We start from the raw sequence: 72,089 nt of genomic DNA, 5'->3' as shown, positions 1-72,089 counted from the left end.
GAAAGCAGTGGGGCGACGGTCTTCTGCCATATAAGAGGAGCCGCCACTGGGGGTGCAACAGCCACAGGTGCTAAGCCTGGGCCCGACTCGAGCCCCGAGCCTCCTCCTCTGTGCGTCCCACCTTCTCCTCACCTAGACATTGACACTGTTGGGCAATCTGCTGCACTCCGTCAAAATCTGCGACTCAGCCAGCATGAGCCTCAGCCAGGTGGGATTTCACAAGACTGGGTACAGAAGTCGCCACCAAGTACACTGAGGAACCTCCTGATGCACGTGATACAACAGGACCCGCTTATGTGTGAATTTGCAGAGCTTCCACTACACAAGTTTGGTGCAGCTCAGGGGCCTAACCCTCCACAGTGTCCAGCCAGCACAACATCTTCCGGCCTGTGATGCAGAGAGGCATGGTCCACCAATGGTAATCCCCTCCATGAACCCCGGTGTAGTGGTTGCGCGTGGTATGCAATGCAGACCTTACTACGTTGATGCGCAGGAGCGCCCCTACCATTCATAGCTCCAAGGGGCACCAAGCGGTCTTCTCACACAGGTCAGCAATGTGTCTCCATGCGACCTGGCAGACTTCACCTCCAGGTAAGGGCGATCACTGATGCCTCAATATCTACCATCATGGCCCAGCAACTTCACAGCACCTCAGCATCCCATTTCGGGTCCCTGGCTCAGGCATAGCAAGACCTCAAGGCCCCGGGGACTGTCTGCACTTTCAAGGTTTTGGCTTCTATGGTGTTGCAAGGTGGGGGCTATGAAAAATGATGCATCACAGGTTTTCCCCGGTGATGCGCCTCTTTTCATATATGTAGCCCTGATTCTGCATTTCCTCTTCCCCTGGAACTCTGGCTGGTCATCCTGGCTGTTGGGGGGCTTGGGGAGGTTGTTGATCTGTGCTGCACTTGTTACTGGCTGCTCCATTCTGCATTCCATTGGTTTTCTTTTATTTTTTTTATTGGTGGCAGACTTATTGGCTATTTTTGCCTCTAATGGCTAAAAAGTTGATGTTCTGCTGACTAACATGAGTTTTTTGCTCGCAAATTGGCCTTTCGTCAGTTTTTGCACGCTAACGCCAGAATTTGTATTGCCTTCACACTAGTGTTAGCAGCAGTTTTCATGCGGCTACCTGAAACTATCACCATGTAGCGACGTATTGTAAATACATCGCTAACAGGGCAATAGTTTTCAGCAATGGCCAACATTCAGAAAACTGCTGCTAACTAACACTAATGCAAGTTAGCAGCAGTTCTTGTAAATATACCCCTTAATACCAAACAAAGATGATGGGGCACAAACCTGGGCAACACACACGGAGACCGGAACTCCAACACAGGGACACTGATATTGTCCCGAGTGCCACAGAACATAAGTGGGACACCTGAATATTTACATGAAGGCACAGTGACACACAGACACCCACAAACAAACACACTCTCAGGATAGTATATACATCGGGGTATGAATTTGTGGGTGTTCACTCTTAGCTATGGATAGCGGAACAAACAAGTTAACACAAGTGGAATGGAAACCTAAACATGAACCATGGGGAACTCCCATTGCCACCGGCACATTCACAGTGGTATGCAGAAACAAAGACATTACACCAGCATTAACATTTCGGCACTGAGAAAGAGATGCTGGGACAATAGACACGTAACACCTGCATTGTCAAACTTGACATGGGACATTTATAAAGAAAGTTTGAGAATTTAGACACTGACATTGGCACTGGGACATGGTCACTGGGAAATGGACATTTCAATGCAGGTATTTTGAAAGTGATATTGTAGAAACTGGCATTGAGCTAACAGACACTGAAATATATGAACTTGGAATAAAGATACTTGGGTCAGGGAAATAAGTTAACCCATGCATAGGAACTCTTTCCAACAAAGCACAGCACTTCTCTGACAGGCCCAGGGTTAAAGGCATAATCAAAAGATAAGCATTGCCCTTTTCAATGTCACCTAACACAAGAAAAAATTCAAATAGTAGCAAACAGAGAAAGTCACCATGCCCCCCAAGCAGCCAGCAGCAGCTACTGACCATGCAGATGACACCATTTGCAAAGGGGTGCATCCCAGCATAATCTTGTGCAAGGCGTAGGTGGGAGCACTCATTTATTTCAAGCAGCACTATTTCTTCACCATGCTTCAGCAGGCAACAGGCCTAGCCATGGTTTCCCCTTGCAGGAGCACCAACTGCATTAGGGAGTGGGTGCAAGTGTGTGCTCCACTCCAGCAAGGAGCAGTGCACCCAGCAGCAGATGATGCAGTGATGGGCAGAACCTGCTCGACCTGCTAGGAGTCGATATTGTGGGTCTCGGTGAGTACTTATTTTTTGTGTTTGTGTTCTACAATGCTAAAAAACATTTCGGACTAGCATGCTGCTAACACTCAGAGGTAAGTTATGTTTAGTTTATTTTAAGGATATTATGTGATTCAGTTTGAGCTAGGCAGGTGCTCGGCACTACCGAATCATATTTGTTGGAGCTCGCTTTGACTGATATTTTTTAAGTAGCCATTGCAGACTGCTCTGTCCTCATGCCACTTAAGTGAATTAGTGATATCAGTGAGTTAGCATTTTCTGTGACTTTTCTGTATGAAACTCGTACAGTCCCAAGCAATCTCACAGTGATTTTTAGTGTATATCTATGCATTGAAAAGAAGGAAGACTGAGTTGGTCCATCAAGGGGTTTGAGAAATGAGAGTAAAATCAAAGATCATTAATTGCAATGCTTTATATATATAGACAACTCAACGATAGTATCAATACTAGTAATATAAGTGATCTGATTTAGAAAAGTACATTGTTACTGTTTTGCTTGTCATAATAATTTTGTGGAAACGAACTGTTCTTTATTTCTTACAGCAGCACCCAAGGGCAAGAAGAGGGGCAGCATGGAGGTGGGTCCGGGAGTAGCCGGTGAGAAGGCACCGACCACCAGGTCAGCTGCCGAAGTCTCTGCTAACCCCAGTCCTATTATTAATTATTATTATTTTCCTAACTTTTACATTTGTCCACTATTTTATACTACTTATAATTTTGCCTTATTTATGCTTTTTATACTGTCTCTTTTTTAATCAACCCCCTATCCAATTTTTGTTATTGCATCATTATCCTTTTTTCCGTACTACATGTTTTGTTTTGTAGCTGACTCTCTCCTTGCTGTACTAGTCTGTAGTTTTCTTCTTCTTTGTTAGTGATCTTTCCCACTCCCCTGTGTATCTTGTGGTAGTGTAAGTCTAAAGCAAACACAAGGAGATGATGGACGGAGGGGTGAAACTTTTCAGAAACACACCCCCAGTCACAGATCTGAGTTGAATCCATCATTGTTCTCTAGCTCACGTCGCCACCCCAGTTCAGACACAGCTATATGCAAATCAGTCTTGACCCTGTGCATCAAGCAAACAGTCCAGCCCGAACTGCCAAGTCATGTCTTCCGTGGACTGGAAACAAGATACCTGGGACCGGTTTAGGGGTAAAACGCCTCATTAGCCAGGCTAGCTTGAATCCAGTGGCAAAGTGAGCAAAGGACCCATGTATGGACATAGCCTGCCAACTTAGGGTGAAAAAATCAAACAGAAGGAGATGATGGACAGAGCACTGAAACTTTTCAGAAACTCACTCCCAGTCACAGATCTCAGTGAATCCATCACTGTTCTTTAGCTCACTTCACCACCCCAGTTCAAACACAGGTATATGCAAATCAGTCATGATATGTGCCTCATGCGAACTGTCCAGCCCGAACTGCCAAGCCATGTCTTCCCTGGACCGGATCAACCATTCTGGGACCAGTTTTGAGGTAAAACTCCTCATCAGCCAGGCTAGCTTGAATCCAGTGGCAAAGTGAGCAAGGAGCCCACGTCTGGGCATAGCCTGCTAACTTAGGGCAAACAAAGCAAACACATGGAGATGATGGACAGAGCGCTGAAACCTTTCAGAAACACACCCCCAGTCACAGATCTGGGTGAATCCATCATTGTTCTTTAGCTCACCTCACCACCCCAGTTCAGCCACAGCTATATGCAAATCAATCTTGACCCTGTGCCTCATGGGAACAGTCCCCCCTGAACTGCCAAGCCATGTCTTCCCTGGACCAGAAACAAGCATCCTGGGACTTTGGGTAACACCACTCATCAGCCAGGCTAGCTTGAATCCAGTGGCAAAGTGAGCAATGGACCCATGTCTGGGCATACCCTGCCAACCTAGGGCAAACAAAGCAAACACAAGGAGATGATGGACAGAGGGCTGAAATGTTTCAGAAACTCACCCCAGTCACAGATCTGGGTTGAATCCATCATCATTCTTTAGCTCACTTCACCACCCCAGTTCAGACACAGCTATATGCAAATCAGTCTTGACCCTGTGCCTCATGGGAAGAGTCCAGCCCAAACTGCCAAACCATGTCTTCCCTGGACCGGAAACAAGCATCCTGGGATGGGTTTCGGGGTAACACCACTCATCAGCAAGGCTAGCTTGAATTCAGTGGCAAAGTGAGCAAGGGATCCTCGTCTGGGCATACACTGCCAAATTAGGCCAAACAAAGCAAGCAAAAGGAGATGATGGACGGAGCGCTGAAAAGTTTCAGAAACTCACCCCCAGTCACAGATCTGGGTTGAATCCATCATCGTTCTTTAGCTTACTTCGCCACCCCAGTTCAGACACAGCGATATGCAAATCACTCTTGAGCCCGTGCAGATTCTTGGCACTCTACTATCTTCTGTGAAGATTGCAAACTCAGGAAAGCAGGTATTATAAATAATATTCACCACACAAGTTTTTTTAGAAGGTTTTCATGTTTCTTGCCCATGCTCCAACAGTTAACAAGAGAGTGGCCATGGGCATGGACCACCCCCCAAGCCCCTAATGTTGAGCTGTGCAAGCCATTTATACAGTATACCAGTTGTTTCCATGACAGTGCAGCATGGCTGGAAAGTATGAGGTCACAATGCATTTCAGGTGTAAAGATAAAACAATTGTGTGTGTAGATGCTGCAAATTTTGTGAAGAACTCAATTAAAGAGAAGTGGTATATTTATTCTCCTTTTTGGTGATTTCATGTATAACATCATCATAGGGTCTTATTCCACCTGACTGTCCCTTTCTCCAGCTGGACAAACCCTCTAACTGGAGGTAAGCCGTCTTTGCTAGGACAGAAGTGAATTGTGAGTGAATTAAAATTATTCCCAGTCCCAAAAGGGATGTTTAATAAAGGTAAAAGTGGGATAAGGCTAAAAAAAAGCTATGTTATAGGATGCGTTAATAGCCCAACACATCTAGTGGTTTCTATCAACAAGTTTCAGCCAATATTTGCCCAGAGTCAGTGGCTTTCATCAGGACATGGTGAAGAAGGTAACTCTTAAAATCAGAGCAGCCTAGGTAAGTAATTCACTTACATATATGTAGTCCAAATAATAATACGAACAGGCTCAGTCAAGTATCCTTTTTATGTAGGAGGCATGACCTCACAGGATAGAGAGGACTGCCAGGTCCAAACACATTTTCATGCTGATCGAGTAGAGCAGTCCTCCACGTCTCTCTCTTCCCCAAGTGTTGTTTTTTATCTTAAGGTTTACTATCTTTGCTTATTTACATTTATGTTTGGTGGTTAAATGAACGACTATCCTTAGCTCTGCCTCCCTTATTGACTGATGTGCCCCATTGCATTTGCCAATCAACACCATATGTCTTTGCTTGACCCTTATTCCACCCCTTCATTGTGCTTCAATGACTCAGAGTCATCATCATAGGCTATGGCTCAGCCTCTCTTTTACGAAACATTTTTTGCTGGCTTGACTACCTGGCTTTTCTAACATTGTCAACCAACAAAATGCCCAGAGTGATATTTGAATGAAGATACTGCTAACCAAACTCTAGTTCTGTATTGCGATTGTTTCTATGTATTAAAAAATCAAAGGGAGGAATATCTGCCATCTAACACATTTGTTAGGTGTTTTTCTAGATGGACAGACCACCAGTACTGGCTCAAATCCCGCTACAGGAGAAGAGTCTGTTGGAAGAGGAGAAGCGGGGGCAGGGACGGGCAGTGGTAAGTCACAAATCACAATGTTTGCTTATTGACAATTACTATTATACTCACTAGCTACCAGGGCGTTGTTGTGACTCATGATCATGAACCACCCCGCTTTAGGTGGTTGAGTTCTTGGCCTCTTCTATCTGCAACTCTGAAAAAGATCACATTATGAAGACTAAAAATGATGGCTTCATGGAGACGGGAAACAACAGAAGGTTAAAAGAAAGGATGGTTGACAATAGTATATGAGTGAAAGGATGTGTACGTGGGCGAAATGAAGCCTGGGTGGGTAGCGGGTAAATGGATGGATGGGTGAAAGCATGGTCGAAAGAAAGGGTGGATACTGAATGGGTGGATATGGTGGATTGGAAATTCTGGTGAAATATTGGATGAGGGAAAGTAAGGTTTTAATCATGGTGAGTGTGGGTGATTATTGAAGAATGAAAGTATGAATGAATAGTCTCTGAGATAAATATACAAGGGAGCTGTCTGTTCTAGAGAGGGGTTTGCTGCTCACCTACTTTGCTTATTTGGTTTCATAATTATAAAAGCTATGGTTCAAAGTGGAGGGTATTTTAATTTTCAACCTACTCCCTTGACTCACGGTATTTATTAAGCAAGGCAGATATGTATCCCACTCATCATCATTCATCACCACCGCCAGTCCCTGTCCATTGCATTTTGACACCCATGACCTAAGTGCAGTATAGTTCAATTCAGGACGGCAGTGTTGGCTGGGCAATGTGCGTCTGCTTCAGTTATGGTGGCATTTACAAAGTTTTCAATGCATTGCAAATCAATCACACAAGACGTGTTTCCCTTGGCCCACCGAGTCACCTCTTAGAACTTCACTCTTTGATTCTTTTTAAAGTTCTCTATCCCAGCCTACCAAAGAAATTGAAACATCCATTCTTGGCATGTGCCACATTTTATGGCCATGTGAAGTGATTCCAAAATATATTTCATGGTTTACCATAACAGATTTATTTCAGGCCTGTTCAGATTTTTCCCTTTCGACCTTCATCAACTACAGTGACTGAATAAGCTGAAGTTTAGTCACACGATGATGTGACACCTCACTATTCTGTGTCAAAACCTCTACCTGTGTCAAAAGATCTACCTCCTCGACCTAATTCCTCGACCTTGCCATAGAGTATATCAAGCTTCCTTTCCTTACTGCCCTTACTGCCCAGAGAATTAATTTCTTGAAAATAATTTCTGATGGAGGGCAAGACCAGTGAGGGGACTAAGTTAAGTATTTGACTTCAAGTTTGTAGTAAGTGATACTCTGTGATGAACGCATCAAATACAATCTATACATCCTGTTCCTTTCCTTATAGTGCAGTGCATTGTTTTTCCCACTGTCAAATTACGGCATATAGGATATCCGTTCTTTATATGTGAAATGTGTGGCATAGTACCTTTTTTGTTAATGATCTGCCTGTTTGGAGTCAGGGTAGAATGTGAAAGGCATTTGGAGAAGAGCAGGGTCATTGGAATTCATGTAAGATAATTGTCCACTACAGCTGCCCGAGCTTCAGACCGAAGTGAGTAGCAAAGTACCCTATGCACTGGCTAGAACACTTCCAATAATTTAGCAAAGCAACTAGTACTCCATAGCGTATAATGCCTTACTCATTAATGATAGGTAATTTATTTTTCCACACAAAGTATGTACTATTATGCCATGCACTATTTAATTTTAAACAAGTGTTTACTCAGAGCATTTCTGATATAGCTACATCCAATGTTACTATCAAAATTTAAAGTCTATGTAACAAGTGTGTTGTATTGTAATAGTACATTTTTAATCTTTTATGGTTCTTTGAACCAAAATAAAGATGAAAATGAATGACATAGCCACTTTGGCTGGTCTACCACCACTGCCGATTACGCAAGAGATATCGGCAAAGCTGCGGTGGCAGAGCCTGTAGACCATCCAGTCATAGCAGCGGGTGGCCCTGAAGGAGGAAGAGGTGAAAGTAGCTGCCTCTGACCCAGGCCTCAGTTCAGCAATGCAGCCAAAGCCTCCAGCCCCCCAGTCATTATACTGCCGTCGCTGTCGCCAGCAATAGCCCCCAAGTGCCACTACTGCCAGTGGCAACCCCTACCGCTCATTCCAGTGCATCATCCTGCAGTGGACTGACTGTTTGGAGAGCCCGTTAGAGAGCTGTTTGGGGAGTATTGAGCAGAGTCTGGACCAGCTGAAGAACAAAATTGATAATATGCTCTTCTAGCCCTTTGTTTTATTTTGGTGGGAGGGATTGTTGTTGTGGGTGGAGAAAGTGGGAATTGAGTTGGGACTGGTTGTTTTAGACTGTTCAATACAATGGAAATCAAATGTTTATCTTACTTTGTGCCTGAATTTGTTTTTTTGTGTTTTGATTTTACTTTGCACTTCTGTCTTTTTGCACAACCTGTTTGTTTAATGTATCTCTCAAATTATATGCCAGTTAGGAGGGTATGCTGCCATTCCCTATATTGCCTACAAAAGCATAGATAAACAATTACTTATCATCTGCAGTGCAAGTTAGTTACATACTAGGTAAAGTATCTAGGTGATCTCCAACTGCAGGATTAATAAAAAAAATCACAGACAACTATCTTGAAAGAAAAATCAAGAGTTAGTAGAACATACATATACATTTATATTATATCTCCATAAAGACTGAGAACTGACTACTACCACCATAACACATAAACAAATACCACATATTATAACACAAACTATCAATAGTAAATTATTTTGAGGAATGGTGAGCATGGAATTTGAAAGCTAAAGTTATGAAATCTGTTAGTCAGGGAAAATGTGTTTAAAGTCTGTACTCTGAAGTCAACATAGTTAAGCATTTTCTTTACGCATAACAAAGACCTGAAAGATGAGGTTGACGTTAAAGAATGCCACTCTTACTTATGTGTGGTTGGGTAAGTGCGGCTGGTATGGCCTTTTGCTCAGGTAATGATAGATCCTGCAGTGAGTTGATGTTGTTTTTAATCACATCCGCCCCAACAAGTGTGTAATCTATTTGGTGTATATTAAGACACAACTCCCTAAAAAAAACACAGCGAAACAGAATTGCAGTATTTTTATAGGTTTGTGTCAGTTAACTAATGTGACTGGTCTGGTCTCTGAAGAACCAGAAAAATGAAAGGACCCAGCAAGTAACTCTTGATAAGTGTGAAAGGGCCAATCACCTTTAAGAAGAATTATCAACCCTCTGCCCCAAACATTGCAAATCATCGAAGTCAAGTTTACAAATTAGTTGAACACCCTCCCTCACTGTCTACCACCACACGAATCCTCAATCACCACTCGCAATCACTCAATAATATGTCACTCATTGGTGCAATATTTTCCTTTTCCAGTCCAAGCACGGTGGTGGGTAAACAATTGTATTTCCTCTTTGATGCTAGCAACACATTATAATTTAGCAGTCTTGGAAATCAAATGTTGTTCTGGGGAAAGCCTTTTAGGTCATGAAATTAAGAAACTAGGAGTGGACCGTACAGGTACATTCACGCTAAGTAAGTTTGTAAAGGCCAATCACCTTCAGGAAAAATGATCACCCATCAGGCCCAAACATTACAAATAATTTAAATCAAGTTGACAAATTAGTTAAACACCCTCCCTCACAGTCTGCCATCATATGAATCATCAATCATCACTCACAATCGCTCACTAATATATCACTCATTGTGCAATAGTTACCCTCCCCAATCCAAGCATGGTGGTAGGCACACAATTGTATCTCTTCTTTGATGCAAGCAACACATTGGAATTTGGCAGTCTTTTAAATCAAATGATCTTCTTGGGCAATCCTCCTATGAGACCTAAAGAAGGATAGGAGTGGACCGTACATGTACATTTTTGCAAAGTAAGTTTCTGAAGGCCAATCACCTTCATTAAAAAATATCACCCATTAGGCCCCAAACATTACACATCATCGAAATCTTGTTTACAAATCAGTCTTCATTCACTGTCTGCCACCACATGAATCATCAATCATAACTCAAAATCACTCAATATTATATCACTCATTGGTGTAATAGTTACCTTTTCTAATACAAGCACAGGTAGGTTAGGTAGTAGGTACACAATTGTATCTATGATGCAGGCAACATATTGGAATTTGGTATTGGTACTCTTTAAACCTGGGGCAGCCTCGCTAAGAGATTCAATATAGGATAGGCATTCACGGGAGGCAGGCATTGTCATATCATGAAGCATTTGTGGAGGCTTTTTCACTGCACACTGGTCAAACAGCAATCTGGCCATATATGTGACTAAATAATGGAGGGGGGCATACATCTGACACAAACATAATGTTCCTCTAACTACCTTTATTTTTTTACAAAGAAATAAGTTCAATGAGAAATAATTAAAAAGTTCTATTATGGCACTAGCATACTCAGTCCAGGAAGTAGATTTCCTCCTCAAACTCATGTGGTTCACACAGAAGTCAATCAGCTAACACACTTGATTTTGACCAATCCTCCTCCTCCTGTGGTGTTTCAGGAACTGTGTACGTGTTTGGTATGAAATGTTGGTTAATTTTGATCATGGTCAAGCTCTCCATGTTTGGAGGTAGACAATGGTCCTTCTCACTGTAACAACTGTGCCAGCTGCACTGAGCACATGCTCAGCATACACACAGGCTACAGGAGAAGACAGATGTTATTGCCAGCCTGCTGATCTCTGTGTATTGGTAGATGTTCCCATACCATTGCATCAATGAGTTGTGATCCACATAGACCTCCTTTGTATTATCCAGATACACCCGGAACATCCTTTGAATGGTCATTGATGCTGCCACTTTCTAAACCTCTTTTGCCATCACCTCTGCACTGGGCTTAAGCCCTGCCATTTGATACCAATCAAATGCAGAGGTTGCCTCTGAGCCTTCGGTTACAGTTGTTGCCGGTGTTCTGGTTGCTGGTGTTTGCTGCTGTGAGACAAGACCGACCTCTCCAGAAGTTGAAGGCAGCACCCCAGAACTGCTGAGTGGGACATTAAGTTCTTCCAGGTATCAGACTTGCTCAACAATCAACACCTGGTATTTTGAAACACCCCCTTCGGAAAAGGGAATTAAAGTGGGCAGAATTATTTTGTACCGTGGTGTGGCACAGATGTACTCTTTGAATTGGTAGATATCATGTTGCAGCTATGTATTACAATTGCAAAAAACACAGTTGATGGACAGAATGTAGAACAATGTCATACATTCACCCCAGTACGAGGATCTGAGCCTAAATCCATCGTTTTTTGCACTCCACACCACCCTGGGTTAGACACTGGCTATATGCAAATCAGCTCTGACCCTGTGCCTCATGGGAACAGTCCAGTCCGAACTACCAAGCCATGTCTTTCCCAGACCGGAATCAAGCATCCAAGGACCGGTTTCTGGTTATCAGCCTTCATCAGCCTGGATAGCTTGACTTCAGTGGTGTGGAGAGCCTGGGACTCACGTCTGAGCATACCCAGCCCACTCGGGGTGAAAATTGCAAAAAACACAGTTGATGGACAGAATGTAGAACAATGTCATACATTCACCCCAGTACAAGGATCTGGGCCTAAATCCATCGTTTTTTTGCACTCCACACCACCCTGGGTTAGACACTGGCTATATGCAAATTAGCTCTGACTCTGTGCCTCATGGGAACAGTCCAGTCCGAACTACCAAGCCATGTCTTTCCCAGACCGGAATCAAGCATCCAAGGACCGGTTTCTGGCTATCAGCCTTCATCAGCCTGGATAGCTTGACTCCAGTGGTGTGGAGAGCCTGGGACTCACGTCTGAGCATACCCAGCCCACTTGGGGTGAAAATTGCAAAAAACACAGTTGATGGACAGAATGTAGAACAATGTCATACATTCACCCCAGTACAAGGATCTGGACCTAAATCCATCGTTTTTTTGCACTCCACACCACCCTGGGTTAGACACTGGCTATATGCAAATCAGCTCTGACCCTGTGCCTCATGGGAACAGTCCAGTCCGAACTACCAAGCCATGTCTTTCCCAGACCGGAATCAAGCCTCCAAGGACCGGTTTCTGGCTATCAGCCTTCATCAGCCTGGATAGCTTGACTCCAGTGGTGTGGAGAGCCTGGGACTCACGTCTGAGCATACCCAGCCCACTCGGGGTGAAAATTGCAAAAAACACAGTTGATGGACAGAATGTAGAACAATGTCATACATTCACCCCAGTACAAGGATCTGGGCCTAAATCCATCGTTTTTTTGCACTCAACACCACCCTGGGTTAGACACTGGCTATATGCAAATCAGCTCTGACCCTGTGCCTCATGGGAACAGTCCAGTCTGAACTACCAAGCCATGTCTTTCCCAGACCGGAATCAAGCATCCAAGGACCGGTTTCTGGCTATCAGCCTTCATCAGCCTGGATAGCTTGACTCCAGTGGTGTGGAGAGCCTAGGACTCACGTCTGAGCATACCCAGCCCACTCGGGGTGAAAATTGCAAAAAACACAGGTGATGGACAGAATGTAGAACAATGTTATACATTCACCCCAGTACAAGGATCTGGGCCTAAATCCATCGTTTTTTTGCACTCCACACCACCCTGGGTTAGACACTGGCTATATGCAAATCAGCTCCGACCCTGTGCCTCATGGGAACAGTCCAGTCCGAACTCCCAAGCCATGTCTTTCCCAGACCGGAATAAAGCATCCAAGGATCGGTTTCTGGCTACCAGCCTTCATCAGCCTGGATAGCTTGACTCCAGTGGTGTGGAGAGCCTGGGACTCACGTCTGAGCATACCCAGCCCACTTGGGGTGAAAATTGCAAAAAACACAGTTGATGGACAGAATGTAGAACAATGTCATACATTCACCCCAGTACAAGGATCTGGGCCTAAATCCATCGTTTTTATGCACTCCACACCACCCTGGGTTAGACACTGGCTATATGCAAATCAGCTCTGACCCTGTGCCTCATGGGAACAGTCCAGTCCGAACTACCAAGCCATGTCTTTCCCAGACCGGAATCAAGCATCCAAGGACCGGTTTCTGGCTATCAGCCTTCATCAGCCTGGATAGCTTGACTCCAGTGGTGTGGAGAGCCTGGGACTCACGTCTGAGCATACCCAGCCCACTCGGGGTGAAAATTGCAAAAAACACAGTTGATGGACAGAATGTAGAACAATGTCATAGATTCACCCCAGTACAAGGATCTGGGCCTAAATCCATCGTTTTTTTGAATGTATGACATTGTTCTACATTCTGTCCATCAACTGTGTTTTTTGCAATTTTCACCCCGAGTGGGCTGGGTATGCTCAGACATGAGTCCCAGGCTCTCCACACCACTGGAGTCAAGCTATCCAGGCTGAATGAAGGCTGATAGCCAGAAACCGGTCCTTGGATGCTTGATTCCGGTCTGGGAAAGACATGGCTTGGTAGTTCGGACTGCACTGTTCCCATGAGGCACAGGGTCAGAGCTGATTTGCATATAGCCAGTGTCTAACCCAGGGTGGTGTGGAGTGCAAAAAAACAATGGATTTAGGCCCAGATCCTTGTACTGGGGTGAATGTATGACATTGTTCTACATTCTGTCCATCAACAGTGTTTTTTGCTATGTATTACAAGGCAAGCGAAAGATAAAGCTCTTAACCAGGGTGTGTGCTTCTGTATTTTTCTTCACACCTGCGAGTGCAAACCTTTCAGACACATTCTTTAGCTGATCCTATAGCAGATGCAACAATGAGATAGCCTGGCCCATTATACTGCCCTCCTTGCTAATTACCCAAGTGAAAATCTCAAAAGGGAGTACCATCTGTGTCAGGCATTTGACCAGGCCCCATGTGTCCACGTCCATGGTCATTGCTTTCTAAATTGCATCCCCTACTCTTTGAATGACAAAGTTATTGATTTGTTTGTACTGCTCAAACAGACGTTGCAACATGTAGTAGGTCGAGTTCCAACATGTTAGCAGTTCCTGTATCAGGGCTTAAACTGGTACACTATTAGCATTCTGAATAATCCTCAACTGCTTCTGGGCTTTTAAAGAATGGCTGAAACTAGTGCAATTTTTATGCAGGTGATCAGTATGTTGCTGACTATGTTTTCTTTTTCGAGAAAGTCTTGCACAACCAGGTCTATGCAATGTGGTCAACACACAACTCTGAAATAGCCACCGTCTGCCATGGTCTTTACCATTTTTCTGCCATTGTCCTTGGAAACAAATCCAATTCTGAGACCTCTGTGTTGTAGCCATTCAGACAACTTGCTGTTAAATTCGTCCAAAACTTTTCCAGCTGTATGTGATTTCTCCACTGGGAACATTGCTACTGCTGAATGCAACCAAACTCCCTTAAAACTTTTTCCAGCGCTGAGACCTGCAAATAGCTGTTGCTTCATCCCCACAAATCAGATCCTGTGTGTAGTACTGCACATGTAATCAGTTGCTTGATAACTGGTCCACGTGTTTGTTGTCAGGTGAATAGTGTGAGCAGCACTCTTATTTAAAGTTTGTTCAACCAATTGCAGCACATCATGATGGACCTCTGAAACAGCAACTCTGGCAAAATAGTTCTGGCAGGGAAAATTCCATTTCAGGCCGATCACCACCATAAATTCTAAAAATGCCACTCCTTTCACAAAAGACAAAAGGAGGAGGTCCTGCGCTAACATTTTTGCCAGGTTCCCATTGTCAAACATGCCGTTCAGTGGCTGCGGTCATAGGGCCACCTTGCCCAAACATACCCATATTAGTAGCCTGTATTTTCTTCTTTTCTGGAGCCACTGACGCAGGTGGAGGAGGTGGTCGTAGACTCAGTGTGCATCGTGCTGGGGCAGTCACTGATTGCCGCGAAGTCTCCATCTGACTCTGTGTCTTCTGGTGCCATTGTGAAGTTAATGAGGCAGGTGATTCTGCTGTTGCACTGTAGGGGACAGTGCTGCTTCACTTGAGGCTATCACCCTCTTCTTCCACATCATCACCTACCACCGTGATTGGACTTGTAGCTGATGTTCCTCAACTCTCCTCACCTTCACAACCACAACCACAAACACGTTCAGCAATTTCTTTAAGGTGCTCCTCCCACCGGATTGCATGATGTTTTTTCATATGGGTTACTTGGCCTCCAGCATTACAATACGGTCTGGGTGATAAATTCCGTTCCGTTTGCGGAATTTGCGGAATTTTAGTAATTTTGCGTTCCGCGGAGAACGCGAAATTGCCCAAAATTCTGCGTTCCGCGACTTTGCGAAATGGTTTCCTTGTTCGTGTTCTCAAATGAGTGTTCGCAAGATATTTCCCCCTGAGCACACAAACAACGATTGCGAACAGTAAAAAAGCATCACAAACAAGCAATTCCGCGTGTCCCGCGGAATTTCTGCGTGTTCGCAGAGATTTTTTACAGTTTCGCGGAGATTTGCATTACGCGATTACACAAATTCCGCCAACCCCTAACTACAATGTGAACCAGGCTTACCTCGTCGAAGATTCGTATGGCAAATGGTGCATATTTCAATGTGCTTCCCACCTGTGTGCTAACGGTAATAAAGTCTCAACCTGGGGAAGAGTATTTTTTTAATGACCACTGCCAATGACTTAAGAAGAACTGGAGGTAGGTGGGAGTGTTGGCTATTACTCTCTGCAGTGCATACTTCTACTGAGTTAGGGGTTGGTGCAGGGCTATCTTGGGGCTTTGTACATATAGGAGCTGGTGGTGCTACCTGTGTCACGTACCTCAAAGCTGGTTGAATAGTAATGTCTGACTACTCTGTGTCACCTTGTACAATGACTGGCTCAACGTGGTCATCCTCATTCCCGCCATAATTCTAAGGCTTTCAGGAACCTTACTTTTCCCTTGCCTCTCTTGCCAACTGCCAGACTCTGCCGGGGTCCATTTATGTCCCTATCATTATCACCAATAAGTGGAGCTTGGAGATGATGGTGGCGTAGTACCCTTCCTTTTCCTTGTTGGAGATCTGGGAGCCAATGATTCAAATCAAATCAAAATAACCTTTATTCGGATATTACATTATCCATAAAAGTATACACATAATTACATACATGGTCATATTTGAAATAACTGTACTACATTTTCCTAGATAAAAACAATAACAATTAAAAGTACAGGGCATCTATTCATCAATTCTTATCTATTTCTAAAAACTCAATCTAATAAATATACATGTGCAAAAATCAATGTTAAGCTAGCAGCAGAATGTACATAAAGCAGAGGGGGGTCCCAGTAAGAATTAACTAATTACCTTAATTTAAATAATAGTAATGCTGCACTTAATGAGTCTACAATGTTTTATTCACAGAGTAGACACAACCAGGATATAGTATCCAACATTAATCAATTTAAAACGGTTGAATAGTGCCCAAGAAACAAGGGAAAAGTGATAAAGTGAGGATAGTGCAAGTAGGGAAAGTGACAATAAAATCAGAACAAAATCTGACAAATTTGCACATGAATTGAAATGCTCGGATGATCATAAATCAAGCTAGTCACTAAAAATCACATGCCCCACGTAGTACAATTATGTAACATTTTCAGATGGGGGGCTGGAATGCAGGGAAAAGTTGTCGACGTTTCGACCCTCAGATGGTGCAGGACTTAGTGGAACCCTTGCGGTGGGGTCTTCATCAGGACGGGTATTGGGACTAGCAACCTATTGGTATCAATAATGGAGTATAGATTAATAGGCCTATTTACAACAAAACCGTGATTACATAAATTTTTTATATATAAGCACACATTAAGGGGGGAGCCTACCTAATTATTCGGTGCTCATCGTCTTAGTATCATAGTGGGAAACCTTCATGTGAAGACTTGGAATATCTGAGAGGTACAAACACATAATTTACACGTGTTTATGTATTAATGGGCTGAGAATAAAGGGTAAATCATATAGTCAGCCTGGATATTAGTAAGGTAAATCGAAAAACGTACATCTTGTTAATTACCACTCGTGTTGCGGCGAGAATCGAAAAAGGCCCGGGGACGTTGGGCAGTGGAAATCCGAAGATTAATCTGAAGAAATAAGGGAACTGCATCAGAAAAACGCAACCAGGGCCCAAGAAAATATCGTAATATGGGTGCCGCTGGCTAGGCTTACCAGACAGTTCGGTGCACGTTGTGGTCGTCCCCAAATGATGTGTGCACAACCCATTCAGAGATCACCTTCATCTCTGGATGAGATATATCGATGACATTTTATTAATTTGGAACGGTGACCAATCGGAACTGTCAGCCTTTCATACATGGTTAAATCAGCAGTTACCTCACCTCCAATTCACGATTGAGTCAGACAACCAGACTGTGAATTTCCTGGATATTACCATCTACGAGGATCAAGGCATCTTACTTACGACTTTGTATCGTAAACCGACAGAGAGAAACTCTTTACTACGGTACAGCAGCCACCATCCCCGAGCGCTGAGCGACAATCTGCCTTTTGGACAGTTCTTAAGGACTCGTCGGAACTGTTCAAACAAAGAGCACTATCTAGAACAATCTGATGATCTGTCGAATCGCTTAAACAATGTGGGTATCCCCGGAGATTAGTCACTAAAGCACGGAAAAGAGCCTGGTTCTATCCTCGGGATCAGTTGCTGGCTCAGAAAGACCACTTCACCCAGGAACAAGATCGAATAGTCTGTGTCACTACGTTCTCGACTAAGAGAAACAAAATCAAACGTATTGTAAATCAGCATTGGAAACTCATTCCTGACGACATCAACCATCCTGGCACTCCATTACACGCTTTCAAAAAAGCGAAAAGTGTAAAAGACTTTGTGGTACGCTCTCTCCTCCCTACCCCTGATGAACCAACCATAACATCACTATGGAATCTTCCACCAGTAATTGGTCATTTTAGATGTGGCAACTGTAAAGCTTGTGACACCACGTTGCAGACAAAGGAATTCCGGCACAACCAACGCAAGGTCCTGTTGAAAACATTCAGTAACTGCAATACCTCAAACATCATTTATGCGATAGTGTGTCCGTGCAACTTAATCTACATTGGCCAAACTCAACAAAGGGCAAAAATGCGGATCCTCCAACACATGAGTAGGATCAGGTGTGAGGTATATGGCGCACCACTTGTTCACCACTTCAGATCGGTTTCCCATCCGCCAGAGAGTCTCAAGTGGGTGATACTTGAGAAAGCGATACTAGGACCTCGCGGAGGCAATATTACAACGATTCTGAATACCCGTGAGCTTAAATGGATGTTTTTCTTCAATTCAATACAAACAGGTCTCAATGAACATGATAGTTCATTTTCCCAGCTAGCGACACTGCCCTAAAAAATCTGCTTAGCTATATCCTACTAACTGATATCTGGTTTTGTAAGACTTGTTTTTCATGTGCAATTATCAATATATGTCTTGCACTCTTAGAAGGATATACCGTTGTCCACACGTTGGGTGGTTTAGCAATGTTACATAACAGCGAGTCATCCAATGCAATGATATAACTCTTGGTTGACCACATGGCCGTTACATGTTTTAGAACAGCCATTGATGCATGTGTGTCATCGAGGTTTTTACCGTCATGTGACAGGTACACCTTGAAATGACAACTCTCTTCAATTCTATCAAAGGATATGTATGATAATATTGAAGCGTTATACTTGAATATACTACTGTCATTTCTTCTAATTTGATCACATCAGGGCCTTGCTAACTTATGTAAAGAGCATTTACACTGTTATTAATTCATGTCCTACTATTATTAATTTTGTTATCAATGTTATCATTTGATATGGCTACTCTGTAATAACGTATATATTCTTTACATGGTATAATAACATCGTACTTTTTGAGTAATCATTTATATTCCTCCCCTCTCTGGCCGGTTAACTAACTAGGGGCCAGATTTAGGTCGCCCAATACCGGTCGGTAACGGCCGAAATTACCGAATTTCGGCCGTTACCGACCGGTATTGGGCTTTGTAGATGTAGGTGGCATTTTTTTAGGATTCAGTATTTTACCGAATCGGTAACTTAAGAATTCGGTAAAATACCGAATTCTTAACATACTGATTCGGTAAATTACTGAATCCAGGATGTAGGGAGCACTCAAGTTGGTGCATTCCTCAGTTAAGGCTTCGTTATTTACCACCAACTACAAGTTGGTGGTAAATAATGAAAACCTTTGAAAAAGCATTTTTTTTGCTTTTCCAACAGTGCGATGTGGCAGACATACATGCCCTTAGGGCATGTATGTGTGCCACATGTGCACCCATACACAATTGAGGGGTTCAACTGGGTGTCAAAGTGACACCCTGCCACCCTTCAATGTTTTCCCCCTTTTACCGAATCGGTATTTACCGATTCTATAATTAACATTCATTCCTATGGGAATGAATGACAAATACCGAATCGGTATTTACTTACTGATTCGGTAATTTTTAACGAAAAATTACCTACATCCCATTTACCTATTCTTAAATACCGAATCGGTATGATTCGGTATTTAAGAATAGGTAAATTGAGATTACCTACATCTGGCCCTAGACCCCTTCATTAATATCGCGATCACTATTATTAATACTATCAGGTCACACAGTCCCTACCAAGCTGAGTCTTTCCACTATTTTTATCTGAGGGTCAGGGTCACATGACTCCGTCTCCCTGGTTACTAACCAAATAGGAAGTGTGCCTTCCATTTTGTAGCCTGCCATGAAGACGCCGGTTTTGATTTCCTTCCCCGGTAAGCTTTCTTGTCGTTCGTGCGGCTCTATCCACTATTGATCCCAACGTTACCTAAGCACTACCGAGCATAATAATAATTCATCTCTATGCTCCCTCTCTCCCCAGCGGGTGACTTTTGATTCATCCTCAGCGCCCGCGATCATTTGAGGACGACCACAACGTGCACCGAACTGTCTGGTAAGGCTTGCCAGCGGCACCCATATTACGATATTTTCTTGGGCCCTGGCTGCGTTTTTCTGATGTAGTTCCCTTATTTCTTCAGATTAATCTTCGGATTTCCACTGCCCAACGTCCCCGGGCCTTTTTCGATTCTCGCCGCAACACGAGTGGTAATTAACAAGATGTAAGTTTTTCGATTTACCTAACTAATATCCAGGCTGACTATATGATTTACCCTTTATTCTCAGCCCATTAATACATAAACACGTGTAAATTATGTGTTTGTACCTCTCAGATATTCCAAGTCTTCACATGGAGGTTTCCCACTATGATACTAAGACGATGAGCACCGAATAATTAGGTAGGCTCCCCCCTTAATGTGTGCTTATATATAAAAAATTGATGTAATCACGGTTTTGTTGTAAATAGGCCTATTAATCTATACTCCATTATTGATACCAATAGGTTGCTAGTCCCAATACCCGTCCTGATGAAGACCCCACCGCAAGGGTTCCACTAAGTCCTGCACCATCTGAGGGTCGAAACGTCGACAACTTTTCCCTGCATTCCAGCCCCCCATCTGAAAATGTTACATAATTGTACTACGTGGGGCATGTGATTTTTAGTGACTAGCTTGATTTATGATCATCCGAGCATTTCAATTCATGTGCAATTGTGTCAGATTTTGTTCTGATTTTATTGTCACTTTCCCTACTTGCACTATCCTCACTTTATCACTTTTCCCTTGTTTCTTGGGCACTATTCAACCGTTTCAAATTGATTAATGTTGGATACTATATCCTGGTTGTGTCTACTCTGTGAATAAAACATTGTAGACTCATTAAGTGCAGCATTACTATTATTTTTAAATTAAGGTAATTAGTTAATTCTTACTGGGACCCCCCTCTCCTCTCAGCACCTCAACATGACCCAGGTCCCAGTGACTTCTCTTGGGTAAACCCCCTCCTTCTATACTCCTGTACATAAAGAAAGCGGTTAGCAGCATTATTTTAACCATAAATTTCTAAAGTGCATAGGGCATATGTTCAAATTATTAGACTATCTGAATAAAGTGCATTGTGTAATAGCAGCCATAAATCAAAAAGTGAACTGATATCTATATCTCTGTATTTACCAAATTACAGACAAGGAGAAGGTAATTCACACATTTACAAATAGCAGCATAGATTTAAAGTGCAAGTGTGCAAAATACAAAAAGGCCTTCTTCCGATCTATTTAGGTGACATAGTGCATTAGAATAGATATTAGTTCATAGAAATACGAGAACGGGTGGCCATTTTTAAAAAAGTACACACACAATACATGAATTCATCATCGTTAAGCTGTAAAATGGATTTAAATGCGACATTAAAATCTTTTATGCCTTTAGCTCTAAAATACGGTATCAAAAGGAACTTACTATATTTATGAATGTAAGAGCAAAAAAATAAAAAGTGCATTGTTGTTTGCTTCCCAGAATTCTGACATGGGCAAGCCAGATTCTCAATATTACAGTGGTAGCCTAGGGGAAAACACAGTAAATACTTTATGGATCCTGCTCATAGGCGAAACAGAAGGCTGCGCTCCCAACAAGTAATTTCTTTAAGGAGGTAGCTAGCTGGTGTGAGCGTATTAGATACAGTTTCGCCTTCTATTTGAATGTACCCTTTCACAGAGGATTTTGCTGTCTCAACATTGTATCTAGACTCCCCACAATGCCTATAAAGGGTATTCCGTATTAGCTTCTCATTAATCCCCTCTAGTCCATTTGGATTGTCAAATATGTGTTTGAGATTAATTGCTGCCAGGCTTTCCCAAACTTGGGCTAGCGATGGGATTTTAAGACCCTGATCACATTTTAGGCAGTCATATAAAATTTCCCTTGTTAGTGATGCTTCTGGGTTTTTCCAAACTTTAATCCAAATTAAAACGGGGCATGCCTTGATGTAATCCTCCAGGTAAAACAATGTTACTTCATTATGGCTTATATAAGTGGAGGATGAAATTGGTAGACCCAGAAGCCTTCTGCAAAATCTGTTCTCTTCTGCCTGGGCATTTTGTAAGTTTGAGTATCCCCAGATTTCGGCCCCATAAGTCATAACAGGGACGCATTGTGTCTTATAAATTTTTAATAAACACTGGACCACCATAAATCTCTTAGGCTTCGGAAGGGACAATACCGAATTTATGGCCTTGATGAACTTGGACCGACCATAGGCCAAATGGGCGGTCCATGAGCCATTATCGGCGAATTGTAAGCCCATGTATGGCAAAGTGCGAGTGCATAGCAGCGATCCCTGTTCTAAAACAATCCTATTAATGTGGTGTTTTTTAGGGCCACAGCATATTAAAAATGATTTTTTTAAATAAGTGCAAAGGTCAAGGCTATACATAAAATCTACAAATCCCCTCACTAAAATCCTCAGGGCATTCGGTGTGTGACCCATTAAAACTGCATCATCTGCATAGAGTAGGGAGGGGAGTTTAATGTCATTTATTATGGGGACATCGGAAGTTAATTTAGACAGGGCATTGTGAAGTTCGTTGATATATAAAATAAATAAAAGAGGGGCAAGAACGCACCCTTGTCTTACGCCCCTGGCAACCGTTATGGCAAACACAACAATGATGGACAGAATGTGGATCAATGTCACAAATTCACCCCAGTCCAAAGATCTGGGCCCAAATCCATCGTTTTTCCACTCCACACCACCCTGGGTTAGACAATGGCGATATGCAAATCAGCGCTGACCCTGTGCCCCATGGGAACAGTCCAGTCCGAACTACAAAAGCCATGTCCTTCCCAGAACGGAAACAAGCATCCGAGGACCGGCCCGGTTTCGAGGTAACACCTCTCTTCAGCCCGGCTAACTTGATTCCAGTGGTGTGGAGTGCCTGGGACTCACGTCTGAGCATCCCCAGTACACTTAGAGCGGTAACTGCAAACACAACAATGATGGACAGAATGTGGATCAATGTCACACATTCACCCCAGTCCAAAGATCTGGGCCCAAATCCATCGTTTTTCCACTCCACACCACCCTGGGTTAGACAATGGCGATATGCAAATCAGCGCTGACCCTGTGCCCCATGGGAACAGTCCAGTCCGAACTACAAAAGCCATGTCCTTCCCAGAACGGAAACAAGCATCCGAGGACCGGCCCGGTTTCGAGGTAACACCTCTCTTCAGCCCGGCTAGCTTGATTCCAGTGGTGAGGAGTGCCTGGGACTCACGTCTGAGCATCCCCAGTACACTTAGAGCGGTAACTGCAAACACAACAATGATGGACAGAACCGTTATGTCTCCTGACACCGCTCCATCCATGCTTAACCTCACTCTCGCTTTTAGATCTCTATGCAGATATGCCAGGAAGTATACCAGGTTGTTATCCAGACCGTAGTCCAAAAAGCGTTGCCAGAGCTTCGACCTGTTAACAAAATCGAAAGCGGACGAAAGGTCCATAAAAGCCAGGTACAGTAGACTGTGTCGAGCGATGGTATATTTACCTATAATTAGGTTCAAATTCAGGCACTGTTCCACTGTACACAGATGGCTCCGGAAACCCAACTGGCATTTATTTAAGATATTTTCTTCCTCTGCTCATGCCCTGATTTTATTAAATAAAACTCGTCCTAAAATTTTGAGGGTATTGTCGATTAATGAGATCGGCCTATAACAGCTGGGGTCCGATCTCGATCCCTTTTTACAAATTGGTACAATTATGGAAGTTGACCATGTACTAGGAATGTCGGTAGTAATTAGATTATTAAAAACATTTAATAGTATAAGGGCCCAAAATTCATGTTCCACTTTTATAAGGTCTATCGGTAGACCATCAGGTCCAGGTGCTTTATTGCCCAAACTCTGCAATATTGCCTCTTCGACCTCACCTATAGTTATTGTGATTTTAGTTGGGCACATATTAGACACAGAGTTATTACAATATAGTGGGGGGGGCGTATATTTTAGAAAAATGAGCAACCCATGCTTCACTGTGGTAAACATCCTTTACAACGCAACTTTTACCACGCATTGCCTTTACGACGCAACTTTTACAACGCAAACTATTACAATGCATAGCGCAGGTGGGCGCTCTAGGATAGGGAATAGGTTTAATGTACTATCCAACACCTTCCCTACTATCCACGGGGACTGGAGTTGGAATAGTAAATTACACTATTCACTATCCAGCGCCTAAAAGCACTATGCGTTGTAAAGGTATGCGTTGTAAAACTTGCGATGTAAAGGTAGGCGTTGTAAAAGTATGCATTGTAACGTCATACATCCTTCGCTGTAGATATTGCAATCAAGGGGTGTAGAGGGATTCCTGAAAGTTCTTAGAGATTTGGTTGCAGACCAAAAAGCAGTTGTGCTTTTAGTGTTAACTGCACAATCCAAATTATCCCAATGTTCTTTCAGAACGGTGTCACGCCTGGTTCTCAGGACCCTCTTATAATTAGACCTTAGTGTGCGGATAAGCATGGGATCTCTGGTGTTTGCAGATAAAGCCGCTCTCAGGTCCCTGTTAGCCTTTGAGCAAGTTTTATCGAACCATTTGGGGTCAGAGTTGCATGTACCCACTGGTCTAGAAATCAGAGTTTTTATGCCTGCACATAGTTCGATGAATGCTGTGACGACCGCAGGATTGGGGTCTGCCAAGACCAGACATGTCTCCCATAAGGTTGGATATGTTTTTACCATTTTCTCAAAGATCTCCTTATAATCCAGACCTCTCCATTTAACTCTCAAGGTGTCGGTGGAGAGCTGCAGATTGCTAGCACCAGGTTCTTTCCTAGGATTAACAGGACGAGCCACCTTCAACAAAACAATTATGGGGTTATGGTCTCCAAAGGTAGACCGCTTTACCTCTGCCCCGAGGAGATCATTTTGTAGTGAGGGTGATAAGAACACATAATCAATAACTGACCCTCGTCCTGATCCTCTGTAGGTGGGTATTAAATTCCCATTAATATTAATTGGGGCAATGTCCATTACATTCAGGAGGCTGGTGTTTACTAGATGATCTTTTAACTCGTACCCACTTTTACATCGGTTATGGGTGTTACGATCGGAAGGGAGTCCATTGACACCTCTTCCAATCTTTGCATTAAAATCACCCCCCAAAAAGATACCCGTCAAATTATATTTCCCTAATAGGTTATCTTGATCCATAATAAAATCAAAAAGTTTAACAAAGTTGGGATTCGGGGTTCTTAAAAAATCATTATTATAAAAGTTAATAAAACAAATAGAAGGACCCTGTGTGTAAATCAGAGCTTGGAAGTTGGTATGACGGGTGGGAATTAATTTAGTTCTACCTCCTGAAGCGATCTTAATCCAAATTGATAATTCCCCTATCGGTCTACCGTGACTCGGAGTGGCGGGGATGGTATTAAAACATTTGTATCCCTCAATGTATAGCTCTTTAGAGGCCCAGGTCTCTTGAAACAAGAGAACATCATATTCTCTAATCATATTTACCCACTCTATTGATTCTACTTTTAGAGCTAAACCTGCCACATTCCAACTAAGAACATTCAATGTAGAGTCAGGAGTATTGGTTTTACAGATAGCGGGCGCTTTGGGGTTAAAAGAGGCAATCACATCCTCATTCCCATACACCGATAAGCTATTGGGGATAGATAACTCAGGGGGTCAATCGAGTGTATCCAAATCAGAGAGGGGCTGATATTGGTTGGTAAGTTGGGGAGCAGGGAAGACTGAGGATTGTGTTAGTGAACGTTTATAGAAAAACCCAAGGGATAAGGCACAGATGTTAGTTTGGGCAAGATTGATATTTTCCCTGACTTCAAGTATCGATCCAGCAATCCTTGGGTGTGAAAAATTAATAACAATACAGTCCCCTTTGATGGTTTTTGGTGTCGGTCCTACCCAGCCCACCCTACGAACCATTAATATCTCACTCATGTCGGGCCTTTTAAACCTCTTGTATTTGGCCAACCAATCCATACATTTGTTTCTAAGCTGAACCCAAGACTCAGATTTATTTTTCTGTGGCGGAGGGACCCCTGCAAGAACTAGAACGTATGGGCATGATGGAGGTGGCAGACTCAAAATATCTTTGTTGGGTTCATCAGGCCCTTTATCCGCAGCCACGGTTGTACTGGCACTATCTACCGACCGGCTGTGAGAGAGATTTGGGCTGGGATTGCATGTTAAGCCAGGGTATGTTGGTTTATTACGATCAGTCGTAACTGACAAAAATTTTGCAGTTTGAATTGCTAAGGGTGCAGGGGGAGGCTTTGACGCTTCTGGTGGCTTGGGTGCTACAACTTCGGATACTAAAGGTGGAGGGATAGATAGTTGCTTTCCAGGCATATGGGTTCTCGAGATGTTAACAGGATTGGTATGTATGTTATTTACCTTTTGTGGTGGTGGGGATTTCAGGGTTAAACTTTCCAATCGGTCTAATTGTTTCCACAACCTCTCAAAGCTTGAATCTATCAACCCTTTAATACGATTGCAAACTGTATCAACAATAATATCGATTGCAGTATCCCCCAATATAAAGTCTGAAAAACCGGTTTGTGTAGATTGTGATTCCTTAGAATTGTATTGTATATCCTCCTCAAGTACGATGATTGGAGTAGTACTATCAGTACATGTATTGTCAGTTGGAATTGGATCTGTAGGAGGTTCAGAATCAATAGTAGGATCAATAATAGTAGAATTGCTCTCAAGCCATCTGTTTAAGGTTGCACATTGGGGTTTCAAGCGAGATGGCTGCTTTCTTTTAGGTTTTGGACAGGGCTGTTTTCATGCCTTCCTCTTCTTGTTGGTTCCACATATTTCTGGGTCAGGCGTGGTGGGTACATTCACTATTGGTAAATCCTCAGTTTGGCTTAGATCAACTTCAACATGCATATCCGGGCTAGTCAGATCAGGGCCTTCCAGGTTCAAGGATGTGTCTCCCATTACTGTCTGGGGTGCATGTACTGTTACTGTGCGGGACAATGATTGGGAAGTGCTAATGTCAGAGTTATCGTGTAGGTCTATGCCTAATTGTTTAGGACCCACGGACAATCTCCTCTTTGCCATCTGAATTTCATTGCTTACCAAGGTCATGGCATGCTCCAATGCAGTGTCAATGGCATTTAAATTAGTCGCAGTAGCTATTGCACCATTCTTCCCCATAATATACAGCAGATGGGCGTATGAGCCCGGAATTAAATGTGAAGGCACACACCAGTCAGTTTCTCGGAAAGTAGATGTCAGGGACGTGGCCCTGCCCTGCCTCCTCCTGCCCTGGATGGCCACAGACGGCCCGCCCTCTGCCCGGGCTCAGCCCGGCGCCGCCCGCGCGCGTTCCACGACGCGGGAGGAGCCTCCGCTGTTTAAGCGCCTCCCGACGCGCGAGATGCGTGGCAGTGGGCGGGGCAGTCACAGTGCTGACTGGGAGCTGTGGTCTCCCCCTCAGCGGCCGTGGGATGTTGGTAGCGGCGGGAGGGTGACCAACAGCGTCAGGGACCCAGGGACGACTGATGCAGCCTAGCGGGTAGGTGTGGTGTCCCGCTCGAGTTTCCTTCTCCCCTCCAATGATTCTAAAAGAGAATGTTCTTGCTTGGCAGAAAGCTTGACCTCCTGATACTGGCTGCGGCTGCTGTCCACTTTGATTTGTTTCACAATTGTGTACTACTTTGCAAAAATGTCAAATCCCATTCAGCATCACTGCTCCTCAGAATTTCCATGATTGCAGTGGCTGCCTCACTGACAGACATGGTCTTGGGCCTAAGTTGGGGTGGTACTATTGATGCAGGATGATGCCTCCAGGTCCCTCACTGGAGGCTAGTCTTGCCGCCACACAGCTCCCAAAAAAAGATTGTGGTCGGCACGCCAATGATGGACAGCTGCTTCTTCTCACTGACCCCTTTCGTGAGAACAACTTTCTTTGGGGCCATCTTTAAGCTCTCAGTTGGCAGTGCCACTAAGCTGCACAAGCGGAAGAGATTGGAGGAATGACATCACTGTACAGGCCTTCTGTTTGGCAGTACTGCAGGTGTTTCTTCTTCTTCTCTTGAGCACCCAAACATAAACAAGCAAGAAAAACATTTAGTGAAACATGGTATTGTTGCAGTTTGAATTAGTACACACAAAGGCAATTTTAGTGTGGTGGGTTACTTAGGTAATAATACCTTAGCCACTTTAAAGTCAAACCACAGGACCATACCGTAAAAGTTAATTTCGAAATAGGATGGGTAAATGGAATAATAATCCAATAGAAGGCAGTGTGGTCCAGGGGGAAACGGAATAATCATTAAACAAGTGATTGATGCTGATGTGTCTGCAGTGCCCAGCAGCCAGGGTGTCCAGGAGGAGATGGAATTATACCTAAAAAGCTGAACTCTGTTGCGCAGCTGTGCACCAATGGTAGATGGATACAACATTTACAAAATTAAAATAAAAAATTGTAAATGAAAAATATCAATTTACAATTGAAAAAAAGAATCAATAATTGCTGATTTTTTTATGGGAGGATGAGAAGAAACCTATTGTGAGGCAAGTAGATACAATTAAAATGCAAAGAAATGCATGTAATATATAAGCACTGTTCATCATCATCATATTCTTAATATACATATACTGCAATGATCCTCAAGCATATTATTAAACTGATATGACACCCATCCATGCAAGTTTATGGCTAAGGCACACTGGGTAGATGCATACAAATGGTCAAACAACAAGCAAGGAGGTATGGGGAACAAAGAACACAAGCAAATCAATGAAAAAGACACACTGGCCTGATGCACAAAATGGCTGCCATCCAATGCCACATGGTCAAACAACAACAGCGAGCAAGGAGGCATGGGGTCAAAGAACACATGCAAGCCTATGGCAAAAACACACTGGTTGGATGCACAAAATGGCTGACAGTCAGTGACATGTAGCCGAACAACATCAACAAGCAAGGAGGCATGGAGAACACGTGCAAGCCTAAGGCAAAACACACTGGCTGGATGCACAAAATGAAATGGCTGCCATCCAGTGCCACATGGTCAAACAACAACAGCAAGCAAGGAGGCATGGACAACAAAGAACAAATGCAAGCCTATGGAAAAGGCACACTGACTGGATGCACAAATTGGCTGCCAGCCAGGGCCACATGATCCAACATCAATAGTGAAGAAGGAGGCATCGGTAACAAAGAACACATGCAAGCCTACGGCAAAAACACACTTGCTGGATACACCAATTGGCAGCATGCCACATGGCCAATCAACAACACAAGCAAGGAGGCTTGGGGAAAAAAAAGAACACATTCAACCCTATAAATACATACTCCACAAAATGACCCCTGGGCACATGGCATGTAGAAAAGACAAATGGGGACCTATGGCAAGCACACTCACTGGTCAGATGAAGGAAATATGGCAACACTAAAGAAAACACTACCACAATAACGAAAATTACCAGAGCTATAACACATTTTCAACAACACACATTCTACCAAGGCATCAAATATTACCCCACATATACACTTTTTTCACACACAAAAGCATGAAATACAAAAAACATTTTTTTTAATGTAATTCAATGGCATCACAGCCCTAATTGATGTTTTACAACAGCATATATCACATAAACAGTTGTTTCATGCACCCATAATTAGTACTGGCCTGGGACTACTGACTGGATGGCCCATTGGCAGGCTGTCTAGACCACATGGTAAAATAAATAAATATTGCAAATGTAACAAATGTGGAGAAAATGTACTGAACTGTGCAGCATTGTTCCTTTATAAAAGAAGAAAACCTTTAATGCAAAAATATTGCTTGGGTACTACTGAAACTGCACGCCACCCACTACAATACATTTGAAAATTCAAATAAAAGTAGAAATAAATATTGATGCATGCCCTCTATCAAACAAACAACTCCCTTGTGCGAGGGTTTTGAGCTTACTTGTGAAATCTCAAATACAAAATCCTTAAATCCAATGTGCTCCGGGAACAGGATGTTGGAATCTCTGGGGCACTTCCTTCCTGTTGGAAATAAAGCAGCGGTGGGAGAGGAAGATGGCGGATTGACGCAGCTGAGGGCTCTTGTCTCTTCTCTGGCTCAGTGAGCTCTGGATGTCCTGCAGCCCGCCCGCTGGCTAAATTAAAATTGCTGTCACGGCAGCCGGGCGCAACTCTAACTTACCTGTAGAAATATCCCTCAGCTGATGTGTCAGATCACAGAGCTGCACAAGGCAGTGATCACTGCTTGAGCGGCTCGCTGGCAGATACGGCAAGCACAGCAGGCGCCATTCGAACCGGCCAGCATCAAGAAGGTCCGAGGAGGTCGGCTCCAAACTTGGAAAAGCCACAAAATGCGATAATGGCCCCACCGTGCACTACAAGGGGGCGAGGTCACTTGGAGACACAAGCAGAGACAAAAGAAGTCGTGGGGGGGCAGGAGGATGGCAAGAACAGCGTTGGCAACACTGTGGATGAAGATACATGTGAGCAGTTGGTAAATTATGCTACCCCGACCCCCAGCTCAGAAAAAAATCATTGGCTTATGGCTGGGAAAACCTATATTGAAACTGCTGCACTCTGTGAAAGGCTCTGAACTAGTCCAGTCCAGCAGCTTGGAAATATCCAGTTCGGGTTTTGATATGGCGAGCTGCTAAATACAGCTGTTCAGGAGGGTTTTGGGAGTGGTGATGTTGTGACAAAAATAACCACTGTGTTGCTAACCTGCCATGAAGCAGATGGGTCAGCTACAGGAGCAGTGGGCGATAATATAATGGTAAAAGGAGGGGTGAAAGGTGTTCCATTTTTGAACAAGGAGAGGCACAGACCCCCCAGACTCTGTTTGGCTTCCACTTCTACATCAGTCACCACCGAGGATTCAAGCAGTCTGATACTGAATCCTTAAAAAAAACAGCTGACATCACTGTCGTTGATAGGCCTATAGTGGAAGACATTTTGGAAACAAACAGTCAGACAAACCAAATGTCTGACAAAGCAGAAGGGAAAGAAAAGGGGAATTGCACCAGTAATGGTGTAACAGATCGACCTGAATGTTTACCACACAGCTCTGTGGGTACCATGGGCGCTATGGATGCTGGGCTTGCAGAAATGTTAAACGATGATTTGGCCACAGATGATTTGGTTACTGCAATATTTCCAGGTACTACTCAAGACAGTGAAAATGGCCAGCCTAGCCCCTCAGTGCGATCTGTGAAGCAGCAGGATGCATTGAGCTATATGTTGAGAAGTCATACTAATGATACAGAGGCTCTATGTAATTCTAAGGCTATTACTTCCGAGGGGGTGATGGGTGGTAAAGCCAAAGGCCCTAAAGCTGCAAAGGTGGGCAAAGGAGCTAAATATTGGGGCAGCGGAGCTAAGCTTCAAGTGGTCAGCACTGTGGGGCTGCTTAAAGAGGTAGCGGCAAATCCCACAAAGGTTTGTCGGCAGCTAGTACTCCACGCAAATGGGTTTCTACAAAAGTGAAGTCAAGGCTATTGTCTTAAGGCTGTCTAATTTGGACAGTCTGACGGCAGTGGAACCAGCAGTTGGTGCCACTGCCATCAGTTATATTACATGTACTAAGGTAGCCATGGCGAGGTTGGGGGTGGCATGGGACTTGCGGTCGTAAGCAGGGGGAGCGTCTTCCCAAGATGCTGCCAGGGTGGGACAGCATATAAGGGGGCAATTCCTTTCCACAGACACGGGAGTGGGTTGGTTGGGTTGGGGTGAGATTTTGTGTTGGCTATTTTGAATTTATCTTACTGTATGACAGGTGGGGAGGGGGAGGAGGGGTTTAATTAGCCACAGTTTAGTTAAGGTAACATTGATCAAGCACGGGGGAAAGAGAAATTTAATCAGGGGGAACAAGCGGAGTGGTCTTTTCAAAATGGCTAAATGCTGTACATAAAATATATGTGCTGGAACATATCAGGTCTCAATAATGCTGGGAAATTCCGGCTAGTTTTGGAGGAACTTTGGGTATTTAAATCTCATATATTAGGACTCTCCGAAACCCATCTGGCTTATAAAGATAGAGTACACTTAAAACAGCTTGGATATGATGTACTTGTTAGGACGTCGCAATCAATCTCTATTCGGGGGTGGCTATTCTGAAATCTAAAAATTGCCAGGCCACCATACTTCGTACATTGGCTGATTCTAAGGAGAGGTGGGCAATAGCTCAGGCATTGATCTATGGGAACAAAGTTACTGTTTATGCAGTGTATGGCCCCAATATCGACTACCCTGATATGTTCTCCTATTTGTGTTCTGAGTTATTGGAATGGGATGGCGATCAGATCCTCATGTGAGATTTTAATTGTATTACACATAGAAAAATAGATACCACTAATACTATAACTCGGTCCAAGATGGGTAAGGTTAGGGCTGCTATATCCGAGTTTCTTCACATACATCAAGTAGAGGACGTCTGGCGAAGATTAAATCCTACCGTGCCAAGTTATACGTTTCATTCAGACCCTCATAAAACATATTCTAGAAGAGATATGATTTTCAGTAGTAATAGGATTTTAGAGAGGGCACAAATTGAGGTATGCCCTAAGATCACCTCAGACCATAATCCGGTGATGTTGACTTTGCAGCTTCAGCCGGGGGTGAAAGAGTCAAGGAGAGAGCTTTCCTTCCCCAGATATCTTCTTAATAGTCCAGAATATGTAGAATTCATGCAAGGAACATTAGGGGAATTCATCGAAAGTAATGAGAGAACAAGGTCTACGGCAATGGTTTGAGATTGTATGAAGGCATTTGTTAAAGGGGCTACGTTGCAGTATATTAGAAAAAAGAATGGACAGGGTTTATCTTCGCTGGAACAAAGACACAAGATGTATCTAGATTTAGAGCAAAAGTATGCTGGGGCTATTGTTTTAAAAGAGCCCAGAGAACAGCTTATGGCTTTGTTCCTGGCAGAGACACGGCATCCCACATTAATACAGCTATCGCTGTGTACGACGTATCTGTCCGATTAGAACAGCGTGTTGGGGTGCTGATGATAGATGTCGAGAAGGCTTTTGACCGGATGGTCTTGGGGTCATTATGGCTAACAATGACAATGCTGGGCCTCGTTCGGAGTTTTATTTCAGCAACCCAGAAACTATATAGCAATCCGACAGCTTCGGTTAAAGCTAATGGTCTTTCCTCATCTTCTTTTGTAGCTCAAAGGGCCACGCAACAGGGGTGTCCCCTATCCCCGTTGTTGTTCGCTCTTTACATCGAGCCCTTTGTACAACATTTGCTACGTAATGCAAGGATTCCTCCAATATTTCTTAATGGCGTAGACCTCAAACTGACTGCATATGCAGACGATATAGCAGTCTTTGCCAGTAGACCTGAAGACTCTATAGTTGAGATTACCTCAGAAGCCCAGCATTTCGGGTCGTTCTCAGGCCATAAATTAAACTTAAATAAAACACAAACAATATTGAACTATCAATCAAATGCGGCCCAGGTGGTTTTGGGGATTACACGAACAGCAACATATTTAGGGGGTTGCATTTGTAGTCAAGTAGACGGGGTGATCGTGCTCAATTATGAACCATTGTTAAAGAGGGTTGTTTAAAATATGCGTAGTTGGCAAAGGTTTCCCATTAGTATTGTGGGGAGATGTAATATTGTTAAAATTAATATTTTGCCAATGTTTTTGTATCTATTTCATACTATTCCATAGATGGTCCCCCTGGCATTCTGTAAATGCTTGGAGGGTGCTGTAGGTAGCTTTCTCTGGAGTTATCGACGTGCTAGGAGAGTCCTACGTTTTATTAAACTATCTTATATTCAAGGCGGGCTTATGCGCCCAGATTTTAAATGATATTTTTGGGCTGCGTTCTTTAGTCGAATGCAAAGTTTTCCTAAGGGACCTGATAGTGGCAGTATCTGGCTTTCCTATCAAATGTCACGTGGCCCTGATGCGGTGTTTCTGTTATACAAAACCACTGATCCCAACTATTACAAGAGGGTGATTTAAGATTGTGGAGATATTGTTAAGCTATGAGAAGATATCTCTAAGGCATATTATTTTTCATATCTGCATGTATACTCTAGGTTATGGGGGAATCCTGCATTACCCGAATTATTACTCTGTTGGAAGTAGGTGGCAAACCAGGGGTATAGTACAACTTGGCCAATTGTATGCTGGACAAGGATTCCGGTCATTTGCTGCATAGCAGGAAGAGTATGGGTTGCCCCAGACTAGGGAGCATATTATCAAGGAGGGCGCTAAGCAACAATAATTCTATCGCCCTATTAGCAAGCTGTCGCTAGTCGACAGCTTGTAGGCGATAGCGAGCAGTTTGGGGCCCGCTTTGCATGTCAGCGATATGTATCGCTAATGACATGCAAAGTGGGCGTACCCAACCTGTTAGCGACTGAAAACAGTTGCTAACATCGCTATTGCCTATTATCAACACTGGCGTAGCGATGGGAATATTCGCGCTAAGCGCGAATATCTCCAAAAGCTAACGCCTGCTCAGACCAGTTCTTAGCCATTATATCCAATGGGAGGTGGATATTATGGCTAAGACCATATTGGCGTTAATGCGTGAATATCGCTGTATTCTCAGTGATATTCACGCATTTCGCCGCTATCGCCGGATAGATTATCGCTTTAGAGATAAACGTTGCTAATAGCACGTTATCTCTGCAATAATATCCGGCGATGCTTGGCGATAAAAAAAAACTCGCTAAGCCCAGTTAGCGATAAATATCGCTAGTTGTTGGTAATATGCCCCTAGGTTTTTTTAAGTATTTACAAATAAGGGACTGTTTATTACGCGGCTAGGGTTTATTACAGATACCAAGTCCCTCTGAGATACTTTCTTTACTTTTTCAGACTTGTGGCCGGGAGTTAATCGGCAAAGCCTATAAGAAACTTTTAGCTACTGCTAGTGATGATGGTATGCAAATTGCAGCAAAGTTAAGTCGGGTTTTTCAAATCAATATAACTAGTAATGAAATACAGGAATCCATTCCGACAATAGATACAGCAGTAGCATTGGTCAACCTGAAGTTACAACAACATAGGGTAATTTTTATGCAGTACTATACTCCCGAGCTAATTTCTAAATGGGTTGTGAATCAATTATCTTCACCTAAATCATATTGTCAAATGTATGCAGCTGACTTACAACATATGTTCATTATGTGTCCAGGGCTGAATGTATTTTGGTCTAAAGTTAATCATGCTTTTTTAATTTTGGCTGGACACAGCATTCAGATAACAGAGAAGGAAATTGTGTTGGGGGTAATACAGGATCGAGGTTGTATTTCAGGTCCACTTGTATAAATTTTAATCGTATGTGCTCCCTTTTGCATGACGCAAGGGTGCCTGCGTTGAGGGGAGATTGTTTTGGTGCATGACGGGAAACCCTCCTTCATAAAAACAGACAAAAGAGGCTTTTTCCTCTTTCTATATATGCAGCAAGGATAAACATTGAAAAATAAAGATATTTCTCCTTTGGTCTCTGCTTCGTGAAATATATGAAATGGAAATGGCTCTTGCGAAAGCTGGGGGTCCTCGCTCGTGGCGGAAATTTAAACAGATTTGGTCTGGTATTTAGTGGGACTAGAATTGTGTTGTATAAATACTCTGTTGGAGTTTATATCTAGCAAGATATATTTGAGCTTACAATTAATCTTTCTTCTTTGTTGTTTTTAAGTTCCCTTGTTCTCCCTTTCTCTGTTTTGTATTTTTTAAATGCGTTAATGTAATTTCCTGACATGCTCGCTTCCTGTATATTGATTTGCATTTATGGCTAAATAAAATAAAAAATTTTAAAAAAGGAATTAAAGCAGCATAAAAAGGTTTCACGCACTAAAACACAACTCAAACGGTTCATTGGAGAAGACAATCTACTTGAAAACCTGCTGTTGTAGATTTTGTGGCTTCTCAAGCACAAAAGCAACTTGAGTGGTGTATTCAAGATTGCGAGCAGCACAACATTGACACAGTCGCAGCCGTAAGCGGTGTGAGCAGGCATGCAGTCACGCTCGGGCTTGCTAACCGCCTGAGAATGTAGTGGCATTCGCAAGAGAGCACCAAACCAAATCTCAATCAAGCAAAACAAAAAAAAACTCCAGGAACCCTGCCCTCCGCCATGTTCTTCATATAACAAGCATTTGCAATGCAATAGGTCTCGCATTTACGTTTTTAAAATGTAAATAAAAGGCATTGTCCTTTGCAATGTCAATAGCTCAGACTCGCATAAATGCGAGACCTATTGCATTGCAAATGCTTATGTTGAGAAGGGAGAGGAATGGAGCGTTGGGCTTCACGAGAAAAGTGGAGTGGGAAATAACGAAATAAAGTGAGCGGGATGCCTAAAGCGTGCGCCGCGCATATTAAAGTAAAGTAAAAAAGTGGAGGGGGAAATAAATAAATACAAGCCGATCACCTTGCAGACTGCAGATGTTATCGGCAAGCCTGTTCCGTTCTGTTTCCATTGCATCTAACATTGAAACCACAACCAGAAGGAGGCGTGCTCGCGAGAGGCTGCGGAGCACGCGCACACGTTCCAGCCAGCGACGGAGGCGTGGCGCGCACCGCCTCCCTGTGCCGTGTCGCGCGCCATGGATCTCGTCCCCTTTTGCTATTCCCAGTGTGCGGGGGCCTGTTTCTTACGCTGGGGGCCTGCAACCGCAGCTCTCAGCGATGTTGGTGGAGGCTGGCGGGGATGCGCCCCCGGTCTGGGGGAAGCTGCCGGTTTTGCTGCCACTCTTGCTCCTTCCCCTGAAGGTATGGCCGATCTCCCGATGCATGGGGCGGGGGTGTGTGTCTGTGCAGGGGGGGAAGGTAGGGGGCAGCGGTGTGTGTATGCGTGCGTGTCTGTATGTGTGTGTGTGGTGGGGGGGCTGCAGCGTGTGCCTGTGTAATCTGTGTGCAGGGGTGTGGGGGCTGCCTGTGTGCGCATGGAAATATGAGGCACGGCGACGTGCGAGCCCATGAGATCAAATCTCCGGCAGGAGAAGCTCGTAACAGTCTGCTGTCCACATTCCCCCAGAAGTGACAACATAAGTTGTCTCGCCTTAGACAGCAAAAAGCGACCTTTTGTCTAGGCGAGACCTAAAAATATAAGAGAAGAGCCAAGGATATGTCCATGAACTGATTTTATTTGAAATAACAGCTGAAATATTTGGAAAAGGACTGTCATACACAGCATGTTACACAAGCACTTTATCAGGTATTAAAAAAGTATCCCAAAGGGAAAAGTGGAACACAGTAGCTCTAGCATCTGGTGACATAGTGATGTGGCCATGTTTAGTTGCCTCTTCATTATTAAACAAACAGGCTTTCTTCAGTCAGTCAGTCAAAGATCTTAGGGGCATATTACCAAGCAATAGCGATAATTATCGCTATTGCTTGGTTAGAGACAAAAATTTACCGCTGAGCTGCGGCGATTTTTATCGCAAATAAACCTTGGTATTACCAAGGTTTATGGCAAATGCGATAAAAATCGCCCGCAATGCATGAATATCGCTGAAAAGTCAGAGATATTCATGCATTACCGAGCTAATGCTCTTAGTCATGTTATCCACCTCCCATTGGATAACATGGCTAAGAACTGCTCAGGGCAGGTGTTAGCTTTTGGAGATATTTGCGCTTAGCGCGAATATCTCCATAAGTTGGTAATAGGAGATAGCGATGTTAGCGACTGTTTCCAGTCGCTAACATCTTGGCACGCCCACTTTGCATGTCATTAGTGATAAATATCACTGACATGCAAAGTGGGGCCCAAGATGGTCGCTATCTCCTACTAGCTGTTGCTAACTGGTGTTAGCGACAGCTAGGTAATAGGGAGATAATTTTATCTCCGCTTTCTTAGCTTTTAAAGCCAAGAAAGCGGAGATAAACCCCCTTGATAATATGCCCCTTTATTCGGATTTATGCATCCATAAAAGTACATAAAATCACAGCATCATACAATGTCATATAGAGATGAAATTCAGATACACATATAGAAAAAATTAATAAAAACATATAATAAAATCATCTGAGTCATCACAATATATATTTACTATCGACTATAGGAGTAAAAAGTATCAATCAATTTTAGATGCGCATTAAAACAGACTGTGGGTGGCAACTCTTCAGAATTATTTCTATAATATGTGCAAAGGCAATTGTTTGTGCAAAAGTAAGTAAATGTGCAAATTTAGCAATTCAAAGTGCAGACTTTTCAGGGCATATTCAATGACATTCTTGAGCGAATTGCAGATTTAAGAAAGCAACTAACTCTGAAAATCACTTCATCACAATTTAACCTTAATAAATTGTCAAGGGCTAAATTGAAGTCAGACTGATCGATTTTACGTAAATATGGCATTACAAAATGTTTGGTAAATTTAACATAAAAACCACAGGCTTTCTTAAAGGTGTATGAATTCCTTTTTACAGCAGGAGCATGGAGCTTTAATAAAGTGAAGGGCCTCAAACATTATGCCAGTTCTCTTGCATGAACCTGGCAACAAATGGTTCTTTTCTCCACTTGAAGGGTTGCTTCTAATCATGTGCAGGACAGCAAATCTGTAGGAAATAATAGCGGGGCATTAAACATTTTTCTATGATATAACATGGAAGCCTCAATTGAAGATCTCATTTTTGAGATGGGGAATTTGGTGCCCCATGTACAAGGGTTTTTTACAGTAGCAAAGCCTGTAATTGACAAAAACACAGAGGCTGTCATTTATGAGGCTCTTTGAGCCGCCGGAACATCACTTTTTATGACGTTTCGTGGCGCAGGAGCCTGCTCCATATTTATGAGGCAGCACTAAGCCACTTTTTAGCGTAATTGCTGCCTCGTAAATATCAGCCCCCTTAACACAGTTTTCTGCCTTAAAGGGGCATGCAATGGGTGTTACTGGGGGCGTTTCCTGCAACATCCATGGCTTTATTGACACTGCCCCAGATTTATGAGAAATCATGAATCTGAGGCATCGCCAAAAACATTCACCTCCCCACGGGAGGCGTAATGGAGGCACAATGAGGAGAAATATCTTTATTTTTCTTGTTTTTTCCTTGCTGCACACATAGAAAGAAGAAAAAGCCTCATTTGTCTGTTTTTATGAAGGAGGGTTTCCCGTACTGCACCAAAATAATCTCCTCTCAACGCAGGCACCTTTGCGCCATGATGGCGCCGGCGCAGGGGAAAATGACATAAATGCACTGTATCTCATACATACAATGCATTCTTGCCCTCTCCTTTTGCTGTAAGGCAGCGCAGCAGGAAGAGCCTGTGGTGTTGTCCTAAGGCAGAAACACATCAATGAGGCACAGAGTTTGTATCTGCAAAACAACTTTTTTTTTAAAGTATCAAATTCCTTTTATGATTCCGAAAAGTCTTTTTGATTCATAAAAGGTGTTTTGGCTACCTATTATGAATCGTAAATAGTAGGGGGTGTGACCGAGGTGCCCCGCTTCTATTGGGGATTCACAATGAAATGTATCAATGGTCTGCAACTGTAATTGTGCCGGCAAACCATTGATCAGTTACTAATCCATTCGCTTACGGGACAGATTTCTCTTTAGGAATTATACTGGAAACTTCAGGGGGTGCAGAAACTGGTCCAAGGAACCAGTGCCAACTACCTCAATGAAAACCTGTATTTTTTTTCTAACCTGCACATATCCATGTAAAGGACATGGGATACTTTTAACAAAATGTTTCCCATTATGCAATGCAAATTCAGGGATGGAGGTCCGCAGAAATTTTCGGGTTTCATGCCTGCATTTGAAATACTCTCTGGGGTTGCAAACTGCACATACCTAGTTTGTGAATCGTACATCAGGCTTAAGGTAAGTCGTGATTTTCATATTCACCCAGGCATGTAAAGAAAGTTGCCATTTTAGTTTTATTCAGATCTGAAAATAAATAATATACATTCAGGAACAATATTTCTTGATACTACATGCAGTATTTGACCACAGTGTTCAGCATGTGTTTCCTTCCTAAATTTAGAAATGTAGCTAAAGTTGACATCCTGTGCACAGTTTAGCAGGCCTACTTTTATGTGTATTATGTCCAGAACGGGCTCCCTCCCAGGACCAGCAGCAGCAGCACTGTGAGCAAGGAAATTGACTTTCACCGCCCCAAGAGCTTTTGGCGTCTTTTATCCAATCATTCTCAATGAGATGTGGAAACCAGTGGGTGCGTGTTTTTCTTTAATTTCCACCTTCATTTGAAAAACATCTGGCGCGTAAACATTATGATTAGTCAGACCATATGTTTTCTTTTGGGGAGGTTGCACAGCTTGAACTTGACTAGATGTGGGGAAAGGCCACGTTCTGCATCTTTTTCACGTGAGGCTAGCAGGCAGAAAGCCCTGCATCAATACTTTATGATACATTATTCGTGTAATATGCAAGCAGTTTCAAGCTTTTTTTGATACACATATCAGTGAAATGTAACACACAGCACAATGTCAATTGTTTGAAGTAGACATTCTAAGCAAGTAATGAGGAGAGGATGTGGTCTGACGGCTAGATTGCCTACTGTCCAGCTGGAAAACCAAGGTTCGCGCCTCTACATCATGTAATTCTGGGCAAATCACTTAATCTCCCTGTGCCTACCAAAAAAATGAATGTGTTCTTGTGTAACGTAACCGGTGCTCATATAAAGCTCCAATACCTTCGGGTCGAGTCTGCGCTACATAAATCTGCACACAAAAAATGCAATAATTAAAGGAGTATTTCTGAAGACAGTAGCAGTGCTTATTTGTGAGTTTATCTAATAGCAAACTGATTACTGTGCCATTGGGACCTTCAGGCCAGATGTACTAATCCTTTTTTGGGTTGTAAACATTGGAGTTTGTGACCACAAAAAAGGTATATATATATATATATATATATATTACCTACTGGCGGTCGCCAGTAGGTATATATAGTTAGGATTTTTTCTCTATGGGTTTTTTGAAAATTCTATGTCTAATAACTTTGGCGTTTGTGGACGGAATTGGCTGAAATTTTCAGGAAAATGGCACATTTTGTTTCTGAGCAGCCCTTGAAAATTTGGGGGGGGTTCGTCCAGTGGGGGCCGAGAAAAAAGGGGGGTCCCAAAACGTGTTTTTAACATTGAGTTTTCCATAGGGCGGTTGGCCTCACTTTTAGCCCGAACGGCTGAATGGATTTGCACGAAACTTGGCAAAATTGTAGGGACTGGTAGCCCGATGTGCCTTTTGTAGGTCTCAATATATGTGCTCCAGTGGATTTTGAGAAATTAACGTTTAAAAAAAGATATATATCTGTAACAGCGGACCGGGCAGCGCACTGGTTCGCGGACTTTTCGCGCAACGGAGCTTTGTGAAGCGAAGCTGATTGGTTCTCCGGCGTCTGTCAACATTCCAAACAGTCCGTAGCGGCCGCCATCTTGTCTCTCGGTAGGATCGAGAGACAAGAGGAGGTCAAAACAAAGGGGGAAATAACTATAAGGGGGCATAGTAGATCCTCGCTGACCCCCTAGGTTTGATGTGGAGGTTTTAAAAGGGCCCCGCGGGGCAAAAAAAAATAATAATAATAATAATTGAACGGCTGAATGGATTTGCACGAAACTTGGCAAAATATTAGGGACTGGTAGCCCGATGTGCCTTTGCTAGGTCTCAATATATGTGCTCCAGTGGATTTTGAGAAATTAACGTTCAAAAAAAGATATATATCTGTAACAGCGCTCCGCTTCGCGTAACGGAGGTTTGCGAAGCTGATTGGTCATTCTGTCACTGGGCTATAGTTGGGCTACATCTGGCTGATATTTGGGCTACATTTGTTTTTTTGTGTGTCTGGCGGCCATCTTTGGGCTACATTGGGCTACATTGGGCTTCATTGGGCTACATTCGGCTAATTAGCAAATAGCTCATCGCAAACTAGGAATGGTAAAGAATCGCTATTTATTCCTTAAAGTTCGCTATTTAGGAAATGCAAATAACTTTGATGATACATATGGCGGTTCATCTCTAACAAGATAAGAAGCATAGGGATACATTTATGATGACTGGCGCATCACCAGGGATGTGTTAGTCATTCTGTGCCGCTGTTCCGTCACCTATGGTGTGCTGCATTTACAATGCGGCGCATCATGGGGCAAAAACAGCACAGATGCGTGATGTATCTGTGCCGTAAAGGTGGCGCATTGCTGGAGTTGTATCGCAAGTGTGATGAAGCTCCAGCAAGGGTCGGGGGTGCCCCTGTCGCAGGGTTTCTGTTCTCACACAGAACTGTGGACAGAGGATTGGAACCTCGGCGAATGCATTGCTGGAGTTGTATCGCAAGTGTGATGAAGCTCCAGCAAGGGTCGGGGGTGCCCCTGTCGCAGGGTTTCTGTTCTCACACAGAACTGTGGACAGAGGATTGGAACCTCGGCGAATTAGGGTGTCCCAAAACTCACGTTAGTAATCAAAAACTATTTAGCAAGCTAGGTACAGTGTCACATTGGATATAACAAACTCTCAATGTTTAGACAATCCAGAATATGAACTTATAGTACCTCAGGATACGTGGAACTCATGAACAGTCGGTCGTTATAGATTTCTTAGAAACCAGAACATGGAGTTAAGAAGAACAGATGTGTATTTGAAATGTTTATTTACTAATGCCGTCTTCTCAGGCGTAGTACCTTAGATAATAAAAGTACACATATTATCAGTAGCAAAATTACCAGCATAGTTACTAGTACATAAAAAGTGAATGGTGATAGTATGTTAACATGCTGTAAATGAATAAGAGTTAGCAACACTTATAAGCAGCCGCGGGCCGTGGAGGGAGTTACGGTGAGGCAGGGAGGCGGGGAGGGGGAGAAGCAGGGTGGAGAATACAAGTACACATATTATCAGTAGCAAAATTACCAGCATAGTTACTAGTACATAAAAAGCGAATGGTGACAGTATGTTAACATGCTGTAAATGAATAAGAGTTAGCAACACTTATAAGCAGCCGCGGGCCGTGGAGGGAGTTACGGTGGGGCAGGGAGGCGGGGAGGGGGAGGGGCAAGGTAGAGAGGGCTCCACCCTGCTTCTCCCCCTCCCCGCCTCCCTGCCCCATCGTAACTCCCTCCACGGCCCGCGGCTGCTTATATCTCACCCTCCCTAATACACATATTATATTATTTGCTAAGAAGGTCTCTTTGTGTTGGTTTAGGGCGTGCCCATACTTTAGTGTCTTAGATTTGAAGGAATCACATCAGCATACACCAGCTCTCTCTTCATGTGAACCGCATCAACTGTTGTGTATGTGTGTTCGGCAAAGCAATATAAAACCCGCCTCATGCCCAGAATTGGCAGAAGTTGCACTTATGTTATGAGTATGAAGTCGTGGAGATCAGACCTCATAACAATTCTGTATCGTGTTGTTCTTGAAACTTTAGCACTCGCTGTACAGATATAGTTTAACAAGTAAAGCAGATAGTAGACCAATAACATATTATTCTCATGTAAACCACGATGAACTACTAGGTGGAAAGCTAAAGCAACAACTAAGTGTCGTGTGCAGAAGTTGCAAAAAAGGAAAAATGGCGTTTAAACCGGTAATGAGCCCATGCTAACTTAACACGGTGTAAAGATATCCAGGACCTAGATGACACCTCCTCATGATCCGGAAACGAACTGAATAAGATAATAGAAGTGCCATCTCATGAGAGCAGATTGCAAGTTTATATGTGGACGGTCCGCAAGGTAAAGCATTAAAAACTAGGAAAATTTAATGCTAAAGAAAAATAAAACAGCCAAGTACTTTATCGAGTCTTAAGCCAATAGGCAAGGTAAATAATAAAAACTTGACAAATAAGTCAATGAATTGTCAATGAAATGCTAGTACTCAGCATATCAAACATGAAAAAGGTCTATGACATAACTGTGTATGCAAAATAAGCTGCAACAGCCTCCAATAGGAAGTCACCGTCTTCATCCGAAAACAGTTCAGCCATCCAATTTAAAAGCGTAAAAGAACATACGTGCTCTCCCAGCACCGGATCCTCTATCACCATCAGAGGACAGCTCGGTGGGTTTTCAAGAAAGCTCTGTTCCAAGAAAGACTGTGCTGCCGCCAGTAAATTCCAGGGACCAAGTAGTCCATGCATCAATGCCACAGCCATAATCCTTTCGCCAGGACAAACCAACTCGTGAGTAATGATAGGAGTCATCAGCTGATTAAAGTTGACGTCAGGAGAAACCGGTCCGCAGAGACACAAATCAATGGCCCAATCGAAATCACAGGTCAGGCAGTGAAATACAGGCTGGACACAGGTGAAGTAGGAGAACCGAAAAGATAATCCATATGCCGTGCTTAATATCGCCAACGGCATTGTGCCATAATATTCTAGCATGCGATTGCGGAACAGTGTCAGCAGCTGCAGGGTCGGAGGTTGCATAGGAGGGACATCCATATTTAAAAATGTAAAAAAGCACAAGAGCGTCCGCTGGTAATGCAAGTAAAAATGCCAATCCACGAACCAGAGTGCAGAAAATACAATGAAAGGAAGCAGGGATGACTCCAAAGATTTTCTCAAATGAAGTCACGAGACCACTGGTAACAACTTTAAAAAAGTGTGCTAGGGATTTTGTGGAGGATGCGTTAAAGATAGTCGGAAACATGTTGCTGAAATTGAAAGGCAAACCTGTGTACGGGTGTTCGCTATGTGAAGTACGAAAGTTTCACGGGCCGAACTCAAGGCCACCTCTCTCTGAGACAAAAGAGCTCTTATTCTTGCCATGCCGTTGAAACGTGTCCCAAGGTTGGTATTTGTGGCCAGATTGAAAACTCCCTATGTTCATGTGTGGGAGGAAATAGAACATTTCTGCAGCAAATAACCCGTTCACTTACTGTTACGATAAAAGGAATACTTTTAATTAACTCAGAACAATCTTCATTATTGAGCATCAAATAACTACCATTTTCCAACAACTTGAACGTGGGGATGATAGCAGGAACTGGCGTGCCTTGCAACACGCAAGCCATATTTGGTCGGTGTTTGTTGCATGAATCGTGTAACTGTATGTGCCTACACATTAGTGAATGATCTGGCGTCTCAGTGCATTCCTCTCCATTCAGATAAACTTCTTGATCATCTTTGAAACATCTGTATGTGTATGGAAGCGACCAGACCTCATGAAGAAAAGCACTACCTAAAGGTTCATAACGACCTATTGGTATATATTTCATACAATTTGAAAACTTATATAAAGCAAAAGGCAGCGTTATTAAACCGTGGATAAGGCATGTTGCCAAAAAACCCGCAATCCTCTGCTGATGATGTCACTGAGCATGTCATGAATGATGTAATATGTGACATCATCAGCAGTGGATTACGGGTAATGGTATCTCTAGTTTACTCCCCTATAGCTGTCTTTCTTTTAACATAAGTGTGTGTTTCCTTCCCTTATACTTACTGTTTTTGGTTCGCTTCCAGTTCGCGTACCAGCGAGCGAACTAGGAAGCGAACTAAGAGAAATAGAGGTTGGCACAGTTCCAAATATTGTACCAATTTTTTAATAACGGGGAGGTAGTTCTGAAAAGAACTTTTTTTTTTATTTTTCTGAACATTTTTTTACTGTTTTTGAATTTTTCGGAACAGTTTTATATTTATTTGGGTTTTTCTTGGAGGGGGCAATGAAAACGATTCATTGTAAAGGGCTCAACAGGAGCAACAAAACAAAAAAAAGAAGTATTTATTATTTTGGGCGTTTCGGACAAACTTGCATATGATAGTCAATAGCTCTGTTGATCAGAGTGATGCTTTTTTCTCTGTAGGAAATGAATCCATCGCAAAATGCGCAGGTGTGTTTTACATCACCAAATCTCATTTGTATATTTGGCACCATCTCCCTGCCCTCTGGTCCCGTTACTTCCGGTACAACAGATCTTCTGGCCATAATAGGGAGATTATCTAGGTCGTTCCGAAACTGTGCAGCACTGTAGTTGTTAGGATGCCACCTAGTCATATGGCGATGCATTGTGTAGTTTCCGAAACTGTATTTTTTGTCGGTCCCTCTGGACAGTCTATCTTGACATATAAGGCAAGTTACGTATCTTGCATTTACTTTTTTCTGACCTTTGGGAATTTTAAAAAATTGCCAAATGAAGTTTTCTTTCCGGTGAGACGTCCTGGGCTGCTCAGGCAAAAACTGCCTCTCTTTGTGCTCGTCCTCCTGTTCCTCTTCTTCTTCTTCTTGTTGAATTACAACTTGAGCAGGTGGTCCACTCTTCCTTGGATGTGGTGGAGGTGGTGGGGAAGCACCAGCTGAAGCTACTAAAGAAGCCATTGCTCAGTGATCACAAAGGGTCTTTCTCTCACAATGATGAAAGTCAGAGTGAGGAAAGAAGGAGGGATTTTCATCATTTGGGAAAAACAAGAGTTCTCAACCAATCAAAAGTGTTCATTTTAGATTATATGACATAGTCTTACATCATTAGGAAACCAAAAGTGAAATGAACCAATGAAAAGTGTTATTACCAAGTCACATGACTTGCTGTGTTTACGTTAAGCGCTTTGCAGGGCCTCCCGGTTTGCTTCCAGAAACCTGCACTTTGCGACTCGCTTCGCGTACCAGTTCGCTAACGTAGCACGTCATATGACGTATCACGCGACAACGTGAAACGTCATGCGGACGGGAGGCGTCACGATGTTGTTTTCTAACGCGGCACTTGCGGTAAAGAAACGTTTACCGGCTCGCGGTCTATTTCGCGGCATCAAGGTCAGCTAACGGGAAGCTTCCCGATTCGCGAAGCGGGAACGAAGAAAAAAAAATATTTAAAAAAAAAATTATTCATAAACATATAAAATATATTTTTGGATTTAAAGAAGAATACATTTTACAGCTACAGATATTAGCTGTTAAAAAACCAATGAAATTCACAGAAAAAACCATAGGTTATAGACCATATATAGTTAGGAATTAGCATTTACAAAACCTTGAAAATTCACTGAAAAAACCATAGGTTATAGACCATATATAGTTAGGAATTAGCATTTAGAAAACCTTATTTTACTCACACAAAACCATTGAAATTCCATATATAGTTAGTTGCACTAACTATATATTGCGCACCCGCAATCCACTGCTGATGATGTCACATATTACATCATTCATGACATGGTCAGTGACATCACTGATGACATCACTGATGACATCTCAAATGACATCACTGATGACATCTCACTTGACATCAATGATCACATCACTGATGATATCATTCATGTGATAATACAATGCATCTCCTCACACTGTAATATAACCTCCGTTACACCCAGTGTTAAATAGAGAGTATCATTTTTGAAACCATTGACACACCAATACTAGTTACTACATACGCACTCACTGATTCCTATGTCTACACACACATTCACTCATACAATCATTCATACATACAATCACTCATCTTTACAACACTATCATATGCACTCATACACCTATACAGACACTCACACTCTGCCACTCATCCATGGAGTTACTCACACACCTCGTCAGTCCTGAAAAGAATCAATCACACTTCCATTTTCTCATCTATACAGTTAAACACAGAACACCTTACATTTTTGAAACATATACTAACACATAGTTACTCTCTTATAGAATCACTGATACAAGTACACATTGATCGGCACAGAGTCACACACCTCCCAGCCAGCCATACACACACTCAGTCTCTCATACAAATACTTGTGCAACCAATCAATAACCCATATAGCTACTTATATAGCTACTGATCAACACATGCAGCAGCTTGCACAACAACAGACATACTGATGCACACTTTCAGACAGTTTAGTCACTAACCCGTGCATTCAGTAAGACGCATTTAATCACTCACTCATACAGTCAATCGCGCACCTACTAAAACCTTCATTCAGACACTTATACATCCACTCATTCTTCAATATGTAAAACATATTTAAACTTTACAGAAACACATAATCACTGGATGTTGTCATCAGTGATGTCATCAGTGATGTCACTGACCATGTCATGAATGATGTAATATGTGACATCATCAGCAGTGGATTGCGGGTGCGCGATATATAGTTAGTGCAACTAACTATATATGGAATTTCAATGGTTTTGTGTGAGTAAAATAAGGTTTTCTAAATGCTAATTCCTAACTATATATGGTCTATAACCTATGGTTTTTTCAGTGAATTTTCAAGGTTTTGTAAATGCTAATTCCTAACTATATATGGTCTATAACCTATGGTTTTTTCTGTGAATATATATATATATATATATATATATATATATTACCTACTGGCGGTCGCCAGTAGGTATATATAGTTAGGATTTTTTCTCTATGGGATTTTTGAAAATTCTATGTCTAATAACTTTGGCGTTTGTGGACGGAATTGGCTGAAATTTTCAGGAAAATGGAACATTTTGTTTCTGAGCAGCCCCTGAAAATTTGGGGGGGTTTCGTCAAGGGGGGGCCGAGAAAAAAGGGGGGTCCCAAAACGTGTTTTTAACATTGAGTTTTCCATAGGGCGGTTGGCCTCACTTTTAGCCCGAACGGCTGAATGGATTTGCACGAAACTTGGCAAAATTGTAGGGACTGGTAGCCCGATGTGCCTTTGCTAGGTCTCAATATATGTGCTCCAGTGGATTTTGAGAAATTAACGTTCAAAAAAAGATATATATCTGTAACAGCGGACCGGGCAGCGTTCCAGTTCGCGTACTTTTCGCGGTACGGAGCTTTGTGAAGCGAAGCTGATTGTTTCTCCGGCGTCTGTAAACATTCCAAACAGTCCGTAGCGGCCGCCATCTTGTCTCTCGTTAGGATCGAGAGACAAGAGGAGGCCAATGCTAAGGGGCAAATGACCATAAGGGGGCATAGTAGATCCTCGCTGACCCCCTAGGTTTGATGTGGAGGTTTTAAAAGGGCCCCGCGGGGCAAAAAAAAAAATAATAATAATAATCGAACGGCTGAATGGATTTGCACGAAACTTGGCAAAATATTAGGGACTGGTAGCCCGATGTGCCTTTGCTAGGTTTCAATATATGTGCTCCAGTGGATTTTGAGAAATTAACGTTCAAAAAAAGATATATATCTGTAACAGCGCTCCGCTTCGCGTACTTTTCGCGTTACGGAGCTTTGCGAAGGTGATTGGTTCTCCGGCGTCTGCAAACATTCCAAACAGTCCGTAGCGGCCGCCATCTTGTCTCTCGGTAGGATCGAGAGACAAGAGGAGGCCAAAGCGAAGGGGCAAATGACCATAAGGGGGCATAGTAGATCCTCCCTGACCTCTTAGGTTTGATGTACCATTTTGCCAAGTTTGGTGTAATTCCGTTCAGCCATTCAGGCTGTAGACGTATCTAAATGTCCTATGGAAAATTGCATGGGGAAAACACATTTGAAAGTGTTGAAATTTAGAACCAATTAAAATGTTACTTTGGTTTTGTATTTGTGTGTGATGAAAGTTAATTGGTTATGTATATATCTAAAATGAGAGGAAACCACAGCCATTTTGTGATACTACTGTCTGAGGTACATTTGTGAGGAATTTTTGGTGCTCAATTTCTGGTGTTTGGTTTACACAGTACTAACACTTCTCCTACTTTTAAAAAGGTGAGTTGTTAATTTGTAAGGGGAACTATGTTGTACACTTTAAGATAATTTGAAAAATGTTTTCTGTTATTTATTTACAGTCCTTCTGTTATACTAAATACTAAAAACGATAAATGAAAGTGATTATTTTTTTCTGCAATTTACAGCAAGCAATTTCAAAATAAAATGGCTCACAATGAAGAGACCGTGGCAATTTCTTTTGAATTATCCACTACATTTATTGAAATTGACAGCACCAATAATGAAATATTCTCACAAGGAGGAGATGACTTGAATGATTTTTTTGATCAATCTCTTGATGGCGAATTTATCGAATGTTTGGAGACCATAGAGTTACAAGAATCATCATTGCAGACTTTTCATGAGGAGATTCCAGATGAGATGATTGAAGAGGAAATTCCTGATGAGGACATGTTACTAGTTCTTTCAAATTTTGAAAATTCTGAAGAATAAATTTATATTTAGAAATACAAAAATTGTTTGAGACATTATTCATTTTTATTTTTAATTTATGAGGTTGTAGCGAAGTGATTGTAGTATAAAATGAGACTTATAGTATAGAGTGGAACATTTTTATGTTACATGGTAAGTTTACTCATATTTACTTCCCTTCTCCCACTATATTATCTCCAATGTGTATTTGACATCTCTTCTTCATCTCCGGCCTCCTTTCTCTCACTGTCTGTCTCTGATGCATCTTATTGCTGCCATTTTGTGTAATTACAGAAGAGAGTAAAATAAAATAGTTCGGAACGTGAAAAGGGGGCAAAGTAGAGTACCCCTCACCCCCTAGGCCTTCTCAGGCGGTCCCAAAAGGATCAGTTTCTGCTTTCCTGAGAGATTATGGTATGAGTTCCATATACCACAATACCTTGCATTACAACATGCAAGATATCTATCTCCTATTACGAACTTTTGGAGATATTCGCGCTAAGCGCGAATATCTCCAAAAACTAACACCTGCCCTGAGCAGTTCTTAGCCATGTTATCCAATGGGAGGTGGATAACATGGCTAAGAGCATTAGCTCGGTAATGCATGAATATCGCTGACTTTTTAGCGATATTCATGCATTGCGGCCGTTTTTTATCGCATTTGCGATAAACCTTGATAATAGCAAGGTTTATCTTCGATAATTTCTGACGATGCTTAGCGGTAAAAAATTCGTTGCTAAGCATCGTTAGCGATAAATATCGCTTAACTTTGGCAATATGCACCAACGTCTGTTAACGTTCGATTCGAAGGAAATGAGGAAGTGTTGAAAAACATTGTCTGCGCCATCTTGCCTTTTTTGAAATGCCACACTTTTGTTGTGCACGGCAGCCATTTTAGATGCCTTGACCAGACCCACTCTCTGCACGCTGTCGATTCGTAGCATGGCTCCCCACCCTCGCAAGCATCTTCCCCAGGCACTGCTCACCCCCGCTCTCTGTCTTATGCATGGGCAATAAACCTCCCCCCATCTGCGCTGCTCTTCCCTGAGAATCACACTCTGTGCCCGCACGACACCTCCCTTTCGCCCTATTCACTACCGCACCCTCTGACACTCCTCTTCCTCTGTGTCCGATTGTCCAGGCCGGTCCTAGGCTATCAGCTAGCCCTGCAGATGTAGTTTATGGCCCCAGCTGTAAAGAATCACCCCTCTTCAAAGGAGTTATAGTAGATCAAGGCCCACACCCGATGAGATCCGTCACACCACACGTGTTCATACTATCTGAAAACCATCCTGTATTGTGATTGGGGAGGGGACCGAGCCTGAAGCGGAAGATTCCAGGGATGACTCTTTGTACATCAAAGTTTTTACAATTATGTGTCACATTAAAAATATATAGCACTCCAACAAAGTAGTAGGAATATAAAACTTTAATAACTTATAAATATATACAACAAAACAAAAACAGTAAAAACATTTAAACAACGAAGAGACCGTGGCAATTTCTTTTGAATTATCCACTACATTTATTGAAATTGACAGCACCAATAATGAAATATTCTCACAAGGAGGAGATGACTTGAATGATTTTTTTGATCAATGTCTTGATGGCGAATTTATCGAATGTTTGGAGACCATAGAGTTACAAGAATCATCATTGCAGACTTTTCATGAGGAAATTCCTGATGAGATGATTGAAGAGGAAATTCCTGATGAGGACATGTTACTAGTTCTTTCAAATTATGAAAATTCAGAAGATGTTGCCTGGGTGCCGCACTGATTTGGGTATCCGTCGTGGGGCGTCCCGGGGGGTGGGTTGTCAGTAGCGGTCTGTTGTGCGAATAGTTCCAAGGCAGCAGAACGCGCTGAAATCTGGATGTCACGAAGGTGATGTCTAGTAAGTTGCCGCCCAGCAAATAACGGCGTGGGGCACCCGGGGGGGGGGGAGGCAGTCCAAAGTTCCGTTAAAAGGGCAAAGGAAAGGATCGGTGGTTTGAACCATCAGTCAAAAAGGGGAGGGGGTGCAACAATTTTTCCTACCGGGTCACATTGTGCTTTCACCGGAACTGAGGTCTGCAGGATTCTAGTCATTCAAACTGAGGCTGGTGCCAGCATGGGAGCGCCGACGTCCCGCGGCTACAGTTTCGTCACTCCACGGGCGATCATGGCAGTCATTCCCCATCGGGGTGTCTGCGGGGGTCGGGGACTCCCGCGGCTCCTCTAGAATCTTCAAGGTCGTGGAGGACTACGGTGGTGGAGTCAACCAGTGACCGGGCCATTTCTTTATGCTGGGCCCGCTCTTGCCAGGTCGACCGCCATTTTGAGAGTTCGGTAGCTACTGGCGATCGCGGGGTCAAATGAGCGGACGGGCTCCACCCTGCCGGGCAAGACGTTGCAGCATCGCCACAGTGGAAGAACCCTTTTCCGGGCGCCTGGAGCGCTGAGGGTGCAGCTGGGAAGCCTCCACCTGGGGAGGCGGGAGAGGCCTGTTCGCACCGTCTCTCCCTCCCAGTGCACCCCACGGCGTCTCGCTTGAGATTTGTTATGGCCGGACCAGGCGATGAGGACGAGAGGGGGGGGGGTCGGAGGCATGTGCAAGACATCCCCCCCCCAGGGTTGTTGCAGCAATTATTCAAGAAAGAAGAAATGTCCCGTCCGTTTTTGGGCCGGACCTCCTGTGGATGGCGGCCGGACGCTCTTTGCTCTGGCCCCATGAACGGGTTCCTTGGCTCATCGGCTGCAGCCGGATCCCGTCGGCCCCAGGCCCCGGCCGTTGGTGGCCGGACCGGGAGAGAGTGTGGAGGGACAACCTGCAACTCTCAAGGGCCACCGCGGCCGGACTGGGAGAGAGAGGGGAGGGTCGAGGACACGGACATTCCCCCCCCTGAAACTCTCCACCGGCTACACCCTACATGATGATCTCCTGGCCGAGGCGTGGCAGCAGGACCCGCCTTATATGTGTTGCTTCCGGCTGGGCGTAGCCGAAAACCTGTTGCCCTTTGGAAGTTTCTAGAATGGGGCGGATGTCTGCTGACTTCTATCTTTCCCAGTTTGCCGTTATTTGGCCGTGGCAGGCGGTGGGACAGACACGTTTTGGGGCAGTGAGGGGCGATGTTTTCAGGTTTCTTATTACGGGCTTACTTCTAACGTTTCTTGTTTCTAGGACAATAATAGGTTTTATCATTACGTATTGTTATCGTTTCTTTGTTTGTTACTTAATAAAAAGTTCATCAGTGGCCTACTGATTTTCGTTTTCCTATTCTTTTCTTTCCAGGTTGTTTCATGCTAAAGTTTCTGTTAACAGGATACAGTGATCACTTCGTTATTATTGCATATGTCCTTTTCACTAGGGGTGCTCTCTGGTCGGGCCAGATGACCTATCTCTAGTAAATGGTCCGGGTGAAACAGGTGCATCAATCAGTGGGGAGTAGATAGGCATGACAGATTACAACGGGGGAGAAAGGTCCGCATTACGTACCCTTTCACTACTTGCAAAGATTTTCCTACATTTATTTGCAAACAGGGAATACCTCCAAAAAGAACTAATTCCCAAACAGTCAATGTTCGGACAATCAATCAATCAATGAGGAATGAAATAGGTACGACGTGTTAAAGGCTTGCGTTACCTACCCTTCACTATCTGCAAAGGGAGAGAGAATATTCCTATTCTTCCTCGTTTGCAGGCAGAGAAGATCCTTAAGAGAACCAACTTTGAACAATTCAATGCTCGATTCAAACAATCAACAAGGGGTACTGTGAACACAAATGAATGCCGCTTATGTACATACACATTGCTATTTTCAACAGGTTGTTCCTAATGTTTCTATTTTAGCGAGGTCAAAAAGAGATCCCATTAGTGGCCTACTGATTTTGCTCGATTCCTTTTGTTTTTTTACACGATTTTTCGCTATCTGCAAAGACTAAACAGAGTATTGCGACTCTGTGCTTGTTTGTAAATAGAGAATGAACCAAAGAGAACAATCAATCAAATGGAAAGAGAAGCAGGCACGACGGATTACAACGGGGGCAAAGGCCTGCGTTAACTACCCTTCACTATCTGCAAAGAGAGAGTACTCCTAATAGAAATGAGGGGTGGGGGGCAGCATTCAAAGCAGATCAGTGTGCATAAACAAGAAAATGTTTTTACTTACCACGTACTTGACATTCGACAGCTTATGATATTTGCTATTAAAAAACCATTGAAATTCACTGAAAAAACCATAGGTTATAGACCATATATAGTTAGGAATTAGCATTTACAAAACCTTGAAAATTCACTGAAAAAACCATAGGTTATAGACCATATATAGTTAGGAATTAGCATTTACAAAACCTTGAAAATTCACTGAAAAAACCATAGGTTATAGACCATATATCGTTAGGAATTAGCATTTAAAAAACCTTATTTTACTCACACAAAACCATTGAAATTCCATATATAGTTAGTTGCACTAACTATATATCGCGCACCCGCAATTCACTGCTGATGATGTCACATATTACATCATTCATGACATGGTCAGTGACATCACTGATGACATCACTGATGACATCTCAAATGACATCACTGATGACATCACTGATGACAACATCCAGTGACTGTATGTTTCTGTAAAGTTAAAATGTGTCTTACATATTGAAGAATGAGTGGAAGTATAAGTGTCTGGACAAAGGATTTAGTAGGGGTATGACTGAATGTATGAGTGAGTGATTAAATGTGTCTCACTGAGTGGATGGGTTAGTGACTAAAGTGTCTTAATTTGTGCATCATTATGTCTGTTGTTCTGTAAACTGCTGCATGTGTTGATCAGTAGCTATATGATTAACTATATGGGTTACTGATTGATTGTCCAAGTATTTGTATGGGAGACTGAGTGTGTGTGTGGCTGGCTGGGAGTTGTGTGACTCTGTGCAGATCAATGTGTACTTGTATCGATGATTGTATAACAAGGTAAGTATGTGTTAGTATATGTTTGAAAATGTAAGGTGCTCTATGTTTAACTGTATAGACAAGAAAATGGAAGTGTCATTGATTCTTTACAGGACTGACTAGGTGTGTGAGTAACTCCATGGATGAGTGGCAGACTGTGAGTGTCTGTATAGGTGTATGAGTGCATATGATAGTGTTGTAAAGATGAGTGATTGTATGTATGAATGATTGTATGGGTGAATGAGTGAAGGTGTGTGTAGACGTAGGAATCAGTGAGTGCGTATGTAGTAACTAGTATTGGTGTGTCAATGGTTTCAAAAATTATATTCTGTATTTAACACTGGGTGAAACAGAGGTTATATTAAAATGTGAGGAGATGCATTGTATTGTCACATGAATGATATCATCAGTGATGTGGTCATTGATGTCAAATGAGATGTCATCAGTGATGTCATCAGTGATGTCATTTGAGATGTCATCAGTGATGTCATCAGTGATGTCACTGACCATGTCATGAATGATGTAATATGTGACATCATCAGCAGTGGATTGCGGGTGCGCGATATATAGTTAGTGCAACTAACTATATATGGAATTTCAATGGTTTTGTGTGAGTAAAATAAGGTTTTTTAAATGCTAATTCCTAACGATATATAACCTATGGTTTTTTCAGTGAATTTTCAAGGTTTTGTAAATGCTAATTCCTAACTATATATGGTCTATAACCTATGGTTTTTTCAGTGAATTTTCAAGGTTTTGTAAATGCTAATTCCTAACTATATATGGTCTATAACCTATGGTTTTTTCAGTGAATATATATATATATATATATATATTCACTGAAAAAACCATAGGTTATAGACCATATATAGTTAGGAATTAGCATTTATAAAACCTTGAAAATTCACTGAAAAAACCATAGGTTATAGACCATATATAGTTAGGAATTAGCATTTAAAAAACCTTATTTTACTCACACAAAACCATTGAAATTCCATATATAGTTAGTTGCACTAACTATATATCGCGCACCCGCAATCCACTGCTGATGATGTCACATATTACATCATTCATGACATGGTCAGTGACATCACTGATGACATCACTGATGACATCTCAAATGACATCACTGATGACATCACTGATGACATCTCATTTGACATCAATGACCACATCACTGATGATATCATTCATGTGACAATACAATGCATCTCCTCACATTTTAATATAACCTCTGTTTCACCCAGTGTTAAATACAGAGTATAATTTTTTAAACCATTGACACACCAATACTAGTTACTACATATGTACTCACTGATTCCTACGTCTACACACACATTCACTCATTCACCCATACAATCATTCATACATACAATCACTCATCTTTACAACACTATCATATGCACACATACACCTATACAGACACTCACACTCTGCCACTCATCCATGGAGTTACTCACACACCTAGTCAGTCCTGTAAAGAATCAATCACACTTCCATTTTCTTGTCTATACAGTTAAACATAGAGCACCTTACATTTTCAAACATATACTAACACATACTTACCTTGTTATACAATCATTGATATAAGTACACATTGATCTGCACAGAGTCACACACCTCCCAGCCAGCCACACACACACTCAGTCTCCCATACAAATACTTGGACAATCAATCAGTAACCCATATAGTTAATCATATAGCTACTGATCAACACATGCAGCAGTTTACAGAACAACAGACATAATGATGCACAAATTAAGACACTTTAGTCACTAACCCATGCACTCAGTGAGACACATTTAATCACTCACTCATACATTCAGTCATGCACCTACTAAATCCTTTGTCCAGACACTTATACTTCCACTCATTCTTCAATATGTAAGACACATTTTAACTTTACAGAAACATACAGTCACTGGATGTTGTCATCAGTGATGTCATCAGTGATGTCATTTGAGATGTCATCAGTGATGTCACTGACCATGTCATGAATGATGTAATATGTGACATCATCAGCAGTGGATTGCGGGTGCGCGATATATAGTTAGTGCAACTAACTATATATGGAATTTCAATGGTTTTGTGTGAGTAAAATAAGGTTTTTTAAATGCTAATTCCTAACTATATATGGTCTATAACCTATGGTTTTTTCAGTGAATTTTCAAGGTTTTGTAAATGCTAATTCCTAACTATATATGGTCTATAACCTATGGTTTTTTCAGTGAATTTTAATGTTTTTTTAATAGCAAATATCATAAGCTGTCGAATGTCAAGTACGTGGTAAGTGAAAACCTTTTCGTGTTTATGCACGCTGATCTGCTTTGAATGGTGCCCCCCCCTCATTTCTATTAGGAGTACTCTCTCTTTGCACATAGTGAAGGGTAGTTAACGCAGGCCTTTGCCCCCGTTGTAATACGTCGTGCCTGCTTCTCTCTCCATTTGATTGATTGTTATCCAAGTATTTACTGTTTTAGAATTGGTTCTCTTTGGTTCATTCTCTATTTACAAACAAACACAGAGTCGCAATACTCTGTTTAGTCTTTGCAGATAACGAAAAATCGTGTAAAAAAAAAAGAAAAGGAATCGAGCAAAAACAGTAGGCCACTAATGGGATCTCTTTTTGACCTCGCTAAAATAGAAACATTAGGAACAACCCCTCATGACAAATACAAAACTAGTGAAATGAACTGAACTCCACACAATGATGGCTGCAAAACAGCTCGGCTCCGCCACCCACCCCGCCCAAAATAACGATAAAGAGCGGCTGCCATGATTGGTTGCGGAATGGCCACGACGGAGCTACGAAATGGTGCTGCTCTCATGCTAACCCCAGCTTCAGTCTGAAACATCCAGAAACACTGTAGACTACCAATTCGATCAGTTCCGGTAGCGCCCCAATGTAACCCGGTAGAGAAGAACTAGCCCTCCCCTCTTTGACTAATGGTTCTTGTTGCCTGTCCCTTCTGTTGTCATTTAACAGAACTATTTAGCCTGCTGAAAGGGGTTGTGTTCCGACCGCTGGTTGGTGGAGACATTTTGACTATATTCTGGACCTGCGTTGTCGCGTAATGCGTCATATGACGCGCCGCGTTAGCGCATCCGGAAGTCATCCGGGGCGCGCAGCGCGTAACGTAAGCATAACAAGTCATGTGACTTGTTAATAAAACTTTTCATTGGTTCATTTTACTTTTCTTATTCTAATGATGAAAGGCTTGGTCATATGACCTAAAAATTACGCTTTTTATTACTTCCGAACATTATTTTTTCTTAAATATATGTTATAATGTTCCAGGCTAATGTACTTTCCCGGAAAATTTACAACTGTCCTGCAAGTAAAATATATTCTTTTTTCGAGAAAAAGAGCGTTTCTTCGTCCCATGACGGAGCCGTTGAGCAAAAGAGGGTCGACCTGCTGTCTTAGTCGCCGATACGCCTGAATATGAGATTCTTATCGATCACTTTATGTTGCAGGAATAGAAAACACAACAGCCCTTGACCATTTATCTTTACTGCGTTCCTTCGTATTATACCTTTTACCCTTCATGTAATTGGTCTGCTTTATTTCACTTGCCTTTTAATGATTCTAAAACAGTGACTATTATTAAAAACTTTACCAATGTATATACTACTACCATGTTTTCTTTTAAAAACCTTTATTGTGAAAATTTCATTATACAAATACGAGCCTATAACCACGTGGGCCGGCCACGGAGCAAACTGTAATCGTATATGATGAGTAGACATTTACACTGTAGAGGAACGTAACGGGCGGGCCATTAGGTTGCAAGAACTAAGGTGTCTAACAGTTACGGAATCGGTGGACGTACATTTTATAATTAAAATACGACAGGGCCAGTTACAATAAAATTATCTAGATATACATTTGCGGGCAAGTACCATGGGTGACGTTAATTCGAACTTTCAATAGTACAGTAATCAATAACACATCAGAACTTAATATCAATAGGGATGTCGAAATATTCAATCAATTCTCGTCCCCGCCCGCCATGTGCTTCAAAACTGCATACGTATCTCGTGATTTCAAGGTTCTGCAACCAGTACACAACAAGGAGTTACGAGTCCCATTTATTCCGGCGCCATTTTGGGCGAGGACGGGCAGGTCCAGGATATAGTCAAAATGTCTCTACCAACCATCGACTATGATGATGTTCATATGCTGTATTTATTAGAGTAACACTCATCTGTCCACATGAAATTAATTTGCCACAATCTAAACATGTCATTTTAATCTTTCCAAAGTTCTTCTAAATATTTGGGACCGTTTCCCTTGCCTCTGATGCTGTCAGTGCCACTTCTTTAATGAATGTACTAGCAGGTCAGGGGTTCTCCTCCAAATCTCTTTTTTATGCAGCACTATAATTAATTGGTGCCACCTCTCCATATGACGATGCATGGTATAGTTACCATAACTATATTTTTTTTCGGTTCCTCTGGAGAGTTCATCGTGGCAGATGAAGCGTGCAACGTACCGGGCATTTATCTTTTTTTGCATGTACAGGAAAGGAAAAAAAAATCGAGCGTCCGAGTTCTAAGGTGTCCCAGGGCCATTTTAGTGGACCAGGCCCATTTTGAGAGTCCTGTTGCAGCCGCCTGTCGCTGTAGCATCAAGAGCAGCCAAAACTCAGCTGAATGGCAACTGAAACGGTAAAGGGGCGCCCCACTACAGCAGACAAGCCTCCACCTAGGAAGGCCCGTTCACGCCGCCTCCCCCCCCCCTTCGGGCACCCCACGCCGTTATTCGGAGCAGTATTGTAGGATGGCCACACCAGTGCGGCAACTTGCTAGACATCACCTCGGTGGTAACCGAATCTCAACGCCTTGTGGTGTCTTCTATTCAGAAAACATTGTTATGCTGCCTTCGACCTATTCGCCGCAAGTGCGCACGCAACTCAGCTGCATAGCTTGCTAGACACCACCTCGGTGCTAACCGAATCTCAGCGCCTTGTGGTCTCTTCTATTCCAAAAAAATTGTTGCGCTGCCTTTGGCCCCATTCGCACATCGGTCCGCTACTGACGCCATCTCACAGGCTAATGGGGCGCCCCACGCCGAGTTTCAGCATTGTAGGATGACCACACCAGTACAGCAACTTGCTAGACATCACCTCGGTGCCATTCGGATCTCGGCGCCCCACTGCAGATGAAGTGCCTCTCAACTATGAAACCACCACGGTGACATCCGGATCTTGGCGCGTTGTGCTGCCTTCGGCCTATTCGCACATCGGTCCGCTACTGACGCCATCTCACAGGCTAATGGGGCGCCACACGCCGAGTTTCAGCATTGTAGGATGACCACACCAGTACAGCAACTTGCTAGACATCACCTCGGTGCCATCCGGATCTTGGCATCTCAACGCCTAGTGGTATCTTCCATACAGAAAATATTGTTGCGCTGCCTTTGGCCCCATTCGCACATCGGTCCGCAACTGACACCATCTCACAGGCCAACAGGGCGCCCCACGCCGACTTTTACCATTGTAGGATGGCCACACCAGTACAGCAACTTCCTAGACATCACCTCGGTGCCATCCGGATCTTGGCATCTCAGCGCCTTGTGGTGTCAGTCAGAAAATATTGTTGCGCTGCCTTTGGCCCCATTCGCACATCAGTCCGCTACTGACACCATCTCACAGGCCAACAGGGCGCCCCACGCCGACTTTTACCATTGTAGGATGGCCACACCAGTGCCACAACTTGCTAGACACCACCTCGGTGCCATCCGGATCTTGGCATCTCAGCGCCTTGTGGTGTCTTCTATTCCGAAAATATTGTTGCGCTGCCTTTGGCCCCATTCGCACATCGGTCCGCTACTGACGCCATCTCACAGGCCAACGGGGCGCCCCACGCCGACTTTCAACATTGTAGGATGGCCACACCAGTGCGGCAACTTACTAGACACCACCTCGGTGCCATCCGGATATTGGCGCGTTGTGCTGCCTTCGGCCTATTCGCACATCGGTCCGCTACTGACGCAAACTCACAGGCCAACGGGGCGCCCCACGCCGACTTTCAGCATTGTAGGATGGCCACACCAGTGCTGCAACTTGCTGGACACCACCTCGGTGCCATCCGGATCTTGGCGCGTTGTGTTGCCTTCGGCCTATTCGCACATCGGTCCGCTACTGACGCCGCCTCACGTGCCAACGTATTTTCTCCGCATTTTATACCCTATGCCGCATAACAGGTCATGTGACTTGTTTATAAAACTTTTCATTGGTTCATTTTACTTTTGGTTTCCTAATGATGGAAGGCTTGATCATATGACCTAAAAACAACACTTTTCATTGGATGAAAACTTTTTTTTTTCCCAAACAATGAAAGCCCCACCTTGTTTCTGGATGTTTCAGACTGAAGCTGGCGTCAGCATGAGAGCACCACCATCTCGTAGCTCCGTCGTGGTCATTCCGCGAGCAATCATGGCAGCCGCTCCCCACCAGAAGCCTACAGGAGTCGGGGGCCCCCAAAACTTTTGATGAATCCTCAAGGCGGAGGGGACGCTTTTGAGAATGGGGTCCAAGACCTAGCAGACAAGCGTCCGATTTCCAAGGTGTCCCAGGGCCATTTCAGTGGACCAGGCCCAAAAAGGAAACAGCCTGCCGCCATTTTGAGAGTCCTGTGACAGCCGCCTATCGCTGCACCGCAAGAGTGGGCGCAACTCAGCTGAATTGCGGCTTTTGACACAGTGGACCAAAAACGGACGGAATGGCAACTGAAACGGTAAAGGGGCGCCCCACTACAACAGATGAGACTCCACCTGGAGAGGCCCGTTCACGCCGCCTCCCCCGGGGCGCCCCACGCCGTTATTCGGAGCAGCATTGTAGGATACCAAAACCAGTGCGGCAACTTACTGGACATCACCTTGGTGCCATCGTTCTGCTGCCTTGGAACTATTCGCACAACAGTTTGCTACTGATGACCCACCCCCCACGCCAGAAATCTGGACGTTGTGCTGCGTTGGGACTATTCGCACAGCCGACCGCTACTTCGTTGTTTTTCCCTAAAAATGTTTATATGTTATTACTGTTTTTGTTTTCTTGTATATATTTATAAGTTATTAAAGTTTTATAATCTTACTACTTTGTCGGAGTGCTATATATTTTTAATGTGACACATAATTGTAAAAACTTTGATGTACAAAGAGTCATCCCTGGAATCTTCCGCTTCAGGCTCGGTCCCCTCCCCAATCACAATACAGGATGGTTTTCAGATAATAGGAACGCGTCTGCTGTGACGGATCTCATCGAGTGTGGGCCTTGATCTACTATAACTCCTTTGAAGAGGGGTGATTCTTTACAGCTGGGGCCATAAACTACATCTGCAGGGCTAGCTGATACCCTAGGACCGGCCTGGACAATCGGACACAGAGGAAAAGGAGTGTCAGAGGGTGCGGTAGTGAATAGGGCGAAAGGGAGGTGTCGGGCAGGCACAGGGTGTGATTCTCAGGGAAGAGCAGCGCAGATGGGGGGAGGTTTATTACCCATGCATAAGACAGAGAGCGGGGGTGACCACTGCCTGGGGGAGATGCTTGCGAGGGTGGGGAGCCATGCTAAGGATCGACAGCGTGCACAGAGTGGGTCTGGTCAAAGCATCTAAAATGACTGCCGTGCACGACAAAAGTGTGGCATTTGAAAAAAGACAAGATGGCGCAGACAATGTTTTTCAACACTTCCTGATTTCCTTCGAATCGAACGTTAACAGACGTTGGGGCATATTACCAAAGTTAAGCGATATTTATCCCTAACGATGCTCAGCAACGATTTTTTTACCGCTAAGCATCGTCAGAAATTATCGCAGATAAACCTTGCTATTATCAAGGTTTATCGCAAATACGATAAAAAACGACCGCAATGCATTAATATCGCTGAAAACTCAGCGATATTCATACATTACCGAGCTAATGCTCTTAGCCATGTTATCCACCTCCCATTGGATAACATGGCTAAGAACTGCTCAGGGCAGGTGCTAGCTTTTGGAGATATTCGCGCTTAGCGCGAATATTTCCAAAAGTTGATAATAGGAGATAGCAATGTTAGCGACTGTTTCCAGTCGCTAACATCTTGGCATGCCCACTTTGCATGTCATTAGTGATAAATATCACTCACATGCAAAGTGGGGCCCAAGATGGTCGCTATCTCCTACTAGCCGTCGCTAACTGGTGTTAGCAACAGCTAGGTAATACAGATATAATTTTATCTCCGCGAAGCGGAGCGCTGTTACAGATATATATCTTGTTTTTGAACGTTAATTTCTCAAAATCCACTGAAGCACATATATTGAGACCTAGCAAAGGCACATCGAGCTACCAGTCCCTACAATTTTGCCAAGTTTCGTGCAAATCCATTCAGCCGTTCGATTATTATTATTATTTTTTTTTTTGCCCCGCGGGGCCCTTTTAAAACCTCCACATCAAACCTAAGAGGTCAAGGAGGATCTACTATGCCCCCTTATGGTCATTTGCCCCTTCGCTTTGGCCTCCTCTTGTCTCTCGATCCTACCGAGAGACAAGATGGCGGCCGCTACGGACTGTTTGCAATGTTTACAGACGCCGGAGAACCAATCAGCTTCGCAAACCTCCGTTACGCGAAGCGGAGCGCTGTTACAGATATATATCTTTTTTTGAACGTTAATTTCTCAAAATCCACTGAAGCACATATATTGAGACCTAGCAAAGGCACATCGGGCTACCAGTCCCTAATATTTTACCAAGTTTCGTGCAAATCCATTCAGCCGTTCGATTATTATTATTATTATTTTTTTTTGCCCCGCGGGGCCCTTTTAAAACCTCCACATCAAACCTAAGAGGTCAAGGAGGATCTACTATGCCCCCTTATGGTCATTTGCCCCTTCGCTTTGGCCTCCTCTTGTCTCTCGATCCTACCGAGAGACAAGATGGCGGCCGCTACGGACTGTTTGCAATGTTTACAGACGCCGGAGAACCAATCAGCTTCGCAAACCTCCGTTACGCGAAGCGGAGCGCTGTTACAGATATATATCTTTTTTTGAACGTTAATTTCTCAAAATCCACTGAAGCACATATATTGAGACCTAGCAAAGGCACATCGGGCTACCAGTCCCTAATATTTTACCAAGTTTCGTGCAAATCCATTCAGCCGTTCGATTATTATTATTATTTTTTTTTTTTTGCCCCGCGGGACCCTTTTAAAACCTCCACATCAAACCTAGGGGGTCAGCGAGGATCTACTATGCCCCCTTATGGTCATTTGCCCCTTCGCTTTGGCCTCCTCTTGTCTCTCGATCCTACCGAGAGACAAGATGGCGGCCGCTACGGACTGTTTGGAATGTTCACAGACGCCGGAGAACCAATCAGCTTCGCTTCACAAAGCTCCGTACCGCGAAAAGTCCGCGAACCGGAGCGCTGCCCGGTCCGCTGTTACAGATATATATCTTTTTTGAACGTTAATTTCTCAAAATCCACTGGAGCACATATATTGAGACCTAGCAAAGGCACATCGGGCTACCAGTCCCTACAATTTTGCCAAGTTTCGTGCAAATCCATTCAGCCGTTCGGGCTAAAAGTGAGGCCAACTGCCCTATGGAAAACTCAATGTTAAAAACACGTTTTGGGACCCCCCTTTTTTCTCGGCCCCCCCTTGACGAACCCCCCCCAAATTTTCAAGGGCTGCTCGGAAACAAAATGTGCCATTTTCCTAAAAATTTCAGCCAATTCCGTCCACAAACGCCAAAGTTATTAGACATAGAATTTTCAAAAATCCCATAGAGAAAAAATCCTAACTATATATACCTACTGGCGACCGCCAGTAGGTAATATATATATATATATATATATATCCTAGCACATTCTGAAAAACGGCATTCTCGGACCACAGAATGACGGACCGACAAGCAGCAGATAAGTATTTTAGGAAGATTTATTAACTCTTCTCACGGCTTCCCCTGGCATGACACGTTTCGGTTAACAGGTAACCTTGATCACATGGCGACAATGCAGTATACTTCCTCTTTAAATACTTAATTTTTTCAATCTTTCTCACCACGTGGTGCATGAAAAGTGAAAACATACTATAACTGACAATTTATAAATGCAATTAAATATGCAGCATTACATTTACATCAACCTATTATGTAAATGGTTTCAATATATAACAGTCATTTATATATTTCTGCTTGAATGCATTATTTATAACTGTGCAACATTACGTCATAAATAATGATAATAAATATTTACATTTACAACATTCAAAAAATGGTTTAAAAACTCTAAAATTCCTCGCATTCTAGAATTCATATATACCAGCATAAATGCTCTAAAACCTAATTGTATTTGTGCAATATTACGCATTGGTTATGTAAAAACTCTTTGAGATATAAAACCTTGGAGTTAAAACAAACTAACGGCATAAATGCCTATAAAACCAATTCTTGTGCAAAATTACGCAATTACCGTGCAAAGAGAGGGAAAAAGAATCCCACTGCATATGTGCAAATCTAGCAAAAAATGACTGTCAATTGTATTAAAAGAAACCGATAATTAGATGTTTTTGTAATATACTTGCATTTTATGAATTATCTTAGGATCTATGGTTAAAAGTCCGTACCCCGGACAAAGAACCAACCTAGCTTATTACATGTAATAACAATATTGTCAGACAAAGTGCTTAGTGCAGTTAATGAAATAATATAAGTGATGGTTAAAAACAGGAATGAGAGATTTTTCTACATAGCATTTGCATTATCACTTCATTGTTGGTGGTTCATATTTAGATTTGGGATCTATTTTTTTACAAAAATTTATGCATATCCTCTGTGTTATTTAGTCCATTTGGAGCCCTGCTATTAAGATTCAATATATACTTTGTCTCCAGCTGCCTTAATAACTTTTCTCTGTCGCCGCCTCTTTTTGGTACCGGTACCGAGTCAATGACATAATACGACAAACAATCGATGTCTTTTCCATGTGTCGCCTTAAAATGTCTGGCTACCGGATAGGCGGGATCGCTGTTGATAATTGCTCTTATATGTTGTAAAATTCTCACGTGCACTGGTTTTATGGTACTTCCCACGTACCGCAAGTGCACGTGAGTATATATACAGCAAATTCTGTCAGACAATCAAAGTTACCTTTAATACTCTGTTCACTTTTACTGAAAGGTGTGCTGTACTTTACAGTGTTAACACCAAAATTGCATGCCCGGCAGGTTGTGCATTTATTTAAAGCCCTGTTTAGTTGGTAACCACATAGAAGCAGGAGCCCCTGCTATTGTTGGTTGTGATACATAAGTGGCCATGTTCTTGCATTTTCTAAAAGTTACCTGGGGCTTCTCCGGAAGGTCCTCTTTTAAAATGCTATCCGTTAAAACAATTGGCCAATTTTTATTTAGTATGGCTCTAATTTTGCGTTCCTGCCTGCTGAATGTAGTAATCAGCCTGGGCGCCTCATCCTTATTTGCAATGTCATCTACTAATTCAGTGCCTGTAGGTAATAGATCTTCTCGGGGTCTCTCACTAACTTTGTCCATGGCCCTAATAAGCATATCTTCTGTGTAGCCCCTAACTCGCATCCTTTCCAGACTTTCAATCTTAAATTTTTCATATGCTTCAGGGGTCCTGCAAATGCGCTTAAGCCGCAGTAATTCCCCGTAGGAAATACTGGCTATTAAATGTTTAGGATGTGCACTTGTTGCATGGAGGGTTGCATTCCCTGCTGTGGGTTTCCTGTATGCAGTAGTCGTTAATTTGTTGTTAATTACCTGTATCTTGACATCTAAAAATTCATTTGAACTAGTACTACATTGAGAAGTAAAGAACAGGTTATAATTATTTGTGTTAATTTTCTCAACAAATTCCTGCGCGCTCTGACTGTCACCCCTCCACACAATGAACACATCGTCTATAAAGCGTAGCCATAGACATATTCTTTCTTCCATCTCTTGTTGGTATTGTCCCATGAGGACCTGCCTCTCCCAGAACCCAACGTGCAAGCACGCGTAGCTCGGGGAGAAGCAGGCCCCCATAGCCACCCCTCGCTTCTGTCTAAACAACTCCTTCCCAAAGGAAAAATAATTATTTTCAAGACACCAAGCAATCAAGGACATAAGCATCTTCGTATGCAACACATACTCTGCTGGTCGAGTGTTTAAAAAGTATTCCACACCACGTAGACCCTGTTCATGGTTAATGCTGGTGTATAAGGACTCTATATCAAGAGTCAGAAGCACCAGATCATCATTCCAAGGTATATTGTCAATCCGTTTAAAAAAATCACCAGTGTCCTTTATGTACGATGGCATGCCTTTGACCAGATCTTGTAAATAAAAGTCTATATATTGGCCCACTTGTTCCGTCATACTGTTGATTGCTGATATTATTGGACGACCTGGTATTGGAACTTTTCCTTTATGTAATTTGGGTAGCAAATATAAGAAGGGCCTTACTGGGTGAGTCTTGTACATAAATTTGAATTCCTCACTTGTTATTAGCCCCTCACTTTTCCACTTTTGCAATTCTTTCTTGATATTATCCTTGGCTTTGTTACATGCTTTCAAAGAAGTTTTTTCATAGCAGTTTGTAATGTCCAACTGCCGCATCGCTTCTGCATCATAATCCTCTTTCCGCCATAGGACAATATTCCCACCTTTTTGGGATTTTTTCACCAATACATCTGGGTTCTTTTTTATTTTTTCCATTAGATTGATAAGCTGCCTTTGATGCTGATTGGGTCTACATTTATTGTGATTTGTTTGGCAGTTTAATTTTTTCATGTCCTCTATAACACGGTCATGAAACACGTCTATGGCGTCCTTCGGCATTAGAGGAATAAAAGTAGACTTGGGCTTAAAGGGGCTTTCTCCTGCACCCTTTTGTAATAAATTCATTTCTCGCAGTCTTGTTTGTGTTACCAATTGCGAATTACCTTCTTCTTCGTTATTTAATTCATGTAATGCCCATAAAGTAGGAACTTCTGAGGCCAACAGGTTGGATCCTGCTGCAGTGGGTGTTCTTGATCTTTTTTCATCCCACACATTTTTCATGGCAAAAAACGTTCTCAACTTTAACTTCCTTATAAATTTGAAAATGTCAATTCGTGTGGTGGCATAATTGAAATCTGTATTTGGGCAAGAGTTCAGGCCTAACGCTAGCAACTGTTCTTCTGCTTCTGTAAGAGTCATTGTGGTCAAGTTCACTATTGTCTGTTGGTCTGTCCTTACTTCTTGCGCCAACATTTTTTCTTTTTTTTGGGCTTCTCGCTTGCGTTTCCTTCTGTTTGACCGCCTGATTGTGTCCCGCCTTTTCCAACCTGATTTTGTTCGTTCCGCGGTCTTAGGGTTTTCATCCTGGCTGCCACCAAAAATTCCAATTCTTCCTCCATGCTGAGAACCACAAAATCGGCATCGCTGCTGCTTATACTATTTGATTTGTTACTCGACTCACTTGTTAATGAATCCGGATCAGTATTGGTATCATCATTATCATTTGCATTTGAGGCATCAGCTTGCAGGGTATTTGGTTTTGAAATGTTCTTCCTTTTGATCTTTCGGAAATTATCATATTTTTTTTAAAAAGTATATATTTGCCCTCTTTGATAATCCTCTTGGTCCCTTGCGAATTTATGTATTTTTATCGCTATTATTTTCTCCTCATATTTCTTCAGACGATCTTTAATTTCTTTCTTTTTTGACGTGATCCACTCTTGTTTATTGGATTTGCACAATTCTTTGTCAATTTCCTCGATTTCCGCTACTATCAATAAGCGATCAATATCTGCATATTTAATTAACATATGTATCAGGTTCATTGATTGTTGTAAATTGCTCTCCCCCCATTCTCGTAGCATTGCCGGATTAGGCTTCTCAAAGCTTGGGGCTAGCATTATACGAAGTCCACGTGGGACTCTTCCTGCCTCTGCATACTTAGTAAGGGATTTATGTTCCCACCACTTAGTGATTTCAGCCTTCATTTTCTTTTCAAGGTTTTTTATTAATGAATTCAAATCTTTGTCCACCCCTTCATTGGGTATATTGTTTTTTGCGCTAACAGTGCTTGTTTGATTAACCGCATCAAAATACGCATCTGCATTTGCTTCTCTCTCTCGTACTGCATCGTTAAGCATTTTCTTTGCCTGTCCGTGATTAATGTATTTTGAATACGCCCGCACTTGGACGTGCAATGTGGCTTTCTTTGAAGAGTAATCTTCCGTGCCTTACTGCCGCTCTATGCCCTGTCCTGCTAATCGCTGTATGCTTTATTATTCACCGAACACATGAACACGCTTACCGTGGGTCCTCCGACTCAAGCGTCAGCGTCCTCGATGTTCGGCGTGTCTGTTCAGCCAGCTCGCAGGGGGTTCAACCAGCCAATATTCTCCCTTAGGATTCGCAGCAAACTCGGTTGAGGGCGGCCACCTACTTCCAGGGCGGGGTCCGTAAACGAAAGCAACCAAACTTCCGTGACTGATATCCTAGCACATTCTGAAAAACGGCATTCTGGGACCACAGAATGATGGACCACCAAGCAGCAGATAAATATTTTAGGAAGATTTATTAACTCTTCTCACGGCTTCCTCTGGCATGACGCGTTTCGGTTAACAGGTAACCTTGATCACATGGCGACAATGCAGTATACTTCCTCTTTAAATACTTAATTTTTTCTATCTTTCTCACCACGTGGTGCATGAAAAGTGAAAACATACTATAACTGACAATTTATAAATTCAATTAAATATGCAGCATTACATTTACATCAACCTATTATGTAAACGGTTTCAATATATAACAGTCATTTATATATTTCTGCTTGAATGCATTATTTATAACTGTGTAACATTACACCATAAAGAATGATAATAAATATTTACATTTACAACATTCAAAAAATGGTTTAAAAACTCTAAAATTGCTCGCATTCTAGAATTCATATATATGTGTATATATATATATATATCAAATTCAAACACAGGAAGCCCCATTGAAGCACAGCCACACGAAGTTCAATTCAGCACGTTTATTTGGATCCATTTCACTGCTCGCTCCTTGGATGCTTTCAGAGCAATCTTCAAACATGTAAAGCCTGACGCGTTTCAGGAATCAGTCCTTTCTTCAGAGGCATTGTTCATGAAGGGCTGGAGGAGCAGATTTCAGGCAGCGTCTGCTCTTATAATCAATGTCACCTGCCACAGTGGGCGTGGCTACACCGCAAAGCATTCTGTGCTTTGTAGTACGCTGACCTTCTTCCCCCAGTGGGGCCACTCACCAGTCCTTGCAAATGGAACCAAGTGTTCACCAAGTGGAGTAGAGAGTGCGCTGGAAGCTCTCCAATTGCGTTTTTGCAGCAGTGAAGTCGTGCTCAAGGCAGCACCACCTGTATTGGAGCTGTTCTTGTCTTCGTTCCGTTGTTTGCAAGCCCCAGCTCAGAGCCTGCACGGACCCTGTCAAAGGTGGGCCTCGCTTCTCGACTGGGCAACAGCCGATATACATCAAATTCAAACACAGGAAGCCCCATTGAAGCACAGCCACACGAAGTTCAATTCAGCACGTTTATTTGGATCCATTTCACTGCTCGCTCCTTGGATGCTTTCAGAGCAATCTTCAAACATGTAAAGCCTGACGCGTTTCAGGAATCAGTCCTTTCTTCAGAGGCATTGTTCATGAAGGGCTGGAGGAGCAGATTTCAGGCAGCGTCTGCTCTTATAATCAATGTCACCTGCCACAGTGGGCGTGGCTACACCACAAAGCATTCTGTGCTTTGTAGTACGCTGACCTTCTTCCCCCAGTGGGGCCACTCACCAGTCCTTGCAAATGGAACCAAGTGTTCACCAAGTGGAGTAGAGAGTGCGCTGGAAGCTCTCCAATTGCGTTTTTGCAGCAGTGAAGTCGTGCGCAAGGCAGCACCACCTGTATTGGAGCTGTTCTTGTCTTCGTTCCGTTGTTTGCAAGCCCCAGCTCAGAGCCTGCACGGACCCTGTCAAAGGTGGGCCTCGCTTCTCGACTGGGCAACAGCCGATATACTTCAAATTCAAACACAGGAAGCCCCATTGAAGCACAGCCACACGAAGTTCAATTCAGCACGTTTATTTGGATCCATTTCACTGCTCGCTCCTTTGATGCTTTCAGAGCAATCTTCAAACATGTAAAGCCTGACGCGTTTCAGGAATCAGTCCTTTCTTCAGAGGCATTGTTCATGAAGGGCTGGAGGAGCAGATTTCAGGCAGCGTCTGCTCTTATAATCAATGTCACTTGCCACAGTGGGCGTGGCTACACCGCAAAGCATTCTGTGCTTTGTAGTACACTGACCTTCTTCCCCCAGTGGGGCCACTCACCAGTCCTTGCAAATGGAACCAAGTGTTCACCAAGTGGAGTAGAGAGTGCGCTGGAAGCTCTCCAATTGAGTTTTTGCAGCAGTAAAGTCGTGCGCAAGGCAGCACCACCTGTATTGGAGCTGTTCTTGTCTTCGTTCCGTTGTTTGCAAGCCCCAGCTCAAAGCCTGCACGGACCCTGTCAAAGGTGGGCCTCGCTTCTCGACTGGCAACAGCCGATATACATCAAATTCAAACACAGGAAGCCCCATTGAAGCACAGCCACACGAAATTCAATTCAGCACGTTTATTTGGATCCATTTCACTGCTCGCTCCTTGGATGCTTTCAGAGCAATCTTCAAACATGTAAAGCCTGACACGTTTCAGGAATCAGTCCTTTCTTCAGAGGCATTGTTCATAAAGGGCTGGAGGAGCAGATTTCAGTCAGCGTCTGCTCTTATAATCAATGTCACCTGCCACAGTGGGCGTGGCTACACCGCAAAGCATTCTGTGCTTTGTAGTACGCTGACCTTCTTCCCCCAGTGGGGCCACTCACCAGTCCTTGCAAATGGAACCAAGTGTTCACCAAGTGGAGTAGAGAGTGCACTGGAAGCTCTCCAATTGCATTTTTGCAGCAGTGAAGTCGTGCGCAAGGCAGCACCACCTGTATTGGAGCTGTTCTTGTCTTCGTTCCGTTGTTTGCAAGCCCCAGCTCAGAGCCTGCACGGACCCTGTCAAAGGTGGGCCTCGCTTCTCGACTGGGCAACAGCCGATATACATCAAATTCAAACACAGAAAGCCCCATTGAAGCACAGCCACACGAAGTTCAATTCAGCACGTTTATTTGGATCCATTTAACTCCTGGCTCCTTGGATGCTTTCAGAGCAATCTTCAAACATGTAAAGCCTGACGCTTTTCAGGAATCAGTCCTTTCTTCAGAGGCATTGTTCATGAAGGGCTGGAGGAGCAGTCGAGGGAAGACATGGCTTGGTAGTTCGGACTGGACTGTTCCCAT

This window comes from Lissotriton helveticus, chromosome 10 (genome assembly GCF_964261635.1).
Source record: "Lissotriton helveticus chromosome 10, aLisHel1.1, whole genome shotgun sequence".
Taxonomy (NCBI): Eukaryota; Metazoa; Chordata; class Amphibia; order Caudata; family Salamandridae; genus Lissotriton; species Lissotriton helveticus.
Note: the sequence above shows the minus strand (reverse complement) of the source record.